Source organism: Mustela putorius, unplaced genomic scaffold (assembly GCF_011764305.1).
Source record: "Mustela putorius furo isolate JIRA1106 unplaced genomic scaffold, ASM1176430v1.1 tig00000831_pilon_pilon_pilon, whole genome shotgun sequence".
Classification (NCBI taxonomy): Eukaryota; Metazoa; Chordata; class Mammalia; order Carnivora; family Mustelidae; genus Mustela; species Mustela putorius.
Genome location: NW_025421490.1, coordinates 1596352 through 1668230, shown reverse-complemented (window position 1 = coordinate 1668230; position 71879 = coordinate 1596352). Strand labels below are relative to the sequence as shown.

Sequence of the window (71879 nt, the reverse complement as noted above, 5' to 3'; positions counted from 1 at the left end):
GACGCTGTGCTGCCTGGGAGGCTGGGGCCAGCTCTGGTAGGCGGCCGCTGTAGGCACTGTGGTCCCATCCTGTCTCCTGCAAGCAGGGGCATTCGAGAAGGAGGTGGGGGGTGCTCGAGGTAGGAAGGGGGATCAAGAGGTCCTGGGAAAGAGGGGACTGCAGAGCCAGAGAAATTTGTTAAATATTTATTTATTCATTATTAGAGAGAGGGTGGGGGGGAAGTAGAGGGAGAGGGAGAGAAGCAAACTCCCTGCTGAGTGCAGATCCCAATGCTGGCTCGATCCCACGACCCTGAGATCATGACCTGCGCTGAAATCAAGAGTCAGATGCTCAACAGAGTGAGCCACCCAGGTGCCCCAGAGAAATATATTAATTATTGCTTTCAGGGTTGCATTCGCTCAGGCCAGTGTGTCCTGGACAACATAGGCTACACAGATAGCTGAACCTCCAAGTCATACATGATGGAGACTGAGCCATGCTGATGGGGCTGTGGGCATCAACAGAGGGACACATAAGCCATGTTGACTCTTCAGCTCCTCAGAGCTCACCCCACTTCTAAAATTAACCCCTGTCCTCTGCTGGGTCCTGATATGGGCATGACTGAGGCTGAGGTGGCTCCCAGGGTCCATAGGAGACACCCAAACTCCCTGGGAAGTCATGCTTCAACTCTCCAGAGAACAAACGTGGTGGGCAGATAACAACGGGTCTGGGTTTGAAGGTGGCCTCATGGCCTCCCGTGTCTCCATGAAGCTCCTCAACTTCAGGTTCCTCTCTTGTGAGACAAGCTGTAAGGCTAGTAACTGCCGGAGGTGGAGATTTCTTCTTGTTCTTCCTTCCCTTTCCTCCCTCTCTTTGACCATTTCCAGTCTAGGTGCCCAATGGGTCTGGAGTAAGACAGCAAGAAAGGCCAAGGCTTTGGTGGACAACAGCACAATCCTGAAGCTTTGCCCTGAGGTGGGTGGGTCAGGGGCCGGGAACAATGAGGTGGAGGGCAGGGGAGTGGGGGGGGGGTCATGTTGGCAAGAGGAGGATCTCCTGCAGATGTTCCACAAGAGGATGCTACTCTTTGGGCTCCTGGAAGGGCTTCCAAGCCTTCCCAGAAAACTGAGAACTCTAGGGATCCCACCCTGCTGCGTGCCCTCACCAGAGCGGCCAACCTGTAGGGAAGAGCAAGGGTAGAAAAGGCCAGAAATTTTCTGAGTGAAGGAGACCGAGGAAGAGAGACCAGAGAGAGAAGGGTCACTGAGATGCCTTCCCAAAGTACCCAGCATAGTGCTTGGCACATGGTAATCACTCCGCAAATGGCAGTGACCGTCTTTAGCATAGAAGGGACCTTGGTTCTTGTCTTGATCCCACCACTCGTAAGCGTGTTTCCTGATTGACAAAATGGGGGCTTTGAATGAGACAGTCTCTAGGTTCTGTTTGAGCTCTCCTGTCTCTGTGGGGTTGGGGTTGGGGCTGGGAAGATGGCGGTGGGATACATACAGCCAAGATTAGAGACGCGTGCTTGACATGATCCCGGTTCCCACTCTCAGGTCCCCCTAAAGCCCCCTGAACGCTCAACCAAGAGAACCCCAGGGGTGGACCTTTCTTCTTCAGAATGGAAGTGCGTCTGTCTACTCTTCAAACGCTCTTCTCATACAGGAAATTCTACTCGTTAAAGACTTGTCCATGAGGATTCTTGAAGTGGAAATGTTTTTGGACAAATGGTGGTATCATCTATTCAGATAAGAATGAATGCAATTTAATTGATTGTCTTTGAACTTTTAACCGACATGAGCCACGTTTAGGAAATGGGGACTTTGATGTTAGGACGAGCCAGTGGAGGGCAGAGATGAGGCATGGTGGGGAGAGAAGAAGGTGTGTAGGAGAAGGGAGGTCTGTGTGGGTGTTTTGGCGTACTTGGCATGGGGAGGGATGCCTAACAAGCTTCCAGACTGCACTAGGGTTCGGTGGTTGCTGTAGCACGTGACCGCAAACTTGGTGACTTCAAACAGTAGACATGAATTTGTTCACAGCTCTGGAAGCCAGAAGTCCAAGATCAGGGTGTCATCGGGGCCATGTTCCTCCTTAAGGCTCTAGGGAAGAATCCTTCCTGGCTCCTTCTAGCTTCTGAGGGCCCCTGGCTTGTGGCTACGCCGTTCCCATGTCCACCTCCCTGTTCACATGGCCTCCTTCCCCGTGGGTGTCTCTGTGTCCTCTCTTCTGGTAAGAAACCAGTCATGGCATTTAGGTTCCACTCTAAGCCCAGGATGGTTTTATCTCAAGATTCTTAACGAATCCCATCTGCAAAGACCCTATTTCCAAACGAGGGCACATTCTGAGGTTCTGGTTGGCCGTGGATGGGCTGTGGGACACTATTCAGCCGCCGCACAGGTGTTGCAAGAGTGGGGGTGGGGGCACCTCGGCGGTGCTGGAAAGGAGATGGAATGAGCAGCAAAGTTAAGTCTTTTTTCTAGAACTGACCCTTCCTCTCTTCTCTTGTCAGGTGAGACTCGGCCTCTCCTTGCAGAAAATCTGGCCCGAGGGGGCAGAAGGTGCCTTTGCAGATGCCACCCTACGGTGTGGAGCTCTCTCCCGCCCCTCCGACCTGCTGTCCAGCTGGAGACAGCCTGCCCCTTCTCCCCTGCCTGTTGGCTCTTCCCTACAGAGGGACCCGATTCTACCGGAGACAGCATCACAGGGATGGGGTTTACAGGGTCTCAAATGCAATAGACTGGTGTTTGAGAGTTTTGTCCAGAAAAGAAACGACTAGTGGCCTTCACTCCTGCCAATGTCAGTCTCCACTTGCCTAAGTGCTTTTGTTAGTTATTAACACGACTCGAACCTGATTAGATCCCCGCAACCTCTCCACTGAGCACTATTTAAAAACGCCATCTCTACAGACAAGGGCTCCGTCTCCCAGCTTCCTCGACCCAGCGTCTTTTTAGGCAGTGTGCAAGCCCAAGGGTGAAGTGTTGGATTCTTATTAGCATTTTCCAACAGCCAAGCGGGTGTTCCTATGCAGATGGGCCGAATGCTTTCCTTTTATGTAAATGTCTGATGCACTACAGAGCTGTCCTCTGATTCCTTGCATCCTGCTCAGATCTCACCGGGCCCTTTTAAGGTAGCAACCATTTGGCAGCTCTAATCAAAGAAGCTGGCCTCTTTCTATCAAGAAGTTAAAATTCTGACATAGCCCTAAAATTTCTCGAGACAAAAAGTTCATCTATTTTCAGTTTGATGGTACGTTAGTCGTGTGTTGTTTTTCTTTCTTTCTTTCTTTTTTTTCCTTGCCTATGATAAAAGATCCATTCAAACTAGCTGAAAGCACAAAAAGGGATTTAATAGGATCCTGGGGTTTCTTACATAATCAGAGGAAACCAATAGCCAGACGGGGAAAGGGGGTTCGACTCCAGGAAGGAGCAGGAGAGCCTTGAGCCACTACAAGGATTCGTGCTGGGTCTCTGCTTCTGTCTCCTGGTCGACCTCATAATCCCCACACGAGGGCCCACATCTGACATCCTGCTGAGGTCCCAGCCGGAGCAGGACTGACTCACCCTCGTGGTCTCACAGTTAAATAAAATGCCAAGGCAGGGCTGGGACTGGACCAGCCTGGGCAAGACCATCACTCCCGGATCCAAGGGCCACAGGTGTCTGGAAAGCCCCTTCCTCTGGACAGTTCATGAACCCATACTGAGGTCATCGAAGCTAAGTCACCTCTTCTTTTAGGTAATGCAATTCACGATGGCCTTGCTGTGCACGTGTCTCTTGTTGAAGAAATGATGCTTGGAATCCTATGTTGTTGATTTCCTTTGACGGAACCTTTCTGGAACAGGTGAAAACATCTATTCTGGCAAAAAATTCGGCTATGCCAAGTTTATTAAAATGGGTCAGATATTGTTTAAAACTCTGTGTTAAGTGCTATGGTGTGAAGAGTATTTAGTGCTGTGGATATTAGGTTTAACAAACACCGTGATCTTGTGTCTAGTGAGAAAAACTCTTCTCCATTTCATTTGTTGAGGAACTAAAGCTGAGACCTAAAAGGGGCAGTTGAGGGATGCCTGGGTGACTCAGTCGGTTAAGCGTCTGCCTTCGGCTCAGGTCATGATCCCAGGGTCCTGGGATCAAGTCCTGCATCAGGTTCACTGCTTAATGATAAGCCTGCTTCTCCCTCTCTCCCTCCCCCCACTCATGCTCTCTCTCTCTCTGTCTCTCTCTCTCAAATAAATACATAAAATCTTAAAAAAAAAAATTAAAAGGGCAGTTGATAAAAGCAGCTCTGGGCTATGTCCCCATATTTAAAAAAATAAGAGCATCAGCAGTAGGTGTCACCTTCCTTTAAAAAGACAGGTCTTGGCTGCAACAGAAAAACAGCCCAGATTCTTCCCCTAGGCTCAGCTTCGTTGCACTGAACCATCATGGAATGAAGCAAAATTCTTCCCTTATCCTGTGCATTGCACATTCCTGGTTTCTCGGAGTACCTAGCAAATTCCTCCGGGAATATTCCTTCACCCCCTTTGAAGGAAAAGGACGAAGGCCAGAAGACTAAGCAGAAAGCCCGTCTCTTGCTGGGATACAGCGCAGAGCGCGAGACTTGGGGCAACAGTCTTGGCCCCAGATCTAGACGAAGTGGAATAGAATACTAGACACTTCAAAATTTTGATTTTCTCAGCTCATCGCAGAGTTGAGGTAATTCTACGCAGTGCTGGTTTGAGTATTCAAGGCACGGGATTACTTGGCAAGACTTCTGTTTGGTCCCAAGGGTACCCTGATCTCACCCCCTTTTCTGGGCAGTCCCTGTCTCTCCCCCGGTCCCCTGCGTGCCCCCAGCACAAGGCGGGGAGACGGCCCTTGAGGAAGAGCCGCACTCGTGTCAGCCTTACTGCTAGTGGCATCACTTAAACTAAGTTTCTCTCTCCTGTTTTCCCATGAGCACAAGGTCATTTCCTGTTGGCTGGCCTGACACGGGGAGACACGGCCTCGCACACCACCTGATACGGAGTGTCCTCGGTCCTATGTGTCCCTAAGTGTCCAGACGCCCCATCGGTGGTTCCTCCACCCATACTTCCCTGTGCGCTCATTCCAAGGAGCCCTTGTTCTTTGGAGGATGTGTCTTAGAAAGAGGCAGCAGTGTTTGTGTCAAAGCACCAGCGGCAGACTGAGGGACACTTTTTGAAACAAGGGTGTTGGCTAATCCTCTCCCACGGCTGGCCCGGTCCCTGGAGGGTGGCGGAACAGAGAGTCAAGAGTCGATCAGAAATAGCGCCCTGTAAGCCCTCAGGCACCAAGATCCTCATCCAAGAAACTGCTCTGAGTGTCAAGTGCGTCACGTCTGCCAAGGCAGGACCGAGGACAGCCAGGCCTGCGGCCACAGCCAGCGGAAGGCTGATATATTACCGTTGTCTTCTGGGCTCGGTAATATCCGGTTTTCCAGGGGTAACACTTCGCCCGGTGCTAGAAGGGAGCGACACATGCTTTTTGGCCTTCTCTGGCTCGGGATAGGGAGCTTAGTTTTGCAGCAGAAGAGCCCAGACTCATTCCGATGGTCCATCTCTGTCAACACAAATGTCAGAAAGAGAAGCCCGTGAGGCAGCACCTGTGGAAAAATGAGGACGAACGTGGGATACAGTTTGGCATTTGGGCCTCCTGGGCACTCCGGAATCCCGCCCTTTCCAGAAGAGCTGACAGGAATGGCCGTGGCCGGCTGCCCCCGGAAACTCTGATAACTTCCCGAGTTGTTGCACAACCGCTGAGTGGAGCTCCCGCCGGGACTGTCTTCTGCTGGATACCGTGTCTTATTCTAGCTGCGGACTCAACCGCCGGCCCACGGCCAAGGACAGTCCTATTTCTATTTCGGGAACGCTTGCCATTTAATTCTGTCTCAGATAACATTCCGATGCTTTACCCCGTAAAAATAAATCCAATTCTTTGAAGTCTGGTGTGTGTTTGGGTCTTCATATAGAGACAATGGGGACCATACGTCATTATTGGCTTTAATAGAAAAACCGGGGACTAAATGTCTGTAAGTTGAAGCCTGTAACACCGTTTTAAAGCCTATAACTGTCTTGATCGTGGGGGGAGGCCGGTAGGGGGGCGGAATGCTCCAGAACTCAATAAAATAACAAGGTAGATTAAAAAAAACTCTAAACAACACTTGGACTGGTAATTATTTTTTTTTTTAAAGACTTTATTTACTTATTTGACAGAGAGAGAGAGATCACAAGTAGGCAGAGAGACGGGCAGAGAGAGAGGGGGAAGCAGACTCCCCGCCGAGCAGAGAGCCCAATGTGGGACTCCATCCCAGGACCGTGGGATCATGATCCCAGCCGAAGGCAGAGGCTTTAACCCACTGAGCCACCCAGGTGCCCCTGGACTGGTAATTATTAATACTGTTCAAGGGAGCCTAACTTTATTTCTCAATTAGCAAAATTAGGTTTTCTTATGAAAACTACTGCGGATTGCTTTATTTTTTTAAAATTAAATTAAATTTAATTTTTTTTTCAGTGTTCCGAAATTCATTATTTAAGCACCACACCCAGGGCTCCATGCACTCCGTGCCCTCCTCAATACCCACCACCAGGCTCCCCCAATCCCCCACCCCGCTCCCCTCCAAAACCCGCAGTTTGTTTCTCGGAGTCCACAGTCTCTCATGCTTTGTCTCCCCTCTGATTTCCCCCAGCTCCCTTCTCCTCTCCGTCTCCCCATGTCCTCCGTGTTACTCCGGATTGCTTTAGACCCAGACCCCAGGAGCTTCTGGGGAGCGCGCAGCTCATGCATTTGTCCAGAGCGCCACCTAGTGGAGATATGGGCGACGCTGCGGAACCCGCAGGGAGGGAGAGCGCAATGGGTTTAAATTTAAGAGCAAGGGAGCAGCCTTTGTTGCCTCATTTTAAAACGATTTTTCTAGTGTGTCCATATATATTTTTTGCCTCGATAAATACAGCCTCGTGAACACAACCAACCATTTATTGGGCAAATCGGAATGATAGCGCTTCGCGATCTTCCTTGGGAAAAATCAGTTCCCTATGTGGAGAATCAATATTTTAAGTTAGCGGCGCAGACAATGAGAGATCGCCACAAAGTGCAGGTCGTTGGACAGCTTTAGCCAGAGGGAAGATTCCATGTGCAGAAAAGGCAAAACACAAAGAAAGATATAAGAACAGCAGCAGAAGAAAAACCCAAAGCAGGCTACTGCTCATGTTTGCTAAGTCAAAAGTAGGGCCTGGAAGAGATAATTTTTTAAAAAGCCACTCAGATAATTTTGGTCAGTGGTGAGATTTGAGAACTGGATACCTGGAGATAGCCTTATATCCTATAACCATGAGGTTTCAGAAGAGTCTTTCTAGGGCATTTGGTCCCACTTAAACTCACGCCCCTGGCTTTTGCTCTTTTCCAGGCTGAGCTATTTGGAACAATCTATGCAGCTTCTCCGCCCGCCCTCCACTGCCCCCCACCCCTGGTTCAGCTTCCAAACTGTTCCTAGGACTCTGCATCTCAAATCTGAATGTGGATCAGAATCAGCTGGATGTCCTGATACAACACAAAGTCCCAAGCCCCCTGGCCAGAAATTCTGAATTCTGACTCAGAATCTGGATTTTTATCCCGTTCCCAGGTGAGGCCGTTGCTGCCTGTGCGGCCCACGCCTTGGGAAGCATTGTACCCCAGCCATAACCCTACAACAGATGGGTGTGCTCAGCCATCGCCGGAAACCTTTCGGCATTTACAGGATAAAACCCAACCGTCAAGCAGGGAACGCAGACACTTTAGATTTTCCGGGACGTCTCTCTCTCTCTACTCGGCTCTCGTTCAGGCACAGCCAACGTTTCCCTCTTCTACCACCACTGTGCCTGGGACTTTCACACTTCCAGATTTTGCATATCCCATCCTCTGCCTGGAGTCCTTCCCTCCTGCTTCTATATTGGGTCAGACTCCCACTCATCCGTCAAGATGCTGCTTAAATGTCACTTTCTCCATGAAGCCATAGCAGAGCCCTTCAGTAACACAATTTCTCTCTTCTCTCCTCTGTGCCCGGATTTGCAATGCATCACATTGCGTTCTGATGATCTGTTGGCACATTTCTCTACTGCCTTGTAAGCCCCTAGAAAAAACAAGCTCAATTTATTCTCTTTATCCTCGTGGTCTACATATCCCTGAGACCTAGCTCAGTGGTCAGCACAAAATACACACTAAATGAACACTTGCTGCATGAAAGACTAGACAGTCAAGAACAAACGATGGAAGCAAAGAGTTGGTTGACTTTCCCCTTAAGTCCTAAAAATAGTTACAATGAAAAGACAGGTTCGCTCATTAGATGGGGGTTGGGCAAATCAGCTAGAGGGGCCTAGAAAACATTTTCAAGCCTGGACACTATGGAAAGTATGCAGATTTCCAGAAAGAATTCCCTTAGACCATTGTCTGCTCTCCATAGGAATTAATGCCACTTTCCCCAATCCTTCCCGTGCCCCTCCAGAAAGGCCTTAGCATTTTAAATCTGATTGGCGCTAAAGAGAGTTTGGGTGTAGTCTTACGCGGCTGAGCAATTTAACTGCTGTTTAAAATGCCAGAGAAATGACTTGGTAACACTCTTCCCATTTGAAATATAAGAAATGCTGTAATTTGGAAGATAGAGACCCAAGGTTCTCCCTTTTATTAATATTAATGCACATATCTTAGGGATTAAAGATACTGAAGTGGCCACAGAAGAAATTAGTGTCATTAAAAAAAAAATTATACTCATCTATTCTCAGATTTCTAAAACATAGGCTAGGCTGGGGAAACCCTACTTTTATAAATGGTTTTAAGGGTGAGAATTTTTTCTGTCACCGCCTGGTGTTTTATAAAACACGCCATCGTATTCGGCCTTGCAGAATTTATGCCATTAGGAGTTAGACCTTCAAATAGCAGCTAGCTGGAGGAAAGGGAATTGTTGGCAGAGCATAGGCTGGTAAATGATTTGCAAAGACATGTGAGCTGGTTTGCTCTGAGTTTTAATCTCTCCTTTCAGTAAAACCTTGACCAAGGACTTGGAGATCTGCCTGAGCTCGTACTTGGGAAGGGCAAAGTACTATCCATCACGAGTGGTGGCTGTTATTTGTGTGCCCAGAAATATTCTGGGATTCAATCCCTCATGCGAGGCAGAGTCATCTTTCGTTTATCGGTCATTGGACAAGTTGGTATTGTGGGCTGATTCTGGGCCAGGCGCTCGGGTTGGCCCTGGGGATACTCCCAACTCGAAAGTGTATCTGTATGTGTATGGGGTGTGTGTGTAAATCACCATGGAGAAGAAGAAAGGCGGGAACAGGTTAGAGGATCAGTAGAGCTGACAGCCTGTGGTTTTCCGTGAGGGGGTCAGGGAAGAGCTCTTTGGCCCGGAGGCGGTAGAGGCTTGGTCCTGCTGCACTCCTGGGAAGGAGCCTCCCAGGCCAGGATGCGGACACGCCTGGAGTGCTGGGGAATGGGGAGGTACTAGTGAGGCCGCAGCAGAGTGAGTGGGAAGAGTCCAGAAGATGAGGTCCAGAGAGCGTAGGATGGGGTGGAAGCCTTCTCCTATATGGCCTCGCAGGCCATTGTAATAATTTAGCCTTTTATTGGGTGTGCGATGGGAAGCCTAGAAAAAAGATGGGCTCTCTTTTGTGCTTTAACGGGGTCACTCTGGCTCCTGTCTTCTGTGTAGGCAGGAGGGAGACAGGGCAGAAGCACGAGGATGAATGAGAAGCCCGAGACCAGGATGCCAGGGAGAGGTAGGTGTAGCTTGGACAGGATCGTGGTGCACAGGTGCTGAGACAGGGTCATACTCACCGACAGGGTGTGCGGAAGGACAGGACAGAAGATGGAAGGGAAGGAGAGAAGTCAACCATGACGCCAGGGTTTGGGGTCCAAGCCTTGGAGGTGGAGCGGCCCTTCACTGAGATGGGAAGGGCGGTGAGAGGAGCCTAGAGAGAGCTCGGTTTGGAACATGTGAGTTTGAGATACTGATGGGATGACCTGGTCTTAGGGAAGCTGCTGAGTTGGATATAAAGTCATCAGTCACCCGCATGTAAATGGTGATTTGAAGCCACCAGACCGGAGATCACCACAGGTGATGTAGGTAGGGGAGCAAAGAATCCCAAAGGAAAACCTACATCCTGGGCTGTGTAGCGGGAAGAGATCAGGAATATGAGTAAGTCAAGGAACTGAGAAGTAGAGCTGTGAGGACAGCCACGCAGATATTTGAAATCGCCAACCGTGGAGACAAGAAGAGTGCTGGGAAGTGTAAGAGTGACCCACGAGCTAAGAGAATCGAGGGATAGACTACGCAAAATTTTGGTTATTATGTAACCAAGCAGAATGACTCAAAACGCTGTAAAACCCAGCAGGTGCTTAGTCTGAGATGCGAATTGACTTCGATTAATTATCCTTTAGCGCCACCTGCTGGACACAGGCCAAAACAAGTAACTCTAAGGATGACGCCTCCGGGGACAGTCCTCCGCGGGAGTTTTAATACATTTCATGGCAGGTGGAGAAAAATAGAAAAGTTCTCAGTGCACTGTGAATAAATAGATAATAACTTTGGCATTTCACCGGAGGTAATTAGTTCGCAAATATAGCTTTCTGAAGTAACTAGAGAAGAAGTAGAAGACATAAGAAGGAAGCCCAGTTTGGGGAAGACAAACCAACAGGCACCCAAAGGGTTAAAAGAAAAGGAAGCAGGAATAAGACAGAAGAATTGTCTCTTCTATAATTTGGCTTTTGGAGGAATATACTGTCCATTGCGTTTTTTCATGTCTACATGTATTTCCTTCCACTCCCCCACCCCAGCTCATTAAAATTTTCTGTAATTGGATAGTCCATTTAAGTATTACCAGTGACATGGCCACCCTACCACTGAGCCTAGTACAGGTCCAGGTGAAGAGCAAACATTTAATATTTGCCAAAGATCGGAGTAAGAAGTAGCACTCAACTGTAAAGCTTGTTGTATAACAATGGGCATATATTTAAAATACAAAGGTGTTCGCTCAAAAAATGTTAAGATGGTAAGGTTTAAGTTATGTGTGGGTTTTTTTTTTTTTGCCATAATTAAAAATTTTTAAAAAGTTTAAGGACAATATGAAGGATCCTTGGGCCAAATGTAATATCTTGGTTATGATAGTGTATGACAATTTTGCAAGATACCTTGATACATTTCTTTATTGCTTAATTGGTGCTAGTTTGGCTATTTATAACTCTTAGGGGAAAGCATGTTACCTGATAAAATGACTTGTCTAGCGGTTTGCTCCGAGAGTGGCAATGTTGTTTGGTATTGGCAAGGATGCTAGTAGAATTCATTCCATCAATAGGGCCAAGGAGAGAAACAACATATCCATGCTGACATACATTAAAGAAGCATTTGGGAAATTTCAAAATACATTTGTGGGTGAGAGATTCTCTTATCAAAGAATAAGAAAATGAATACAAAAATACGTATCAGCCCTCTCAGAGAATACAGAAGCATTTGGGGAACAGAGCCACCTAAATGTGGCCATTTCTTTCCCTTTATTCCAGCTCCCATCTCTATGGGTCTCCTAAATTAGATCCTGGAGTCTATAGAAAGCTGGAGGAAAGAAAGGTCTTAGGTTTAGTTGGACTCCAGCAGAGAGAATCAGCATACAGCTTTGTCTTACAGCGGGATGATTGCCTGGAGACCAGTTTTAGGGAGCTCAGGTTTGACAATGGTGGATATTAGGAAGAATGTAGCTTTTGGAGTCAAAGGGAGCCGCTGGTGAAAGTCACCATGTGACCTGAGGACGTGTGTCTGGCTACTGGGCTTCCATAAGGCTAAGTAGTTAACAAGGCTAGCTAAGCCCTTTATGCCAGTGAGATTGGTAAAGTCCATGGAGACCAACATCAGGGAACTATCCCCCATGTACATCATTGAGAGCTGGTGGCCTGACTTCTCCTCGTGAACTCCCTGGAATGGAGACTGGTTTGCTTCCCTCTTCCCATCACTACTGCCTCCCCAGGTATTTAAATAATCTTACCTGGATGCTCCAATCAGACATCCAACAACAGCAAATCCCACCTAAGGAAGGTCTGCAGTCGAAGACAGAATGACAAGTTGTAACAAATAGAATACATGCCCAAGGAAATGAAGCTGCTGGAGGAGATAGACAAGAATTTTGTAGAGAAGAAAATAACATTAAATTAAAGGAGTCATCGGCAACAGGGACAAGAATTGCTGACAGTAAGAAATATAATTTACCAATTAAGCAATTACAAAGATAAATGGGAGAAGTTTGCTGTTGAGACCCAAACTAGTAGACTTACAAGTCCAAGAAAATATCTCAGTGACCAAGGTGGAGGTAGGGGAGGAATTATATAAGACTTGGAAAACAGCCTTAAACACCTAATTCTGTAATGGAGCTCTAAATAGAGAGGTAATCCTTTAAAACATAATAAAAGAATATTTTTGAAAGTGAAATAGATATCAGTGCCTATAGATTGAAAGGGCATACTGATTTCCAGACTGCATATATGAGAAAAGACACAGATTTAGGAAAAATACCAATACAAGTCTTGAATTCAAAAATAATAGGGAAAAATCATAAAACCTTCGAGCAAAAAGACCAAATCACTTTCCAAAGAAAAATAATCAGACTGGCCTTGGACCAGTAAAGGGAGAAGATGAAGGACAATAGAGTCAGATCTACAGGCTTCTGAGAGAAAGGGACTATAAGCCATAATCCTATACCCAGCTAAAATATCCCATGTCCCATGTCAAAGAAACTTGAAGGTGGGCGTGAGTTCAAAGACAGTATCTCTTAAGTGTCCCTAAAGGAGGCATTTTCTCAAGGAAATGCCCTGAGAAGACCACAAACCCAAGCAGGCATGAAGATAAAGCAAGAAGATGACGGGAAGCCATCATGGACAATGAAACTTGAGATATTTACAATCTGCATAGAACCACAGCTGCGAACTCCTGAAACCAAAGAGCATTCTGTATGATAATTTAACAATATTAAATAAGTACTAAGTTATCTCAGAAAAAGTGGGAATCGGAGGGAGTAGTAACTAAAATCATTCTGAAACTTTCAGTTTAAGACCAGGGGAAGAAGGGGACCCCTGCATGGCTCAGTGGGTCGAGTGTCTGACTCTTGATTTTGGCTCAGGCTGTGATCTCAAGGTTGTGAGACTGAGCCCCATGTTGGCCTCCATGATGAGCAGGGAGTCTGCCTGCCTCCCTCTCCCTCTGCCCCTCCCCCAACGTGCATGCACACACACACTCGCTCTGTTTCTAAAAAAAAAAAAAAAAAAAAAAAAAAGACCAGGTGAGGAAAGAGAAAGAAAAAATATATTGAAAAGTATTCATTGATCTTATTGGAGTCACTGGGATGTACTGGAGAGATGGTTAAATGGCGGTCACCTGAGGGAGGGCTCCCCCTGGCTGCCTGTTCAGAGCTTCCGAGGGGCACAGTGAGGGTCCTGGTGTCCCCCACTGAGTTGGGAGCATTGCCTGTGTGGTCCCGCGATGCCCCTTGATCCTATGAAATTATAGGCCTTTATCAGACAGAGTGACACGAGATTGCCGATGACTGGACAGACCATATTGAACCTCCAAGTTGTATATTAGAAAGAGTGACATGTAATGTTTTTTTTTGTTTTTTAAAATTTTTTATAAACGTATAATATATTTTTATCCGCAGGGGTACAGGTCTGTGAATCGCCAGGTTTACACACTTCACCAAAGCACATACCCTCCCCAATGTCCATGACCCCACCAGCCTCTCCCTCCCCCCAGCAACCCTCAGTTTGTTTTGTGAGATTAAGAGTCACTTATGGTTTGTCTCCCTCCCAATCCCATCTTGTTTCATTGATTCTTCTCCTACCAACTTAAGCCCCCATGTTGCATCACCACTTCCTCATATCAGGGAGATCATATGATAGTTGTCTTTCTCTGCTTGACTTATTTCGCTAAGCATGGTACCCTCTAGTTCCATCCACGTCGTTGCAAATGGCAAGATTTCATGAAATGTAATGTTTTTGCCAAGGCAAAACTCCAGGGTGTCACTTCCTTCCTTCTTGCGATCCAGGATGTCTTCCGGGAGAGGTCAGTCTTTCTAGCAACTGATGTGCCGCCAGCGATTGCTCACCTTGGGTTGAGGACTGAAGCCCAGATGAGCTTCTCTACTTCCGCTGCTGGGGCTGATGAGGACTTGTATGTGTTTCCCAGTGTGGACGTGCAGCATTCGAGCAGCACGGATTTCAGCAAGTTTGGAAAGATGAAGGGAGAAGCAGTCCCTCCCTGGAAAATCGCACAAAAGGTCTTAAGCCGTCTGAGCTAATCAAGCAGTCAGTCATTGCCGGGGTATCTGTGGAAACAGCAATTTCCTGCATTGTCAGGTTCTCTGCAATGGTAGACAGAAGAGGCAAAACGAAAATTTCCATTGCATAGAACGAAGGGGATGAAATTGAAGACATCGAAGACTTAGTCTGATAAGCTAGCCCCGGAATGATTTACAATAATGTATGAAACTGACAGATTGAAACTAACCCAAACCTCCCAAAACAGGGATTAATTAAATAAATAACAGCAGTAACTTCCAACTTTTTTTTAGACATGCAAATCCCCTTACATGGTATAAAAAGTATTTTTAGCAATTTTGAGTGGCATGTGAGAGAGAACGGATTTTATGTATTTATTTGGTTTTAGAGATTTTATGTATTTATTTAAGAGAGGGAGCATGCATGTGATTGGGGGAGGGGCAGAAGGAGAGGGAGAGTCTCAAGCAGACTCTGCACTGAGATCAGAGCCGGACACGGGGCTCCCTCTCACAACCCTGAGGTCATGACCTGAGCTGAAACCAAGAGTCGGACACTTAACTGACTGCTGAGCCACTCAGGTGCCCCGAGAGAATTGATTTTAAAAAGAAAATATTTTTATAATTTTGATCTGTATATTAAGGGCTGTGTTATAAAATTCCTTTGAAATATAATGGACAGAATCAAGTCCGGGAGATTATGAGTTAATAAAAAATAGTTAACTGGACAGGAGTCTTAAGAAACAATGTCTATATACCCCAAGTAGTTTACTTAAACTTAAAACCTTTGCCTAAACTTTCATTTGAAGATACTTTGATGTAACACCAAGGCATGGACAGAATTCTTACACAAACCCCATCCATAATGCATTATCCACAACTGAAGTTTTAGTTGTTTCAACTGGAAGGTGAAATCTGTAAATTTTATCAAATGATGTGAGTGTAGAGCCTTCGAAGATTTTTTTTTTTAACTGTCTTATCTATTCCCTTACAGCCCACATTCAAAATACAAAAACTATTAAAAATTAAATATAATAGCCAGGACAAATGGCATTCATAGGCTTTAGGAGAAACATAGCTGATTTGGTAGATACTGAATGCAAGCCCCGGGACGGGGGTTCTTGGGTCTCCTGGAAAGTGGCTTCCTTGACGCGAGGGGGCAGCTTCCGTGGAAAGGCTCCCTGTGCCTACAAGGGGAGGGAAACACCTCAGAACTACCTGGCAGATTTGAGCAGACCCAGAACACTGGGCGCCACCATCTGATCCAGAAGATCTGGGGGCGGGGGGCAAGGACTTGCATTTATTACAAATTTCCAGGTGCGGCTGGTGCTACTGGTTGGGGGGGGGTCACCCTTTGAGAATCACAGACACAGGCCAACTCGGGGAGTGGGTAAAAATCTTCCGTGCTGTCTTTCTCCCACTTAACAAGAGAGCATTGCTGTTCATTTTAAGCAAGGAAAAAGCATGAATTGTTGTCATGTGCATTTTAGATGAGAGATTGCATTTACTTGAGGGACTGCGTTGTATTGCACAGAGAGGAAATTTATGTATTAATTACCAGAAATTACTAGGAATTGAATTACTACTTTCCCATCCCTGATGTTCAGAATGATTGCGATCTGTGCTCAAAATAGCCAATCGCTTTATTTTTAGGACGGTAATTTCTTGTTTCTGAATGAGGAGAGAAAAGGTTTCAGACCCTTCCCTGCAAACGTTTTTCTGTCAATAATGCTTTGCAAATGCAGCTCCCGTTTATTCCAGATCCGTGAAAAGCCAGCTCGGAGATAAGATGTGATAGTCACTCTTGTTTTCTCTCTATCGCCTGGGCTTTTGAAGCATGCTTGAGGTCTCCGTGTGCTGAACGGGAACTGTGATAACATGAAGTCAGGAGCAGAGTCTAGAAGTGGGTCCACAAAACTGGCTGCTTCAGACCTCAGGTTCATTTGCACTGGCCATCCTGCACGGAAGGGCAGCGGAACAGAAAGGGCGTGCGGAGAAAGCCGGCACGGTGCTTCTGCCTTCCCAGGTGTGCAGATGGTGCTGGTTTCACCGGGAAGATGTTCAAGTCATTTGACTTACCAGCCTTTTAAAAACAGCAATGGAACCTGCATTCTCACCATCTTTGGCTAGGGGACCCTTTAGAAATGTAATAAGAAAATGAAACAGTGTTATATCATTAAGAAGGATACTGCTCAGGTAGATTTATATGCAGAGAATAGCATGTGGTCCAGTGAAAAAAAGCAAGCTGCAAAAGGTTTAAATAGCATGAGTCCATTTTTGCAGGGAAACAGTGTTGAAATACAGCCAGCAAAATGTTCCCAGCAGTGAGCTAGAGGGAAACACATTGGATTCCTGGTGTCTTTTGCTTCTTATGTTTTTCAATGTTTGCTATTCCATCTTACCTACATAACTTAAAAAAAAAAAAGAGGCAGCTATTATTTTTAAAAAGCAAATACAAGTGATCTGCAGAGAACGTAACTGTCCTCTCCCACAGTTTATGTTAAAATAATTAATGTCGGTTTCCTGACAGGAGATGTTGTATGGGAAAGTGTGGCGTCTACAGGTTATGTGAGTGCAAAGTGATCTATCCACAGATCTTTTTAGTACGACACATCTTTAAAATGCAGTATTTAGCACATAATTACTACTTCAAATACTAGCTGTTTACTGGTAGGAATAACAAGGAAATAGGCACAGTCATAAATTACTGGTAATCACTATAGAAACACTCTAGGATAAATTCTATTTTTGTTCCTGTAATTGCAAAGTTACTTTCCATCTAACATAAGAATCTTACAATTCTGACTCTTTCATATATAGAATATTGCGCATATATTTCACATACATGTGAACTACTTTAAATATACCTTTAAAATATTATTTTAGATATGTTATCCATAAGTATTCCCCCCCCCAAAATGGAGGATTTACTAAATATCAAAGTAACCTTCTTTTAGACCAGACTGGATCATCTTTCACAAGGAAATCTATATGACCATTTTTCCATTGCCTGTTAAAATGATTTGAGGGACATTTACCTAATCTTGTCTTCCTGACTCATGACTTCCTGAAGGTTGTGACTGGATTTGGGTTGAAATAACTTAGTGGTTGTTTAAAATGTAATTTTTAAAAAAATTTAATTTAATTTTTTCCATATTCCAAGATGCATTGTTTGTGCACTGCACCCAGCTAAAACTTTATGTTTTAAGAATGAGAAAGCGAATTATGTTATTTCAACAGGTAAAGTTAACGTGTCTCGTTCCTGCATTTTAGAAATCTCTTTCTTTCCTATTACTCTTCAGTCTAAAATCATCTTTAAAAAAAAAAACATGGAAAAAGTCCCATTTACATCTGAAGTTAAAAAACTGCATTGCAGGGAGGGGTTGAGGCTCTGGGGCAGCAGGCGTGGGTTCGAATGCCAGGGGGCACCTCAGTGGATGCTGGCACTCTGGGAAGGGGGAGGAGCTTAGAGACGCTGAGCCATCCCTAAAGCCTTGTTTAGGGGAATAGTAACATCCTTAGAGCTTCAGAGCCGTTTCCTGGGTCCCGATGTCCATTTCCACTTTGCCTCTCTTTCCACCCTTTCATGTGTTTCTCACTAAGGAAATACCCAGGGGAGTGTGACTTGGGCATATCTGACCCTCTGTAAGTAGAGGGGTTTCCAAGCCAGGGTCTCAATGATGATGTCTGCATGTACTCTGCCTAGTTTTAACCCAGCAGACACGTCCCCTGAGTCACTATAAATAGCACAGGAAAGAGCATAAAAGTTCAAGAGAAAGTATCACTGGAGTATTTATCAAATTGGGGGGTTTAATTCCTAATAGTTACTAGCCATTTGTATTTGAGGCATGCTTTGGTCATTTAAATTTGATTATTTACAGACATCTGAATGATACCCAAATCCTTTCCTAAGTGGCCTAGTGCGGTCATTTTAGCTACTCTGATATTTTCTAAGATCAGCACAATGTCACCACAAGATAATCTCCAGAGGAAAATCTCAAGACACTAGATTTGGAAAACATCGTGTTGCTGGCAAGGGATTTTATATAAATAATATTCTATAAAGTTATAGCATATTCCAGATGCCATTTTTTTTTTTAAAGATTTTATTTATTTGTCAGAGAGAGAGCAAGTGAGAGCGAGCACAGGCAGACAGAGTGGAAGGCAAAGTTAGAGGGAGAAGCAGGCTCCCTGCGGAGCAAGGAGCCCGATGTGGGACTCGATCCCAGGACGCTGGGATCATGACCTGAGCCGAAGGCAGCTGCTTAACCAACTGAGCCACCCAGGCGTCCCTCCAGATGCCATTTTAATGATCTATACTCTTCTTATCTGTATGTTTGGTGTGTCTTTAAAAATTTTTGGGGGGGTCACAGAGGATTAAATGGAGTACTTTTAAACTCATTATTTCATTTGGTACAATTTCATAAAGGTGGTTATCCTGAATTAACATATAAGGTCGTGGAAACACAGAGAGTCCTGGACCAGGGCTCCTCATGACACTGCGTATGAAGGATGCTCTTAAAGGTTCTGATGGGATTTGTTCTGGAATGAGTTTTGAAAGAAACCCCACCCCCCATCATGCCTCACGGACTGCAAGAGTTCTCAGTCCTGTAGACTATAGGAACACAATATCCCAAAGGGAGAGCATAAGCAGGAGGTGACATGTGGTCCTCTGGTCATTGGCACTGCCCCCAGCAGGCGGTTCCCCTCTTCTGGAGCTATCCTGTTTCTGGAAGATGTCTGGATACATTGACTCGAACAGTTGCAAACCAGGGTGGCAAGTGCAGAGACAAGTCGCCCAGTGTGCCAAGAGGCAACTATGGGGGAAGGGCACCAACCCAGACCAGGAGCTTTGGAGGAAGCAGTCTGAGTGGAGACATGAACAACAAGAGGGCATCAATCAGCTCAAGTAGCAGGAGGGAGAGAGGGAAAGGGGGAATCTACACGTGCAGAGACCCCGAGGCTTAGGCAGGGTGCGCCGAGTTTAGGAACTAGAAGTTCAGTGCAGGAGCGTGGGAGAGCGGAGATCCTTACCAGCCACGGGAAAGAGTCTGGTCTCTATCATGACAGTGAACGGAGGCCAAGAGAGGGTTTCAACCAGAGGACTGTGGTTGGAAGAGCAACAAAAGTTGTGATTCAGTTGAATGATAGTTGAGTGATAGGGAGGGGAGATCTTCAGAATGGAGACGCATCTGACCTGGTCAGCGATTGGATGTGGATGGTAAAGCAGAGGGAAGAACCAAGCCTAATTCCAGTAAGATAAGGGCCAGCCAACTCAGCTCAGAGAGCCCACAGGGCAGTAAGGCACTGACATGAGGGCGGCCTCCCAGCGCCCCTCCCCCCACACACCCCCTGCCACCTGGACATCCTCTTAGCCCCTAGACCCAAGAGAAGTTTTTTCTTTTTTCACACTTAATTCTCAAGAATTGGATATTGCTAGCTTAAGCTAATACGCATGAAACTATTAATCAACCAGCTTCAAGATACGGCTTTAATCCCTCACCACACAAAAAGAGTTAAAAAAAAAAATAACTAAACTCTACCGATAAGAAGCCTACAGATCATGAAAATACAGAATACACATCCGCACATTTGGTCTGAAGGGACCCTCAGAGGACAGGCATAGCCAAGGACCCGGAGCCAAAGAGAAGGGTTTCATCTGGCACAGGCAGGGGGATGTAGGCTGGAAAGTATTCATCAAGACGTCTTCACGATGCTCGAAGCCACACTGGAGGAGGATGCCAACTGCGTCATATGGAAGCTAGTCAGATCGTCTCGGTTTTTTCCCTTTTGCTAGCGTCGGCATTTCATTTCCTCGGCTCGGCTCAGCCCCTGCAGGTTACACAACCATTCCTCCACCCACGGCGTGTCCCAGCGGGGTGAGGTCAGGCCGCCAGAAAGCACACAGCCACCGAGGAGGATGGTCCCAGCTGGGGGGAGTTCTGCCTTTTCACGCACTTCACGGAAGATGGCTTCATTCAAAGGCATCATCTGCTTGGTTGTAGGACCGGTCTGACTCCACCACCCCGAGGCTTTCACAACTGAAGTTCCTTCCACCGGAGGCTGCATCGCTGTTCTTCCTCTTCAAGGGCTTGGCTCCCTGCAGGTGCGCTGGCTCCAAGAGGCCAGAAGTCGCCTCGTGGGGTCCTTTGGCAAAAGGAACCTCAGCCCCACCGGGTTCCGTGGCCCCCGGGTGACTGGCCGGGGACAGAAGTCGGTCACTCCTTAGCCTTTTTCTTATGTCTTCTTCTTTAGTCTGAAAAGCAGTATTAAAGAAGCAAAATGAGCCCAGATAACTTTCTCATGCCTATGCCTGACATGAACCCGCATGGCTGGGCTGTGCCATCATTCAGTCACTCCACAAACACCGGCCGAGGCACTGCTGAGGACAGACACACTCCCTCCCCTCCTGGAGCTTCTGGATGGCCCTTGCTTTCCCAGGTAGGGGATGGAGAGGTCGGCCAGGTAGGGAGATGGAGGCAGAGGTCGGCAGCCCACAGCTGTGAAAGCTGCTTCCAGCAGGATGGGGGACACAGGGTGATAGAGACCGCGTGTCCTCTGCATGGCCTCTCCTCATCTCCTGCCCTCTTCCCCTGCCCCCGACTCCTCCTCCCACCCCCACCCCAGCTGAGGTTTTCTTTTTCCCAATAAAGCAGACCCCATACTCAGAAGTGAACAGTGTTTCCTGAGGCTACCTGGATGGGGCCAGCATTCAGCCAGCTTCAGGATGCTTTACTCCTGCAGCCCCCAAAGAGAATTAAAGGAAAATGACACAGACGGCCCAGAAAGCCTACAGATCACTCCAGTACTTGATCTGAACCCTAAAGCAGCACTTAGGAAACGCCTATGTGGGTGCATTGTCGGCAGGCAGCCCTGCTCAGGGGTGAGCTCGGGACCTTCCTGCGCCTCTCCACTGCCCGAATCTTCTCGTCCAGGTCATTCATTGTGAAAGCCTTTGCTTCCTGTTTGATCTTAAGCTTCTTCAGCCTGGCCGGTGGCTTTCTCAGCGGTGTCGTGTTCACCTGGAGGAAGACAGTTTTCAAAAGGGAGAAACAGACATTATTCAGGGCGTGGAGGGCAGATCCAGGAGAGGTGGCATGCACACGGTGTAAAAGGTTAGTTCTAAAAATCTAAACAGGTATTTTGGCAGAGTTAAAGACCACCATGTGAATGCTGGGAACAAGAGAACTAAGTCCTAAAAAAAAAGGTCTATTAGCTGTCTAGGAAAAAAAACCCAAACCAATGACAAAAACGGGCTCTTCCTGAAACCCATCAAAGAATGCGAGGACGTTCAGGAGCTGGAAGAGGTTTCAGGAGAAGAAAAGATTCTGGAGAAGAAACCTAAGGCAGAGAAAGGAGGCAGACGAGTGATGAATGTGTAGTTCAAGGTAAAAATAAAAAGTTAAATCTGATAATTTTGTAAATGCTGTGGGCTACAAACGCCTTTCATTTCGGATCGAGATAGGGTTTTAATACTCTGGGTCTCACCAAGGAGAGAATTAACCCTGGGCTGGCCTTTGCCGTCAGAAGACTTCGAGAATGTTTTCTTGACGTTAGGAAAAATCCCTAATTCTTTCATGTGACTGACTACCCTTTCTGGAGTTTAAAGTGATGGGATAATGACTTTCTGATTAATTTCTACTTATAAAAAAGATTGTAAAGGGTTGTTTGTTTGTTTTTTTAAAGATTTTATTTGTTTATTTGACCCACAGAGATCACAAGTAGGCAGAGAGATTGGGAAGCAGGCTCCCCACTGAGCAAAGAGCCCAACTCAGGGCTTGATCCCAGGACCCTGGGACCACGACCTGAGCCGAAGGCAGAGGCCCAACCCACTGAGCCACCCAGGTGCCCCTGTAAAGGGTTTTTAAAGAAAGTTTTAACATACATGTTTTCTCTTTTTAAAAATTAATTTTAAAATTTATTTATTTATTTATTTGAGGGAGTGAGAGAGAGCCCAGCAGGGGTAGGGGCAGAGGGAGAGGGAGAGACAGACTCCCCGCTCTGTAGACACCCATGCGGGGCTGAGTCCCAGGACCCTGAGATCATGACCTGAGTGAAAGCAGAAGCTTAACTGACTGAGCCATCCAGGTGCCCCTAAAAATTAATTTTTTATAACATACATTGGTCATGAAAAAGTAAAGCAATACAGAAATAGTTTCCCAGGCTTCTGTTTAAACCACCTGGTCCCCAGTTGTATTCGTCAGCATGAACTATTTTAAAAAGTTTGGTATGTGTCCTGCCAGAATTCTCTATGTGCATATATTTATATATACATATGTATGTGTAGTACATCTGTAACGTTAAACCAAACGTAAATAAGATTATGCCCTCACCAGGCTCTGCAATTTGCCTTCTTCTCTTAATTTACGATGGACATCTAGGTCAGAATATATAGATTTATGACAACTGGGTCAGAATATATAGATTTATGACAACTGGGGAAGGTCCCAGTGAACTCTGGGGTTTCATTATAAATAAACTGGTTTGTCCTAGGTAATTTCTCTAAAGACTTCTATTTTTTAATTTTTTAATTTTTAAAGATTTTTAAAATTTATTTGACCAAGAAAGAGAGATCACAAGTAAGCAGAGAGAGAGAGAGAGAGAGAGAGGAAAGCAGGCTCTTTGCTGAGCAGAGAGCCTGATGTGGGGTTCGATCCCAGGACCCTGAGATCATGACCTGAGCCGAAGGCAGACGCTTAACCCACTGAGCCACCCAGGTGCCCCATCTCTAAAGACTTAAAGAAAAGGAACTAGTGATATCCATTGTAATATCTAAAAGACTGTCTCTTTATACTATAAGACTGTTCATGCTGAAAATACTTCCAACAGAGAAGAGGTCCAGCACAATAGAACAAGATACCAAACCAAGACTCAGACCTAGGTTTGAGCCCTGGCTTGGCCATGGTGTGTTTTTGCCTGAGTTCTTCAGCTCTGTAAACCTTGCTTTCATCTCTTTAAAAATGGGCTTAATAATACTTCTTTCACAGGATTTTCTTTTCCAAGGAGGTATCAGTAATTACACAGGAAAGGGTAATTACATTTCATTCAGTGAAAGGAGTGACTTTTTAAATGAAGTTTTTAAAAATGTTAATTCCAGTACAGTTAAAATACAGTGTAATATTAGTTTCGGGTGTACTATAGAGGGATTCAACACTTCCATACAACACCCAGTGCTCGTCACAATTAATCCCTCCTTAATCTTCTTGCCCTATTTCCCCACCCCCCACCCCCACGTACTTCCCCTCTAATAACTATCAGTCTATTCTCTATAGTTCAGAGTGTCTCTTGGATTATTTCTCTCTCCTTTTTTTTTCCCTTTGCCCATTTGTTCTGTTTCTTACGTTCCACATATGAGTGAAATCATATGGTATCTGTCTTTCTCAGACTTATTTCGCTTAGTCCTATACTCTCTAGTTCCATCCATGCCGTCGCCAATGGCAACATTTCATTCTTTTTGATGGCTGAGGAATATTTCATTGTGTATTTACACCACGTCTTCTTTATCCATTCATCAGTCAATGGGCACTTGGGCCATTTCCATAGTTTGGCTACTGTAAATAATGCTGCTGTAAACATTGGGAAGCATGTATCCCTCTGAATTAGTATTTTTGTATTTTTTTGAGTAAATACCCAGTAGTACGATTACTGGATCCTAGGGAGGTTCTATTTTTAACTTTTTGAAGAACCTCCATACTATTTTCCACATTGGCTGTACTGGTTTGCATTCTCGCCAACAGCACCCGAAGGTTCCTTTTCATCCACATCTTCGCCAACACCTGTGGTTTCTTGTATTTTTGATTTTAGTCATTCTGACGGGTCTGAGGTGATACCTCATTGTGGTTTTGATTTGTATTTTCCTGATGATGAGTGATGTAGAGCATCTCTTCATGTGTCTGTTGGCCATCCGGATGTCTTTGGAGAGATGCTTCAAGCGGTGACTTTTTTCAGTGACAGCCCACAGAATCATCACCAAGTTACAGTATTTGTCTTGAAGGGTAGGAATGGGAACCTGAATCCCGGGGGCCAAGCTGGAGGCCTGGGCTTTAACCTGCCGACCACTAATACCCATGGTATCGCCAGAGACAAGTCACCTCCTTGGACTCTCTTTTCTCTCACGTAGAAAGAGTGAGGACGCTGAGGACCACTAGGGTTCCTTCCAGCTTTAAGAACCATGATTCTCGGAAAGCCTTTTAGGAGGAAACATTTGTTGAAGTTTTGGCTCAGTTACAGCCATCAGACAGTTTTATGTGGTGAGAAGTTTTTCACTACATGAAAACCGTGGGATGTTTGTCAAAGCAAGCTTCCCCTCCCCCATCACTGTATTATTTTTATGACAATTGGCTCTCGGGCTTCCTGCTGGCAAAAGCCATTTGCTGTGAAGAGGACGTTCTTGCTGTAGTGGTTCAGCTAAAGATACTGTGAAATTAGTATGAAAACAGTTTTTTTGGGAAGTTCACTCACAGAGGGCTAAAAGAACATGCAATGGTAATCCCAGATTCAGTGAAGAAAGACTCTCTGAGGCTTCCCACGGGAGTCAGCATCTTGACTAAAGTCGTAGACAGTAGTTCTGAGACACTTGGGATTTCTGGTCTGGGTGGACTCTTCCTGTGGCTTTATCCTGGACCATACGTACGAAATCAAATACTTCCTCCTGCTTCCGGAAATGAACCTCCCTGCGCAGCCCTCATCTTTTCCTGAGTCTGACGATTGAAATAAAAGCCTTGAAAGACCTAAGGGAAAGTATCTGTATTCTTTCCCACTGGATTTCCTGAAGCCAGGGTTTATCAACTCTCGGCGCTTGAAAATAACAGTGATACACTCAGAGAGGAGTGAGTCATAGAAACTCAAAAAAAAAAAAAAAAAAGAAAGAAAGAAAAAATCGACTTTAAAACCTATAGAAGTTGGGGCGCCTGGGTGGCTCAGTAGGTTAAGCCTCTGCCTTCAGCTCGGGTCATGATCTCAGGGTCCGGGATCGAGCCCTGCATCGGGCTCTCTGCTCAGCAGGGAGCCGGCTTCACCCCCACCCCCCGCCCCTGCATACTTGTAATCTCTCTGTCAAATAATTAAATAAAATCTTAAAAAAAAAAAAAAACAAACTATAGAAGTTGCTAGGTCAATGATTTTCTTTAAGAATACCAGCAGAGGGGCACCTGGGTGGCTCAGTGGTTTAAGCCTCTGCCTTCGGCTCAGGTCATGATCTCAGGGTCCTGGGATCAAGCCCCACATCGGGCTCTCTGCTCATCGGGGAGCCTGCTTCCCCCTCTCTCTCTGCCTGCCTTCAGCCTACTTGTGATCTCTGTCTGTCAAATAAGTAAGTAAATAAATAAATAAATAATCTTTAAAAAAAAAATAAAGAATACCAGCAGAGGGGGCGCCTGGGTGGCTCAGTGGGTTAAGCCTCTGTCTTTGGCTCAGGTCATGAACCCAGAGTGCTGGGATCAAGCCCCGCATGGGCCGGGGTGGGGTGGGGTGGTGGGCTCTGCTCAGCAGGGAGCCTGCTTCCTCCTCTCTCTCTCTGCCTGCCTCTCTGCCTACTTGTGATCTCTGTCAAATAAATAAATAAAATCTTAAAAAAAAAAAAAGAAAGAAAGAAAGAACACCAGCAGAGGACTGCCCCACCCAAAGACCGTGTGAGAATGTTTGGATCTTTTCAGCCCTCCTTGCTTGTATATATATAATTCTTCCTGCAGCCACTGTGCGTTCCTCAGAGCCTCCCAAAGTAACTGCTGACCCCCAGATGAACTACCCTGGCTAAGTTCCGTCACCAGAGTCGTGTGCACAGAACGGGTCGGAGCTTCCCGGCAGTCCCACTCCCTCCCTGTGAGACCCCCCCCTCCCCAGCCAGGCCACAGCGTTGGCTGACATTTACTTATCAGTCCACATCCTCCTCCTTAAAAAAAAAAAACTCCCCATGAGGTTCAACAAATAACATGAGAGACTCTGAGGCAAGATAACCAACTCCCTCACTCTACGGAAGGGTACCAAGGGCAGACGTGGCCCGGAGGAGGGAGTCAACTTTGGCCACAGAAGAAGGGGTCAATGGAGAAATCAGAGTCTTGTGTTTGGAGATCGTGGGTGGGCTAAGGGATGGGGGGAATGGAGTTTGGGAGAAAAAACATCTCAAGTGGATAATGCCTAGGTGGGATAATGCCTAGAGAGCCCATTACAACTCTTGTAGAGATCCATACCAACCAGACACAGGGTTTCGTGTGTATATAAAGTCCGTACATATTTATAATATAGCCACTTAAGTCTCTTTAGAATGTTTTAAAGTATGCTGAAAGATTCACTTAGTCTGGTATTTACCTTACATATATATCATTGCAATTCCTTCGGAGTGAGGGTAGATTCCATTTGTATGAGTTGGCTGGAAAGCATGTTATCTGGGAGAGGGGGTCACTACGAAACTGCTGTAGTATTTGCCAACAAGCAAATGAGAAAAATTAAGGAAAAAAAAATGAATGGGGCCCTCTGGGGGACAGATACTGCTGTGGACCTCCAGAGAGAGACTGGCCCAAGGAGGAGGGGGTCCCCAATTCAGCAGATGAGTGGAGGACCCTCACTTTACAAAACCTTTTCTTATATATCCCTCTACATGAGAACCGAATTGCAGAAGGGGACAGATCTAACATTCCCTTATATTTACACACTTGGTCTACATAAGAAGTCTTGTTTTTAAAGTATTCTCACATTTATTTATTTATTTTTAAGATTTTATTTTTATTTATTTGATAGAGATCACAAGTAGGCAGAGAGGCAGGCAGAGAGAGAGAGAGAGGAAGCAGGCTCCCTGCTGAGCAGAGGACCCCCGCCCATGCGGGGCTCGATCCCTGCACCCTGGGATCATGACCTGAGCTGAAGGCAGACGCTTAACCCACTGAACCACCCAGGCGCCCCAGTATTCTCACATTTATTATTCCAATCTCCCCCTAATATTTGATTTAAATGAATTTTGCGATCGATGAAGAAATTGTGTTACAATTTCTCATTGGCTTCATCACATCCTAGTAACTATTGATATCAACATCCCTTTTGGTTTGTTTTTTTTAGCCAATTTTATCATCTGCTCTTTTCTTTCCCCCTCAACAAATATTAAATATTGGAGAGTTAAAAGTATGATTCAATTAACTATCTAATTAAGTATGATAGTCTAAATAAAAGTATGATCCAATTAACTATTATTAGATATTGGATAGTTAAAAATATGAACTGTCTAACAATATTTCCGTTCTTAGTATGTTCCCCCTTTCAGTATTCACTCATCTTTTTACACTGGCTCCTAACTTTTCCTAAAATATTAAGACCCCTGGTGTCTGATATGTTCTCAGATACGCCGGAATTGAGAGACTTTACCTGAGACACTGACCAATTGTATCTCTCCTTCATTTCCATATGTTCCTGAGTATACCCTTAGTTCTCTACCTGAAAATGTGTTATGGCATTATAATAATAATCATATAATTACATATAGCATATAATAATAATCATAGTCATAATATAATATAAAAATACCTTTATATATTATAGTTATAATAATATAATATTTATATAACATTGTAATTTATTATTATAATACAATATTGAATAATTATAATATTAATATATTATATATTTATTGTATTTTTATACTATTAATATATACATAACATTATAACATATTTTCAGGAATACTTTAGAATTCTTTTTCATAATGAATGGGGGAATTCAATTTCAAAAGCTTTAAACTTTTCCAGCTTTATGATGAATTTGAAGGCTTTGTGTCCACATTGGTAGAAAGCTCAGGGCAGTGGTTCTTTGCCTGGGCTGCCCACCAGAATCACCTAGGGACACTACAGCCAGGGCTCCCCCCATGCCACTAGTCTCAGGAGGGACCTAGGCACTGGGATTTTTTGAAAGCTTGCTAGGTGACTAGAATGTGCAGCCAGGTTTAGGACCACAGCCCCAGGCGATAAAACACAGAGCTGTGTTGTTGCAAGTGTGGATTATACTGGGACATCGTACAAAGCAAAAAACAAAAGAAACAAAATGTGTGATTCTTGCCTACCTCTGTGGTTTCGTCAACTTTAGATCTTTTTTGAGAAAAGTCCAGCTAGGTTCCTGATAATCATTCAATTTCTTTATAATATAAACGCATTCTTCATCTGGGGCTCACCTAATGATGCTATTGAAGGTCAAGCCCATAGTTTTCATTCTTCAATAGATACATTTCTTTCACGATTTAGTTGATATTACTTAACCCTGCTGGTGCCCTTGTAAGGTCTCAGTCTGAATTAATTCATCTGTGACCAACCTTTTAATGCTGTTCCCACTGCCGTTAGCATCGGGGTTCTACAGCATTTCTCCAAAGAAGGCATCGCTTCGCTACTCCAAGTTTCCACAATCCATCCTTCTCCAGATCGCTCTCCTGTCTTTTTCCTTTTGACACATTCCTTTTTTCTGTCCTCCAGAGACTCACTTACAGCTGGAAAAGAATCTCTCCGCCCTCCTTTTCCATGTTAAAGACCCATCTTCTCGTACTTTCATATCAGATACAGTATCCTAAAGTGCCGCGTATCACAATAGCGTGGCCCAGATGTAAACTGTCATTGCACTGACATTATCTTTTCCATTATATAATCTATTTTTACCTTCCCCTGCCCCCTGCACCCTCTTACTCCTGGCAACCTGATCATATCATTCATGAGGTTTAGCAATCTCCTCTCTTTTCCCCAGATACCTTCGTATTTTCCTTCTTCAAAAGAGAATGCCACTTTGGCTTTTATTCATGAGTTCTCAGCATTTCCTACACGCAGAGAAGGAAATTACCTTTATTCAAACCCTTAAGTGACTTGGTCGAGGTGGCAAACTTAATTTAAATAATGCATCTTTTTTATTCCCAGTTGGTTATTTTCCCTACAGGACCAAGATGGGCAGCCATCCAGAGCCTTTAATGTTCCTTCTGGTGGGGCGCCTGGGTGACTCGGTCCTTAAGCGTCTGCCTTCCACTTGGGTCATGATCTGGGGGTCCTGGGATGAAGCTTCCTGCTCAGCAGGAAGCCTGCTCCTCTCTCTCCCACTCCCCTGCTTGTGTTCCCTCTCTGTCAAATAAATAAATAAAATCTTAAAAAAAAATGTTCCTTCTGGTCCCTATTTCCATCATTTTTGTGTCTTTCTTTTCTTTCTTACTCATTTCTCCTTAGGCTTCTTTTCTCTCTCAATTCTTCTTTTTATCTTTTCTAGGACGATGGGGGGCTGCCTGGGAGCTTTGGTTAAACAAACAAGAAAACAGACGAAAACCACCACAACAACATCTGCCATCCTCTTCAGGGGCTTAGCTAGAACTTATTAAAAAATGAAGGACTCAAGACTTGGCCCACAACCAGTTAAAATCTAAGTAAAAATACTGCCCACACTAAGGAAAAACAATGATCAGTTCGTCAAGATGAATGAACAAAGAAAAAAAAAAGAGTATGAAGATTTTCATCATTGTATTTGTTTCCTCATGTTGGACCTTAGTGTGTATGGAAGACTATCTATTCTAGCTTTGGCATTTAGGTGTATTTTCCTATTATAGAAATTGGGTTCCAGTTTATAGTCATAATACCTAGTACATAGGTAATGCTTAATAAAAATTATTCAAAGAATGAAGGCAGGATATTCAGCGGGGCTTACTGTCTCTCAGATTCAGTAAAATCCAAGATGTTTTATTGACTTCATTAACCATGGATGATTAGGGCATTCTTGGGGTACCACGATGGCTCAGTCAGTGGACCATGAAGGTCTTGGTCCTGGGGTCCTGTTTCAAGCCTCACAGTGGATGTAGAGATTGCTTAAATATATAAGCTTGAAAAAATGATTAAGGCACTTCCTGAGAGAAGGGTGATGGGTAGACAGGAGAGAGAAGTTACGGGAGAAAAAACTGGCTTAGCTAAATGCTACAATCTGCGTGGTGACTTGAAGAGTTTGGAGACTGTAATTCGCGATCGATCCTATTCTATAGCTATTTTTAACTATAAGCTAATGTTAATTATGGAATTACTTGCCATGACATCATAGGATTCTCCATTTTTAAATACTTTGCTGTGGCTCTGTATTATTCCTTGGACAATTAATTCCTCCAGAATATCCGATGACTTCTGTCGCTCTTGGGTCTTTAGGGGTTGGGGTTTATGGATTAATCCATTCATCACTAGGTCTACAGGGAAAGAAAGAAGGAATAGAAATGTAAACATGAACATTTTATCAATCAGATGCTAAGTGGATGCCTTACAAATGACATTACTTAACTAAATCTTAGTCTCAACACTCTAACCTACGTATCTGTGTCAATTATATAAATCTTTGAATCGTTTGAAGTTCAAATTCTGAATGTCCTTACAGAGGATACACATCAGCAGAATATACAGTTTACTTAGCAAGCCCTGTATTAACATAACAAAAAGTCTTTCATGTGCTGCTATGTACTACTTTTTTGTTGTAACAACACTTATACACTTGAGTATGACTACGTGGGTTCTCTATGCTAATTACGAAGCACAGTTAGGAAGGAGATACCCTTTCAGTGACTCCTCTGAGTTGCAGTTTGGTTTCTATGCTTTGTATACAAAGGATAAACAGTGGGATGTTGCCAAGAGACTTCTAGTTCTGCAACCTTGAGTTTCCAGTGACGCCATCTGCTAAAGCTATGTAAGTAAGAGTATGCCTTTTTGAAAAGAGTCTTTGAACTAAATTACAATTGAAGTCAAGCGGTATCAGCTACATTTTTACCATTGATTCCGAAAATGGCACCAAAACAGTTTCTCGGGGAGCCTTTATAAATTGCACTGATGAGAGAGACCCCCCCATTCGAAATCACTCATTTCTACAAAGAGGCAAGCAAACATCTGTCCTCACGGATTCCCATTACTAAACAAAGGTTCAGGGAGGAGTCCTCAGGAATGGGCTCTCTTCTGTTTTGCAATCATCGGGAAGTCCTGAGGGTACCATGAATCATTCCATCTAGTGGTCAGAGTCTTTTTATGAAAATTTCTACCCTCACTGGTTAACAAAGACAGTTTTCATGGATTTGCAGCGGGAAGAGGTGAAAAAAACGCACAGGCACACACACCAGCCAGTGAGATGTTTCTCCCGTCAGAATATTCACCTTGTTGCTATAAGACCACTGCAAGTAACTTCAGCGAATTGTCAATAATCTCATTTCTCGTCCAGTGCTGTGCCTTCTAACCTTGCATGTGTTTGAAATAGACTCAGTTTTCACTTTAAAAAGCTGTATACCGGGCGCCTGGGTGGCTCAGTGGGTTAAGCCGCTGCCTTCGGCTCAGGTCATGATCTCAGGATCCTGGGATCGAGTCCCGCATCGGGATCTCTGCTCAGCAGGGAGCCTGCTTCCCTCCCTCTCTCTCTGCCTGCCTCTCTGTCTACTGTGAACTCTCTCTGTCAAATAAATAAATAAAATCTTAAAAAAAAAAAAAAAAAAAGAAAGGCCTCTTTCTTTAAAAAAAAAAAAAAAAGCTGTATCCCTTTCGGTACAGAGCAGTAAAGCATGTCTTTCAAGTAGGTAAACTAGTAAAGGAAAGCTTGAAATGATAGAGAAAAATTTAATACAAAGTTAGAGGTAAAACCTCTTCAAAGAATTAAGGGGATTTTTTTTTTTTTCTTTTAGAAGGTGATCTTATTTAAAAGGGTCAATAGAGTAGTCACTATTTACTGAGCACTTAGGTACCTGGTACCATCTTATGTCCTTTTATATACTTTGTAGCATTGGGAATTTTAAAAAAAGATTTTATTTATTTATTTGTCAGAGAGAGAGGGAGAGAGTGAGCTGATGAGTGGTGGGGAGGGGCAGAGGGAGAGGGGGAAGCGGGCTCCCCACTGAGCAGGGACTCCGCAGGGAGTCTGACTCAACACTTGATCCCAGGACCCTGGGATCATGACCTGAGCCAAAGGCAGATGCTTAACGGACCGAGCCACCCAGATGTCCCTTGTAATGTTGTGAATTCTGTGAGAGAGGTATTATCATCCCTATTGTATAAACTCTATGGGAGCGGCGAATTTACTTGCTGACGGTGACATGGCCAGGAAGAGAACCAACTAGGGTTTGAATCCAAGAATGTCTGACTTCAATCCCCAAGTTCTCCACCACCTCGGTGCCCTCCTTCCCCAAGGACCACTGTGTGGTCCATTTCCCTCTCAGGATGTGTCTAACGAGAACGTCATAGTTGACGACTGTCACTAACATGATACAATTATTCAATTATTAAAATGATTATGAAATAAAAATAATGAACTGTCTCAATCAATTATTTTTCTGGGTCCAAAATACTGGCTTGACATTGACAGTGACCAGCCTACAAAGAAACCCGTGCACTATGGAGGTCTTCCAACTAATCCTCGTTATTTCTTGGGATGCTGAAGACAATTGGGGGGATGTTGGAAAGTGACATGACCCCTCTTTCTGGTTAATACATGGTAATGTATTACCATATTAATTATTGTATAATAATAATATAAATAAATAATAATGTATTAAAGTTTATTAAAGAAATAAAAAATATTAAAATATTATTAAATAAATAAAAAATAAATAAAGTCATACATGGTTATCAGAGTAAACTTGGAAAGTATAGAAAAGAAGAAAAAAGAAAAGAAAAACGCCCATCCTCTTACCATTCAGAGATTACCGCTATTGATACATCAGATTTTACTTTTACAAATTTGACATCCTACTGAACATACGGGTCTGTTTCCTATGCAGTTAAGGTACAGATTAGCGTTTTCTCGCAAGGCTAGAAATTCTTCATAAGTGTCAAAAGTAAAGTTGTGCAAGAAAACATAGGTGAATTCGTGTTTAACTCTGGCATAGGGAAAGGTTTTCTAACTATGACTCAAATTTCAGATTCAGAGAAAAAATTTGATAAATTTTACATTAAAAAACGTTTGCAAGGCAAAGAAAAAGCAATAAAGGTCAAATACAGATATCGCATGACCCTTGATTTGATGTACTAAGCAAGGTATAATATCATTTTTGGTATTTTTGCTAAAAATGGATAACCCAAAGCTAATCATTAGGAAATATCAGCCAGACACAAACTGAGGAAGTTTCTATAAAGCAATGGCTTATGTCTCCAAACACATCAATCTGATAAAAGACAAAGAAAAGCTGAGGGACTGGTTCCAAATTAGAGAAAAACACCGCATGATGTCGACATTAACCATGTGATCCTGGATTAGATCTCGAACCTGAAATTTATTTATAAAGGACATTTGTGAGACAATGGATAACATTTGAATATGCAAATGAGATATGTACTGCATAAGGGGTAATTTGCTGATTGTGATCCTTGTCCTGTGATTATGCAGAGAATACCCTTGTTTTAGGAAACATACACTGGTGTACTTCAGAATAAAGTGTCATTATGTCTGCGATTTGCTCTCAGAAAAAACCTGTGCATGTGTGTGTGTGTGTGTGTGTGTGTGAGAGAGAGAGAGAAAGAGCGTGAGCGTGAGGGAAGGGGGAGAGAGAGGGACTGTGATTCCTGTAATTATATCACATTCAAATGTGGTATAATGTTAGCATTTGGGAAATCTGGGGGAAAGAATACAGGCATTCTTTGTTTTATGCAACTTTACTCAAATCTGAAATTATTCAAAATAGTAAGTTTTTTTTTCATTTTATTTTATTTCTTTTCAGTGTTCCAGAATTCGTTGTTTATGCACCACACCCAGGGCTCCATGCAATACGTGCCCTCCTGAATACCCACCACCAGGCTCCCCCAACCCCCCACCCCTCTCCCCTCCCAAACCCTCAGTTTGTTTCTCAGAGTCCGCAGTCTCTTATGGTTTGTCTCCCCCTCTGATTTCCCCCAACTCAAGGAAGTTTTCTTTTTTTTTTAAAGGAAAGACAAGAAATGTTAGTGTGAAGCTTGAAATTTTTAACAACTATACTCTAAAGATGGGCAGATCAGGGATCCAGAAAAGAGACCGAGGAGAAACTGGGCAGAGAACAGATATAAAGCGTAGGGCACTGGTTCTTACTCATTCAGTGGGAATGGCTTTCCTGGAAACTAATTTACACCACATCTTGGAACACCTGCTTTAATAATTCACTCCCTCCCCAGGCTGGTGTGCCTGTCAGCATTACCCCGCTGGACAGACGGGCCGAGGGAATGCCTGTGTCCCCGTGCCCCTGACAGTCTGCCGTCTATAGCGCCATAGACATTGAACATCCGTGTCGCGGTCTAGGAGGGATTCCCATCAACGAATTATCATCGAGAAAAAAAATGTACGTGCTGGCCAGACCCAGAGAGAGAGGGGAGGCTTCTCAGCTGTATCCCCTGTCTCCTTCCTCACATCAGACCCACTAGGTGAAGGTTAATATGAAATCTATCATAAAGAGAGTGTGCCCCCAAAGTCCAAGGAGAAGAATCCCATTTACTAACCCATCTATCTGCCAGCTCTAACATGTGCCTGGGGAAGAAAAGACAAGAAAGAACAGCAGTCAGGGGGCGCCTGGGTGGCTCAGTGGGTTAAAGCCTCTGCCTTCGGCTCGGGTCATGACCCCAGGGTCCAGGGAGCCTGCTTCCTCCTGCTCTCTCTCTGCCTGCCTCTCAGCCTACTTGTAATCTCTGCCTATCAAATAAATAAATAAAATCTTTAAAAAAAAAAAAAAAGATCAGCAGTCAGGAATAGCCCGAAAGCCTTCCCCTCCAGTAAAAAAAGGTACTTTTCCTTGAGTTCTATTGAGTTCAGTTTGTTTCAGAGGCTGATAAAGTGTAACTAGGCATTCTTTTTTTTTTTTTTTAAAGATTTTATTTATTTATTTGACAGAGAGAGATCACAAGTAGGCAGAGAGGCAGGCAGAGAGAGAGAGGAGGAAGCAGGCTCCCTGCTGAGCAGAGAGCCCCATGCGGGACTCGATCCCAGGACCCTGAGATCATGACCTGAGCCGAAGGCAGTGGCTTAACCCACTGAGCCACCCAGGCGCCCAGGCATTCTTAAATCAACCCTGGGAGTTGGTGGGGGTGGGGGGTGGGGGGGGGTGTAGGTAACTCAAGGAAAGCAAGACCAACCACGGGAAAAGTCAAAATAGTTTCTAAGGAGCACACCAGGTCATAATGACTTCTTCTGTATGTTGAAAGATGATTGTTTTGTATATTTGCTGATCCTTTGGATGGGAGACACCAGGGGAGCAGTGAGAGGGAGGCTGCATAGATTTTTGTAAATGGAGAACTTTCTCTTGGAAAGGTGGGAACATGGCAGAAGTCTACAGGAATGTAACCGAAGCCTAAGGTCTGTTTCCCACCACCAGCAAGGGCTCCTTGCTTGAAAAAAAAAAAAAAAAAAAAGAAAGAAAGAAAGAAAGGAAAGTAGGAAAAAATCAAGATGGTTTTAATCACTTCATCTACAAGAAAATTAATGGTTAGCATTATTTATGTACAGAATGAAGGTCCGAGGCTCCATCCTCCTGTGTCAGAGATGAGGTCTTTGCCATCTGGAACACTGCCTAGTCCACAAAACTGATAAACGGGTTGCTAACATATGTTATACAACATATTTAGAGAGACAGTATTTTGTGGAGATTCATATAAACGAGGGCCGTTACCTGAATTTATTCTTCTGTTTCTTTCACTAAGAGCTGGGGAGGTTTCTGGTATGGTGCCAGGTAAGCTTCCCAACGGAGCCTGTTTTTCCAGGTTGTCGGGGCTGCTCCCAGTGTCCTCGGGTACCACAGCTTCCTTCTGGGGCCTGCCGTCCTCCCTGGAATGAGTCCCTCCGACATCAGCCTGTGAAAAGGGAATGGCTCCACGTGAGAGTCAAGATTTCTTGGAAGATGGTTTCTTGGAAGATGGACACAACATCACAAGATCTGCTTTGCGAATATTCAGCCGACTGGTACCTGTAGTGGAGGCTGACCGGCCCCAGCTCCCTGGAGATATTAGCTTGCTTGCCGGTGTGATGCGTTTAAGGACCCTGAGTGGGCTCAGTGATCCTGGAGTACTCAGGGGTAACCACGAGGGTCCCTATGAGATGGAGGCAGAGGGAGACGCAGCTACAGAAGTAGAGAAGGGGATGCATGCACCCGGGAAGCTGAGAAGCATTGAAGATGCTATCAGCTGCAGACAGAGGAAAGGCCACCAGCCAAGGTATGGGAGGAATTCAGCTCTAGAAGCCGGGACACACAGGAAGAGGATTCTTTCCTGAAGCCCCCGAAAGGAACCCGCCCCGCCAACATGTTGACTTGAGCCCAGTGGAACTGATTTTGGACTTCAGACCTCCAGAATGGGAAGAGAGTGAAATTGTGCTGTAGCGAGCCACCAAGTGTATGATAATTTGTCACAGCAGCAGTAGAAACGGATACAGTATCTGCTAGCAATCTGTCAGGGACGTGCTACCACGCTGGGCACCCGCACGACGCCAAGATGAACACATCCATCAAGTGTGAAAAGTAAAGATACTGCAGTGTAAAAAAGTCTTTTTTTTTTAAAATGAAAGTATCATTATTGTTTTTGCTGATTAAAAATGTAATACAGACTTATTGTAAAAATAAATAATACAGAAGGAAATTGGTGATGATTGGTTTTATGAGTTAACTAAGCTAGTCTATAGCATGGTTATTCCATCAAACAGAGTCTAGGCGTTGTTGTGAAGGTGTGTGGTAAATGTAGTTAATGCCTCCAATCAGTTTAAGTGAAAGAGGGTATCCTTGATAATCTGGGTGGGCCTCATCCAGTCAGTTGAAGGCCTTCAGAGCAGAACTGAGGTTTTCCTGAGGAAGGAGGAGTTCATTCTGTGGACTGCACTTTCAACCCAAACCTGTCCTTTCTGACCACTTATGCCATTGTGTGGATTTTGGACTTACCTAGCCAGCCCCCAATTGCATAAGCTAATTCCTTGTTATCTATCTATCTATCTATCTATCTATCTCACCAGCCAGCCAGCCAGCCATAATCCTGGTTCTGTTCTTTTGGTAGAACCCGAATGATACAGAAACACAGTAGAAAGTAAGTACCATTCCGTAGACAAAAGCACTATTAACATCTCAGTATATAACTTCCCAGATGTGTTTGTTCAAAGAAACAGAATCTTTAAAAACAAATTGGAATTGGCTAATTAGCACATGAAAAGATGCTCAGTATCATTAGTCATTAAGGAGATGGAAATCCAGACCAGAAGGAGATACCATCGCCCATCCACCAGGATGACTATAAGGAAAAAAAAAACCACATGATAAGGGATGTGGCGAAATTTGGAGATTTTGTACAGAGCCCTGGAAATGTAAATGGTGCAGCCACTTTGGAAAACGGTTTGAGGGTTTCTCAAAAACTCAAACAGAGGGGCTTCTGGGGGGCTCAGGTGTTTCAGCGTCTCCCTTCAGCTGAGTTCATGATCCCACATGGTGCTCCCTGCTCAGCCCTGCTTCTCCCTCTCCCTCTGCCCCTTCCCCTGCTTATGCACGAGGTATCTCTCTCTCTCAAAAAAATAAAATCTTAAAAATAAAAAAAGCCAAACAGAGAGTTAGCATTTGATTCAAAAATACCTCCTCTAGGTATATATTCCCAAGCAAAATGAAAACATATGTCCGCACAAAACCTTGCACACCAATGTTCAAAATTCATATTCGTAATATCTAAAAAAGTAAAAACAACCCAAATATCCATCAACAGATGAATGGATAAATAAAATGCGGTCCATCCAGACCAAAGAATATTATACAGCAATAAAAAGAAATAAAGCCCTCAAGTACGCTGCTATGTAGGTGACAATTGAAACGTTATGCTGACTGAAGGAAGCCAGATGCAAAGAGTGGTCCACTTACCGAACATTCAGAATAGGCAAATTAATAGAAATGGAGTAGAGATTTTGTGGTTGCTTAGGATGTGGAGACTGGCCACTAATGGATAGTGGTTTCTTTTGTGGAGAGTATAAAAATGCGCTAAAATTAGATTGTGGTGATGACTATGGATTGTGCCTTTTAAATGGGCGAGTTGTATGACATGTGGGTTGTATTTTAATAAAGCTACTTGTGAATAAAATAAATTAGGTTATACATTAAATGGTATTGTATTATATTTCTGTAACCTGTTTTTTTCATTAACAATGTATCAGAGACATTAGTGTACATCAGTGTATATACTATATATCAGTGTATGTAGGTCAATGTATACAGATTACAGATTTACCTCATTCTTTTTTTTTTTTCTTTTTTGATTTACCTTATTCTACTTAATGTTGCAGAGCAGTCGTTTAGTTGACGAACCGGAGTGTGGTCTATTATGTAATGTGTCACAACTTGTTTAATCAAATTTCTACCAATGCCATCTAGGTGTTTCTACATATGTTTATATATGTGATTCTATACATGTTTTCAATATAAGGAACAGTGCTGTCATATATCTGTGCATAGACAGTTCACATTAGTGTGAACTCACCCAATCACTCCAAGAGAACATGTCCCTAGATGTGGACGTGCTGGATCCAAAGATGTACACATTTTTTATGAATATTGGTTTCCAGAGGGCCCTCCATAAATCCTGCACTGGCTTACAACCTCACCTTTTCCTTTTAAGAATATCGATTTCTCCATACTACAATTCCATCACTTGCAAATAGGTCAAAACACTGTAAAAAAGGGCCCATATTTGATTTAATAAACCAGTGACTCCAAAATGCTGGTCCACATCCAATCTTTCCTAGTCCCCCAGCAAAAGAAGAAAAGTAAGAAAAAAAAATGTAGTGAGTTTTTCAAAAAGGTAAATTAATCCAATTTAAAGAACTGTCATTTATTTGGAGAGGCAACATGTTCTAATATCGGTCTGTTCAGGAAGACTTTTTCTCCAATCCCTTCTAAACTTCCCTGTCCCCTCCCTCTCACTCAGCACTGGCTCTTCTTTCCTTGCTTGGGTTGATTGGCCAACCTCTTCTGTATCTAAGACACACATACCAGAGGAAGCCTCCTCAGTGTCCCCAGGAGACCTAAGAACATAAGCATCATCTATGAGTATTGTCCTCTGGGTCTTCTTCTCATGTCTATTGATTTCACATTGTTGGCCCATGGGTGCTCTTCTTCTCCCCTGAGTATTCAGAGGTCCTCAGGATCCTATCTCCAAACCCCACTATTTCTAGCAATGCCCTGCTACACTAGTACCATGTTGTATCTTGCTGGGGCAGCAGCAGATGTTGAAGAAGAGAAGATTCTTGAATTGGGTCTTGATGAATGAGCTTTCAGTGGGCAAGAAGAAAAGGTCACTCTAGATAGAGACAAAGCACACACGAAGAAGGGGTATGAAACAGCACTGTGAGCATTTGAACTTGAATTTTTTCAGTGGCGCAGAAACAGCTGGAGGTAGAGAGGGGTAGGGGTTGAGGTGGGAAAGGGAAATCAAGGAATTTGATTTTATTTTAAATGTCACCAGAAATCCTTCATAGGATTACTGTACATGGAAGTAAAATAAAATGATCATGCGTGTGTTTTTAGAAAAGTCACTGGGGTTAGTGCAAACTGGGGGAGTGGAAGGAAGCAAGGAAGGGACAGAGCAGGGCGGTCAGTGAACATGACTGTGGTTGCCCAAGTGAGATCTGATTGAACATGAACTAGGACAATGGCGATGAACCTGGGGGAAAGAGATGGGCCCAGAAACATTAGAGAGGAAGACAGCACACTTCTCAGAACTTCCATTTAAAAGAAGGAGGTCTCTCTGGTTCAAAGTTACAACTTCAGGGACTCGAGAGAAAGCATTTCCTTTGGGAAAATTTAATTTAGAAAAGCAGGACATCAGCATGAAACTCTTGGTACTCTCACAATAAAAATCATACAAATTTAAAAAAAAAAAAACTTAAGCACATTTGTTCACTTTCTGGAAGCTCTCCAAAGTCCTCTGAAATCCCTCAGATGCTAAGTAGAAATCGCAGTCAGTAGGTCAGGGCAGCTCCAACCTGTCTCAGGTTCTTGTCATTCAATTAGGGATTCTCCTATGTTCATAGGGAGACTCACATAGCTTCTCATCCCCATCCTAACATGGTATGATCACTCCAGCTAAATCAACATCACTTCATCGTGCTGAGAGTTAATTGGTTCTGTTCTTCAAGACAACACCAGGGAAGCATGAAAAAGCAACAAACGGAACAAACAAACGAGTAAGCGAACAAAAAGCCGATAGATCTAAAATACAAACGGCAGACGGAGAAAGCACGAGAGCAGCTATGTGCTTATTCTTTCTCTCTCCATTTGTCTTTCTGCACAGACACAGTTACTGCTGTGCAGCCCCTGTCCAGTAAGCTGACCCAGGAAAAGTCTTTATAGATATGACATACTGTTATTTTATTATATAATAATAATTCTATGATATCAGACAGGGTGTCTCTCTCTCACATGCACACACACACACATTTATGCACCCATATTTCCCACATATATATAAACACATATTGTTACATATAACAAAAGAAAAGGGGAGTCTGATGCTTTTTCAGGGGCTCACGATTCATGCTGGAGGTAAAGCAAAGATCGTGTTAGGTATTCTTGTTCCTCTTTCCAAATAAACTATGAAAAACCAATTATCTGCAGTGATGGTAAGACAGGTGATTTTATAACTTTGTGTTGCTTTTTAGACCTTTAGTTTTCTGAAGCTAGGAAGGCACCAGGTGAAACACTGGGATGAATTCTGCCATTGAACATTTCCCATTAGAGACTCTGACAAATTTAACCACAACAAACAAAATGCCCATATTGGAGCTGAGAGCAAATTTGAATTTCTCAGTCTCGAAGGTGGCTTTTCACAACGATATTTTGCCATCGACAAATCAGAGTATATTTAAGTATATTTAACGCCTCACGATCTCCCAAAGGCTTCATCAAAGCCACGAACCCAGACCTTAGCAAGGATCTTCATCCGTTTATGCTTACTTCCAGTCTGCCTTTAAGCTCTGTTAGTGACCAAAACTTAAATGGTAACAGAAAAAACACAATCTTTTGACATAAAATAACATCCACCAGCCTTGAGTTTCCAGGGCAGAAATGTAAGGTTTTTCTCTTCGGAAAGCTGAGGCTGTCTTTCAAATATCTTATCTATATGCAACACATTCTGGAAATTCTAACCCAATTTCATAATCTAGACTTGAGAATAGACAGAGTTCAAAGACCAATGATATTTACAAATTAATTCTATCTATGCCCCTTGGGGATATGGCGAAACAGATTTCTTGTTCTTTTTAATGCATGCAAGGTTTATATTTTCACACCAATGAGAAGTCTATCTGCCGTGGTGCTGGGGAGGGGGTGGGGAAGTGGGCGGGAGGTTTTATCTTTTCTTTGAGATGAAGTTGTGGTAGAAGCTCGGAATCAATACGTTTCTATATTTTGTATCAGTTCTATTTTATACTGCATTGTCCTAGGGATAAAATCTTATCATTATAGACAGAATTGAAAAGCCGAGAATTCTAAGCTAACGGGATGCATGAGAATCATCAGCATTCCAAAAAGGATATCACTTTTAACTACAGACAGAGTTGGTTTTTGTGTTTTGTTTGTTTTGGGTTTGGAGGTACCCTAGGTTGTGTTTTAAGCTTTTGAGAAACGCATTTGCCAAGCAGTTTGGAGGGAGTCACTTGTCAAGTCTCCCTTGAGCTGAAATCTTAAATCACGTGATTGGCAGATGCATTTTATAAATATATTTGTCTTCTAGACATATAGGGAAAATGCATCCTTCAAAATTTGATTTTTCTAGTTTACATCTAATGAATATAAAAACAAATAGCAACCCACCAAAAACCACTCAGAAATATCATCTTTTAAGAATCTGCAGTGGTGGGGCACCTGGGTGGCTCAGAGCCGAAGGCAGCCTTCAGCTCAGGTCATGATCCCAGGGTCCTGGGATCGAGCCCCACTTCGGGCTCTCTGCTCAGCCAGGAGCCTGCCTCCCCCTCTCTCTCTGCCTGCCTCTCTACCTACTTGTGATCTCTGTCAAATAAATAAATAAATAATCTTTTTAAAAAAAGAATCTGAAGTGGAAGAAGCCACTTTGTCCCTTTTATTTTGATGATAAACAAGACTTTCCTGGTCAAAGACTAGGGAAAAACTGTGAAGGGTCCGTAGAGATTGTCTATTCCAATCTAATCTGTTCCTTTTCATAATAAGCCAGAAACTCGGAGTTCATTATACAGAAGAACGTTTCTCCACCTGAGAAAAGTTTCGCATGCTTTTCTTATCAGGCATTATTTTATTATCGTGCCTTTTTACCCCTTTAAACTAAGGCAAAAGTGAGGAGAAAGCCAGTAGGCAGGTCTCGGGAGGTTCGATTCAGAATATTTTCAAGTTGTGCCATTAAGAAGCATAAAAATTTCATGCAAGCAAACACGTTCATCTCATTTTAATGACACCGCTGAACTACGGAACCCTCAGCCCGTGCATTTAGGAAGTTAGCAAAAGCAGCACTGCTCCGATAGCTAGAGAGTGTTTAATTAATAATCACACCTTTGCTGGATCAGATTTCCAAAGTGAAGTACTTGGGGGAGGGGTGGGGAAGGAGATACAGGCGTGAGTCGACTCTGAGTCAATTTTCAGGCTCTTTTAATACTGAACTTCCTCCTTGCTGACTGTCGTTAGTCTAGTTACGCGACTAGGACACAAGAAGAAACCAAGGAGTTGGAGGAGCCCGGAGGGACATGGAAGTCACTCAAGAAAAGTTCGTTAGTGTTTGTCTGCATCGGACGTTGTACTGAGCACAGGAGATGCAAAGACGAAGAAGGTAGTGACTCAGGATGGAGGCAAAGGTGAACACGAATAAATGCAATACGATGTTTTGAAACATGGTAGAAGAAGGTCTAAGGTCAACTCTGCCAGCATGGTGGCAGTAGCGGGGAGGGGCAGGGGCAGGAAGAGGGGTCTTACGTTGTCCCGAAAGATGGGTACATATTTGCTATGTGACCCGACAAGGAGGAGAGGGAAAGTGTGAAAAGAGGATAAACAGCAGGTGCAAAAGCATGGAGATAGAGACAGAAGGAGTTTGGAGAGCAACAAGGAGCGAGGTTTGACCATGACTGAGTGTAGGAGGAGATGAAGCTGGAGAATGTGAGCCGAGGACGGCTGGTAAGACGTGCTAAGGATTTGGGAAATTATCTCATGATAACGACAATTGTACTACTTCCTATTAAGCACTTAGTCCGTGCCAGGCGTTGGTAGGATCATTTCCCATGAATTTCACCTTCGTCGATAGCTCTATGAAATAACTAGTACCAGTAGTACCCTCATGTTACAGAGAAGGACACTCAAGCACAGAGATGCTCAATAACTTGACCAAGTTCACTTCACACCACTTCACACTTCATACACGGTGAACCCAGAAATCAACCCGAGGTGGTGACTTTCTTGACCACTGGCTTGTGTGCCTATCTGATGGGTTGGTCACTGCTTTGCCCACAGACGACGACATAATCAGGTTTTGCTTTAGAAGGATTGCCCTGGAGGTCATGAAGAGGAAGAACTGGAAGGCAGGTGGGGGTGGGGTGGACCCAGGGAAGCCAGTTGGGAAAACTGGACAAAAATCCAGTGGAGACACCATGACTTCCATACCCAGGGAATTCAGGGAGAAATACAGAAACCCTCCCAAGCCTGAGGAAGCTTGGCTTAGAAGAACCCTGTGTATCTCACATGCAGAAAGGATTGTTTTTTTATCACTTCCACAGGCTCTATCCTCCCCCTGCTCAACAAAATAATTTTCAGTAATAACCACAAAATGAAACAAAGGGTAGTGGCCAGATAAGAAACACAGAGAGTGGAAATTTCCTTCTATGGAAGTCTTATTCGTAATCATGCCAGTAGAGTTAAAAAAATATATATTGTTCATACAAGAAAGATAAAAGCACAATGGGTTAATATTTTAAATCATGTTAATATCATCTTTTAAAAAAAGATTGTATTTTTTTTTTTTTTCAGAGAGGGTGTGAGCACGTCAGCGGTGGGGAGGGGTAGAGGGAGAGGGAGAAGCAGGATCCCCGCTGAGCAGGGAGTCTGATGTGGGATTCGATCCCAGGACTCCAGGATTATGTTCTGATCCGAAGGCAGACACTTAACCGACTGAGCCATGTACCCCACATTAATACAGTTTTTGGAGAGGGGGGGGAAATGTATTCCTGTATATTAACCCAAAGCAGTAATGAGTAATAAAGATGACCAAATTGTTTCCAAGAAGTTAATTAATCTATGAGGCAGAAGGAGCTTTAAATAAACCTTTACCATGTGAGAAGTGCCCCAGCAGTTGTGTTTGGGCCCGGTGCTGAAGGTAAGTAAGAATTCCTCAGGTGAGGGCGCCTGGGTGGCTCAGTGGGTTGGGCCGCTGCCTTCGGCTCGGGTCATGATCTCAGGGTCCTGGGATCGAGTCCCGAATCGGGCTCTCTGCTCAGCAGGGAGCCTGCTTCTCTCTCTCTCTCTCTCTCTCTCTCTCTGCCTACTTGTGGTCTCTGTCAAATAAACAAATAAAATCTTAAAAAAAAAAAAAAAAGAATTCCTCAGGTGAACTGGAAATGGGAGCCTGGGAAGGGCATTCCAGGAAGGGGGAATGGCATGGGGAACAGCACAGACGGTGTTGATGAGTGGTGGAAGGGAGCACTGCAGGCTCCTGCGGCAGACCCGGGAGTCCACAAGTGTGTGGGACTGGACAAGATGAGGCTCGGAAGACCGGTGGGACCATGTGTAGGGCATTTTTGCACATTCCAGGGAATTCTTCCTTAGAAACAGAGGTGGCAGCGTGGGTGGGAGGCAAATAGGCTAGGGAGGACGCCAGTGGGAGAGGCAGGAAGAGCCTGTAAGAGGTAAGAGGGCCCTAAACTCAGACAGAGGCAGCTGAGATAGAAAGGAGCAGTGTCAAGGAATAGAAACCGTGTCAGGATGGGTGCGCACCAGGTCCTAGCTTGGTTTGTCTCTGGTTTGTCTACTGATGTGCCCCAAGAGCCCAGCCTGTGTACCACACACAGTACTGCTGCGAGTGGCACCAAATAGTATCTCGCACATTGTCTGTGAAAAAACAGGTGTGCACTTTAGACCGCTGCTCCAAAAATGCCCTTTTGCAGGGGTCACCCTAAGTCCTGGTTTCCGGCAGACTGTATGAGCTCCACTCAGACATGGCAAATTTGTTAATAGTGTTCCTTTTCACTGTCCTGCTTCTGATGATAGAGTATATGGTAATATTATCTTTGGGTGACCCCCCCCCCAAGGTATAGCTCTGCGGGTTTCCAGTTTCATTGGTGCAATATGGACGGCGGTGAGAATGGGAGGAAACCCTACATCCCTCCGTGCCGCACCCGGGAAAAAATCCCCTTCATGTCTCCAGAAGAATTACGGGGTTTGCAACCTTGAGAAGGAGAGAGCGCGCGCAGAGTACTGGAATGAGACTCTTGAAAATCAGAGTCTATCTCCAGCTCTGCCCCCAACCAAGCTGTGCAGCCTCAGGCAAGACGCCCACCTCTCTGGGCCTTAGGGTCCTCAGGGTTAGGTAAGCGGCAGGGCTCAGCCAGAGAGAAGGCCTCCAGGATCTCTTTGAGCTCTAAGTAATTCTCAAAGGCCCACTTTCCGGAAGCCAATAAAGTAGGACAGCTCCCCCCCCCCCGCCAACCCTCCCCAGAGAGTCCCCAGCAACCCCAGCTCTGGGCAGAACGCACAGCTCTACCTTCTACTCCAGCCTCTGCCCTGGGGGGTGATCACCATCTCAAGTTCTTGAACCACAAAAGGCTCTCAAAGCTAGTCCTGAGGCAGGAGGAGTCCTGGATAAGACAGCGGGTGAACACGGCGAACACAGCGGCTCCCACCCGGGAGGGCTGCGAGTCCCGGGCGGAGCCAGCCCCAGCCTACTCCAGTCGCCCCGCCCCCCGCGCCCCCAGTCGTGGCAAAGGGCTTTGTGCCCGCTAGTTGTTGGGTTTGCTTGTTTTACCTTAAATCCCTCTTCCCAGCCCTTCCTGGGCGCGGGCACGCGTCTCTGGTCCTCAGCAGTCTGGGAAGGTCCGCAGCCCATGCCGCGCGCCGCGCGCTTTCCCTCCGCCCGGACCGGCAGTGCGCCCCGAGGGGTGCTCCCTGCTGCCCTGCGTGCCACCCCAGCGCCCCACACCCAACCCCTGTGCCCTTCGCCCTGCACCCCCGCCCCTGCACACCGAGAGCTAGGGCTGGAGGCGCTCGGCAGTTGCCGGGAACTGTTGCCACAATAAACCGCATCACGCGGACCTGGGACCTGGGCGGCCGTGGGATGTTTGTAACTGGAAACAAGATCCGAGGCGTCTCAACCACAGAGACGGGGCAAATCGCAGCCCTCTGCAGAGGGACGGGAGGGGTGGGAGGAGCCTGCTGCCTGGATGAGTTCGTTTTTCAAATACCCTAGATGAAGGCATCCTGCGGGGACCTCCGATTTGTTCCTTTCTGAGGCCCCGTGGGAGCCTCTCCCAGCCGGGACGCTGGGGACCGCGCGCAAGGCCGCGGCGGAGTCCGGCCGCGGGAGCAGCTCCCGAGCCGCTGGGGCGGGCGGTGCAGACAGCCCGACAGCCCCCGACGGCGGGGTCCCAGGCAGAGCTGGGGAGGACGGTCACGCAGGCAGAAACCCACACCATGAAGAAAACCAGGCATTAGGATCAGAACAGCTCAGCAGCCGAGAAATGGGTCATGCAAATCATTTTTATGGAGACTGCGTTTTATGAGCTGTTACGTGGTAAGGAGAGTGCCCGGCGAGGCCTGGTGTTTTCAGAGAATTAAGTAAAAATGGTGTTGTCCACTAAAAAAGGGAGACCGGGAAGATCGCCCAGCTAAGCAACAAGTTTTTTGCTAGATTTTTTTTCTTTACTTTTTTTGGGTGTGTGTGTGTGCTAGTTTGAATTAATTTTTACTTTCAAGAATTAAAAACAAAAAGCTGAAAGGGATCATAGTACATTGTCTACCAACCCCTTATTTTACAGGCTGTAAATCTGGGATGGGAGAGGTTGACTGATGGTCACTGTGGCGGGGAGGCTAGTTATTGGGGGGTCTGGGATGAAGAACGGGGTGTCCCGACTCAGTGGGTCCCTGAATCCACGCCACCAGGAAGATTCTCCTAAGGATTTTTGGAAATGTGAAAATTCTGAATCCTTGCGGGGAAATTACCGGTCAGCTCTGTTAGAAGAAGCTGATTATTGGGACGCCTGGGGGGCTCAGTTGGTTAAGCCGCTGCCTTCGGCTCAGGTCATGATCCCAGCGTCCTGGGACCGAGTCCCACATCGGGCTCCTTGCTCGGCGGGGAGCCTGCTTCTCCCTCTGACTCTGCCTGCCTCTCTGCCTGCCTGTGCTCGCTCTCGCTCCCTCTCTCTCTCTGGCAAATAAATAAAATCTTAAAAAAAAAAAAAAAAAGAAGAAGAAGAAGCTGATTATTTACATTGTAGCGTTTAAGTCCATTCCACTGCCTCTCCTTACTGCTTGGTTGGTGTTGCCTGTCAGTTTTCATTTCACTAAAATTGAGGAGAGAGGAAAAAGGGGATAAAACTCAAGTCCAGGCATTATCGTTATTGAGCAAGGAGCTTGGAGGATTTGTGAATGAAGTTGGAACAACGCTCCGACGGTGTTTGGGGAACATATCTGAAAGTATTAACTCGTGGTTGGGATAAGTCCCATGAAATAGTCCAACTGGGAACTGAAAAACTCTTGACTAAAATAATCTGACACAACAGACACCAATGAAATGTTCTTGAGAAAGGTTCATGGAAGTGTGCAGGATGAACTGTGAGAGGGGTTTCCTGCCAGTCCGTTCCCTTCCCTCCCCGCCCCTTCTCTTTTTCCCCTCCCCTCCCCCACTCCCCTCCCCGCCCCTCCCCTTCTCCTCCCTTCCTTTTCCTTGCAATCTGTGAACAGAGATCTGCTAGGACACGAGTATGAATCAAGGGGGTGGAAGGCAGATGTGTTGTTCGGGCATGTCGGGAAGCATCCTGTAACTTCCAAAGTTGTGAAAATGTCCTTTTTCTAATTTTCCAAAATGCTCTTTTTCTAGAGCTTGCTTGTATTGCCTCAGGAGGGCTGATCGTCAGGAGTATTTGGACCTAACTGCGAAACACAGTCATCATTAAAAATTAAGTCATATAAATTACGATTACATTAGTTATATTAAAATCAAGGTCATAAATACAACTCATCAGTTCCTAATTATTTTACTACGATTTACTGTTGTTAGCTTTCCAGCTTGCACGTGTTTCCTGTGTCTGCACGGTGTGCTGCTGTGGATCTCTAACTCCGCCTCCAGTGACATCACAGCCAAAGGGGGAGTATGGACGCCATGAAAATAAATCGATAACAGGTAACAATCAGGGCTTTCTCTCCCGACCCCCAGCCCTGGAGCTGGTTATTTAACATTTACCAGCATATCACTGCCATTTCTCGTATTCTGGAACACACAGGAATTGCTCTACCCTGCTTACCTTTCTCTGATTTCTGCAGGCACCCCTACGCCCAGACATGGAATGTGTGTGTGTGTATCATTTCTCCTTCTCCCTTCATCCTGGGATGTTGTATTAAGTCTCTGTACTATCAACCCCCAATGATCATGCTGTGGTCTTAGATAATTCGTTTCCACTTTGAAGACTGCCACTGTGAAAACGCCTTTGATTTTCACCAAAACAGGGCCATCACTCATGCCCCTTCCCTTTTCTTTTCTTTTCTTTTTTTAGGTAAACTCTGTGTACAAGATGGGACTCGAACTCACCACTTTGAGATCAAGAGCCACAGGGTCCATGAACTGAAACAGCCAGGCGCCCCATCACTTGCCCATTTTAAGGTTTGACTACTATCCTTGGTTTTTCTTGTCAGTTTTGGATAATCTCGATAAAGTCAACTCTCTACTCCCCTACTGGATTTAAGCCTGGGCTTTGATCTGAGCTCTTTTTTCTCCGGGATGATGAGGATATTATAAGGACTCCCAGAGACCTCATTATTTATTTGACAGAGAGAGAGAGAGAGAGATCACAAGCAGGCAGACAGGCAGGCAGAGAGAGAGAGAGGGAAGCAGGCTCCCCGCCGAGCAGAGAGCCTGATGTGGGACTCGATCCCAGGACCCTGAGATCGTGACCTGAGGCTTTAACCCACTGAGCCACCCAGGCACCCTGAGACCTCATTAAATTGCAGATTCCCACTGGTAGGTTTGCAGCACGGCCAAAGACCACATTCCTAACCAGCTTCCAGTGGTACTGTCGGTAGAGCACCACACTTGGGGTAGGAAGAGTCTAGAACCCATCTGAATAGTAAATCATAACTTCAAAAGACAGAAAGGAAAGATGTGAGGAAGGAGGAAAAAAAAGATTGAGGAGGTAAACGAGAGGCAAGAATGTACATGAAGTCCATACTTCAATTTACTTCTGTCTAAGAAGTACCTTTAGGCATAAAATTACAAGGAGCCCCAGAGCCACACCAGTTACTTATCCCTCCTCTCTGGTAGAGGACGGGTCTTTGTGAGTACCTGGGTCACGGCGAGGGAGAAAAAAGATAAGGGGGTTGCACTGACTGGAACAATTCTTTTTTTTTTTTTTTTTAAATTTTTTGACTAGAACAATTCTATGCTGATCTTCATTCCCAAAAGTGTCCCAAATGACTAATTGCCACAGGGATGGCTGACATCTTGCGTGCTTGCGAAAGATTAACCGGGAGAGGGGAGCTGATGTCTATGTTGGTATTTCTATTTTATTAGTCAATTATTGGCTTGAAGTGCGGATTGGAAATCTCGGCCTCCCTGGGGCCAAATCGGGGCCCACTGCCTGTCTTCATCTGACACATGAGCTAAGAAAGGCTTTTACATTTTTAAACGGTTGGAAAAAAATAAAAAAATACTGAAAATATTGAAAAAAACCTGAAAAACAAAGACCATTAATTAGTCATTTGGGACAATTAGACAAAGCTCCAATTTCAGTGTCCATAAATAAAGTTTTATTGGAACACAATCCGTCTCATTTTGTTTACATATTATCTAGGGTGGCTTTTGAGCTGTGGGGGCAGAGTTCAGTAGCTCTGACAGAGACCATATGGCCTGCAGAGCTGAGAACGCTTATTATCTTGCCTTTTACGGAAAGTGTTTGCTGATCTATGATTTAAAATGATAAAGCAGTTCCCACAAGCGTATTAAATAACTGTGTGGAACCTTAATGGCTGGGAAGACTTTGTCCCCCTTCCAGAAGGACGAAAACCTCCTGGGTACTAGATGCCACACAGCCTGTTAAGTGGCTTCACTCAGCGGCTAACCAACCTCCCCCACCCCCCACGCCCCACCCCTGGGCTTTGCTGAGAAACCCAGTTCAACAGGAAGGTGCCGGAGTGGGGACCACTCCTATGGGGACCACCACTTCGCTATGTGGAAAGGCTGTTCTGCAGCCTGGGAGGTAGTGCAGGCAACACCGTAGCTTCTGGAAAAGGAAAAGAGAGCACCAGATTGTAAGAAACGAGTGGCATTTTGAGTGTCTTCTCGGATTTAAAGACCTAATTAAAAAAAAAACCCATCTCGTTCCGGTTCTTCATGTTCCTTTGTCAGACACGTCAGCCCAAACCCTGTGTATCTGGAGAACAGTCCTCTCCTTTGTTCGCATGCTTCGCGGCGCTCGGATGCGAGGGTCCCTCACATTTGCCTCTGCGCCAGGCCTAGCATGTTTAGAAACCTCCTGAATCTGTCTATGAACTACCACTAATAAAGGAGGAACAACGGTACCGGAAGAGTGTCGCAAAAAAGACACAACGACTCCGTTGCCTCATGAAGGTCTTTGCCATCCGTGTCCGAATGTTTGCACGAACACGAGCCTTGAATTATTGAACTCAAAATGCAAAGGAGAGGCAATCCCAGGCCCCGCTCTCAAGGACCAGATAGGACAGATTCTTGCAGAGAACATCCAGAAATAAAGAAGTCAGCCTGCAAACGGCAAGAGTCGTTTGCTGAACTTTGGCATCAAGCCAACCATCTTGAGCTCTGCTCATTCAACACAGACTGGGTCCAGACCGAGAGAAAACCCGCATGTCAGGGTCAGGGCTCAGGGAACAGGCGGCTTGACTGTAAATTTAGCAATAATCATCTCAGAGAATGAAAAAGAGTTCCTTTTACACGCACCTTCTGAACCAGTTCTGGAGCACGTTTAGGGATTGTGTGGGTCTAACTCCGGGCTGCCAGCGGATGGTGGATGTGTAAAGGGAGAGACAATGCTCGCTGAGCGAGCGGCAGTTGGAAAGGCGAGCTTACTTTTGAGAAAGCACATGGCAATTTTCACACACCGATATTCTCACAATTAGAGAAAAGTAATATTTAAATGATTTTCACTGCTTCCAATTTTGGCAGTACGTGGGCCCACAGCACTGAGACTTCTCGAATTGCTGGTGTGATTTTTATCGAGCCGGCCTTGAACTGAATGATACGGGGAGAATAAAGCTCCTTCAGAGACTTGGATGATTTTTTTTTTTCCCCCTCTTTACTGGAATGTGGTGGAAAGAATGCTGGGCCAGCTGGCTCCATTCTGACCCAGGTCTCACTCGGGGCCAGTGGACCACCCTCCAGGAAGTCATTTGATTTCTGGGGGTCGGTCCCTCCCTCTTCTGGTGGAAGGGCTGGGCTAGAAGATGCTGAATGGTGCCCTGGACGGCCTGCCTGGTTCGCAAAGCCAACTGGTAGCCTGGGTTTCGGACCGCCCGCCGGGCTCGCCATCACCACAGACTCCCACCTCCTGGGTCCGACTCTCCGAGGAGGGTGTACTTTCAGCTCTCTTCTGGGGTGGTTCGTGAGCACAGACAGGCTTCTCCCCCTGCAAGGAGAGCAGGAAGAACTGGGGCTTTGGAGAGAGACCAACTTGAGTCTCAGTTTACGCCTCTTATTTTTTAAATATTTTATTTATTTATTTGAGAAAAAGAAAGAGAGAGAGAGACAGAGAGCACAAGTGGGAGGAGGGAGAGAGGGGGAAGCAGGCTTCCCGCAGAGCAGGGAGCTCCATGTGGGACTCAGTCCCAGGACCCTGGGATCATGACCTGAGCTGACGGCCAATGCTTAACCGACTGAGCCGTCAGGCGTCCTCAGTTTACTAATCTTTAAAATAGGAAAAATAGGAAATAGCAGACGTCCCTGGGTGGCTCAGTGGGTTAAATCCTCTGCCTTTGGCTCAGGTCATGATCTCAGGGTCCTGGGATCAAGCCCCGCATCGGGCTCTCTCCTTAGCATGGAGCCCGCTTCTCCCTCTCTCTCTGCCTGCCTCTCTGCCTACTTGTGTTCTCTGTTCACCAAATAAATAAATAAAATATATATTTTTAAAAAGCCTCAAAATAAGAGATAGCAATAGTACCTACCTCCCAAGGTTATGGGGAAAAATAATTTTGGAAAAAAATAAGGCATAGAAAGGACATCGTTGACTCTGAGGGACTATGCAGTATAGGTCAGCTAAGATGACCGAGGCTACAGTTTGACAGTTAAGGTCGGCCTATTTTTTATGGTAAAGGAGATAAAATTCTAAATCCCCTCCTTTTTTTTTTTTTTTTTAAACAGGAGAAAATAAATTTAATAGGTGTATGGATGGGGAATCCTCATAGGGGATAGGCATGAAGTTCTTGATAAAATTCTAAATTCTGACCAGAAGTCCACAACTTTGCCAAATTAACCTCACTGCAAAGGAAGAAAACGATTTTTTGTTGTTGTTGAATAATCAGGTTTTTAAACAGGGTTGAATGTTTTTATTTATTTATTTTTCTAACCACGAGTTTGATCGCATCTCATTTCCACAGCAGTGAAGACAGTTCAACTGTCACGTCAGGCATTTATGCTCTAGAAAAATTAAGAAAAGACTGCAAGTATCATGTGTCACCTACCACCAGCCTGACTCGAGCATGGATGGGACCCACGCCCTTTCTCGTGGAGAAGCCCCTTCCAAGCACAGACAGACAGGGCTCACGTGAACCCCATGATTCTGGGCTTTGCCTTCCTGTCCTCTGTCTTCCTTTGATCGGGTTCTGTAATTACAGCTGCCTGCTCTGTTCTCTTTAGAACGACCCCCATGTGAGGGCCTCAGCGTCAGAATTAGTTGGAGTGAAATTATAGCTCTGCTCCCCAAGAAGTCTGTTGAGTCTCGCTGGGAAAACCATCACAGGGAGGCTGCTCTGGATTTCTCTGTCTCTGTGTGAAGACTTGAAACTCAGACACAAGCCCACGCTGTTGGGGGGTTGGGGATGGGGGAGGGAGGGAGGGAGACAGAGACAGAGAGAGAAACGGAGAGAGAGACACCGGGATGGTTGATAAAGGGACAACTTTCTCAGACAGGTGAGGGGCTGAGTATGGGCCACCCTCCACTGGGAAAGAGAAACTCGGTTCCTCAACTTCCCTGTGCCTGACTGGGTTTCGTCCACACTCCAGACGGTCAGGGGTGGGGCACCTGTGTCATCGCTTGCAGAAATGGCTTGATTCCATTGAATTCCGCAAACATGGATTGGGGACCCTCCTACTAAGGGTCAGGTGCTCCCTGGGGCCTGTCGTTGGCCCACGGTAATGTCTGCATGAGGCCCCCCTATTGGCTGCGTGTTGCGGGTGGAATTCTCACGGTGACACCCGTGAGGACAAGAGTTGGGCAGATGCTGTGGACTTAAAATGAGAAAATGTGCATTCTTTAAAAAGTCTGTGTTAGAAAGGCCAGGGCAGAAGGGGAAATGCACTAATCCCAAACTCTAGCTCAGTTCTGTAAACTGTCCTGAGTGGCTGCCCGCAGCTTTCAGTTACACTTAGGTCACCGGGCCCCGTGCTTTCCAGTACTACTACTGACTAACTGCATGGGGCGCAGAAAGCCTGTGCTGCTCCCCTCACCATACAGCCTCCATTAGCCCATGGCTGGATGCTGCACTGGCTCTGGGGTTGGGGCTCTGTCCTTCCAGTGCCTCTTGTTTCTAGGTTTTCAGGCCATTGACCCCACTCTTACGCATCCTTCCTCCCCGCCACAGTAGACTGCTCCCCAGCTGGACCCGCTTATACCGACAGACTCCTATAATATCTCCAGTGACCTGATGGATTCCATTTAAGAAAACATACGTTATTTGCTTATTTGAGAGAGAGCTTGAGTGGGAGGGGTGGGGGTGAAGGAGAATCTAAGCAGACTCCTCACTGAGCGTGGAGCCCAATGCAGGGCTCGATCCCACGACCCCGAGATCATGACCTGAGCTGAAACCAAGAGCCAGACGTTTAACTGACTGCGTCATCCAGGTGCCCCAGACGTGTTTCATTCTCACTGGTGAGAAAACATCATCTGTGACTTTGGTCTAGTCGAGCCAATTTTCTTATGATCCAATCACACCAGTCAGCCTGCTGTTTGTTCCACGTGCTTGCTGACTTATTCACTCAACAAATATTTAGTGGGCATCTGGCACTGTCCCACGTGGTAGGGATATGGGAGAGAGCGAGACACAGCCCCTGCCTTTACGGAACATACGGAGGGGCAACAGAGCAAAGAGATAAGTAGACATGGGCCATAGGCGGTGTTGGAGAGTGCTAGGCCGGGAGAAAACAAACAGACTTGGGAAGAGATAGAAAGTGATGGGAAGGGTAGAGCAGACGAGACGCTTAGGGCTGGAGGTGGGTGGAGAGGAAAGAGTAAACAAAAATGCTCTGGGTAGGGGCGCCTGGATGGCTCCGTGGGTTAAAGCCTCTGCCTGCGGCTCGGGTCATGATCTCAGGGTCCTGGGATCGAGTCCCGCATCGGGCTCTCTGCTCAGCGAGGAGCCTGCTTTCTCCTCTCTCTCTCTGTCTGCCTCTCTGTCTACTTGTGATCTTTGTCAAATGAATAAATAAAATCTTTAAAAAAAAGTGCTTTGGGTAGGAACATGCCTGGGACATGTGAAGGAGAACATGGGGGCTGGTGTGGCCTCAGAGGGGACAGGAGGAGGGAGGGACGAGCTCGGAGAGGTACCTGATGCCAGCACCACTGCTCTTAGGACTGGATGGGACCCTCCCCCAGAGTCCCCTCCCCCGAGGCCCCCAGGTCTTGTTCTCAAGGTGGTCATGTCGTATTTATTCCACGCATCATATGAGGCTTGATGACAATGGGGAGTAATTTATCAAGTGACAGACCCAGGATGGGCGTCCCCCAGTTCTTCTAAGTCTACTTCACCTGCCTGATCTTGCTGTCTCCCTCTTCCCTCAGTAGAGTTTCTCTGGCACTCAGCGGAGAATAATAGTGTACTTCAGGGCAACGTGCCTCCATATCTGCTCCCCCCCCCATTCCCCCGCCAAATGTGTTTGACCTTGCAAACAGGTGGTGTTAGCCGGCCAGGGGGCACCCAGGATGTCCCTCAGACCGTGATGTGCTCCAGCAGCCACTGGAGCAGGGAATGTTCTTCTCCCCCTGACAGGCCCTATGGCTAAGTCAGTCCCTTTCAGGACAGAGTCTGAAGACTCAAAAGGAGATTGAACAACTCTCCAGAGTGGGCAGGCCTAAAAACTTCCTGATGAGCTTAGTCTTGTTCCCCTCAAGAGTTAATCCCAAATGACTCTGAATTAGACCGAGTATTTACCAGCTAAGGGCTGAACAGGCAGCCGTGAGATGGGTATTTGCCTTGATAGTGGCAGTGAGACTCCCTGAGCGGGGGGGGTGGGGGGGGAATCTTACTTTTAAGGGACACTAAGCAATGTAGCTAAATTGTACTCTCGATGGTTCAGAGGAGATGTGTTACGGCTGAAGACTGCTAGAAGGAGATACTCAGCTTCCTCTTCTCTTATCCTTTTGGCTTCGGTTGAATTAAATTCAGCAACAACTTGAGAATTCCTTGATTTTTTGTTCTGTGAGGGGGAAAAAAAGCAAAGGATGTTTCAAAGTTCCCACAAAAGAAAAAAAAAAAAAAAGAGGCATCTCACCTGTCCTCTTTCCTCAGTCTGTTCTATAAAAAGAAACAAAGTGAGAAGCAAGAAAGCTATGATTATTTTATACCTAGACAGCTTCACGAAATTCTGGAGAATGATACCTCCCACCGTCTTCCCTTTTCCCTCGTGTAGCATGGACCTGGTAGACTTCTGCTTCTGGTCAAAATGAATATTTATGGGAGCACAAAACCACCGGGGGCCCAACAAGGCAACATGGATAATGTCAGACATCTAATCACAATAATAAAAAACTTAGCAGGCATGCAAAGAAAAAAATGAAAGTATGATCCATAATTAGGAAAAAAGTTAGTCAGCCCACACTGACCTGAAATGAACACAGATGTTAGAGTTAACAAAGACATCAAAACTTATTTTGATAGAGCAACTTATTATTGCTCTATTCTGTGTGTTCAGAGACCCAGAGGGAAGACTAAGCATGGGAAAAGGGAGACACAAAAGTTATTAAAAAGACCCAAATTGAACGTATGGAAATGAGAGTATGATGTCTGTGCTCTTAAAAAAAAAAAAAATGCCCTGAATGGGATCACTGCCAAGCCTAGTCTGTTCAGGCTGCTATAACAAAGCACCACGGGCTGGATGAGTTAAGAATAGAAGCTTGTTTCTCATGGCTCTGGAGGCTGGAAGTTCAAGTTCAGGGTCCACCATAGTTGGGTTCTGGTGAGAGCTCTTTTGCAGGTTGTAGCCTTCTCCCTGTATCTCCTTATGGTGGAAAGAGGGACAGAGGGCTCTCTGGGTCCTTTTTATAAGGGCCTTAATCCCATTCACGAGGGCTCCACCCTCACGACCTACACCTCCCAAGCCCCACCTCCTCAGACTATGTTATTAGGGTTTTAAGACTTCAATGTATGAAACTGAGGGTGGGGGATGGGACACAACCACCCAGTCTTGCAATGAGTAAGTAGACATTCTGGAAGAAAAGACTAGTGAACTTGGAAACATAGCAGTAGAAACTGTCCCAAATGAAGCATACAGAGAGAAGAAAGACCGGAAAGTGAACAGAGCATCAGGGACAACTCCCCATAATCTAAAATACCTGTAATTGCAGTTTCCAAAGGAGACAGGAAGGGAGTAGGGAGGCTAGAAAAGGTATTTGAAAAAATAATGACAGAAAAAACTCCAAATTAGATTGAAACTGTAAACTCACAGATCCAGATACTCCTGGAATATCTTGGATCTGGATCTGGCATGAGAAGCATGAAACTATGCTAAAGTACGTCATCATCCATTGATCCAAACCAGTGATCAAGAGGGGGCGCCTAGCTGGCTCAGTGGGTGGAGAATTTGCCTCTTGATCTCAGTGTTGTGGGTTTGAACCCCATGTTGGGTGTGGAGATCACTTAAAAAATAAAATCTTTAAAAAACAAACTAGTGATCAAGAGAAAATCTTAATAGCAAATGGAGAAAGAAAACCTCCTAGGTGCAGAGGAATTTTTAAAGCACATTTAAGGTACTGTTAAAGCATCTGAAAATACTGCAGGCAAAAGTGGTGACCTATCATTTTATACCCTGCAAAAATATCTATAAAAACAAAGAAAAAAAGCAAAGACTTTTCAGATATACAAAAGATGACAGAATTCATCACCAGCAGACCCTTATATAGAAATGTTACAGAAAGTCCTACAGGAAGAAGGAAAATGATAATCAGTGGAAATACGGGTCTACACAAAACAATGAAGAGAACTGAAAGTGGTAACTATATGCATGAGTAGATGAGATTTTATTACTATTTAAATTCTCTTTAAGAGAGCATTGATTTTTAAACAAAAATAATAACAATGCAATGTGGGGTTTATAATGTATATGAAAGTTAAATGTATGACAGCCATTAGCACAAAGGCCAGGAGGGAGAAATGGAAATATACTGGGAACATATAGGAAAAACCAATAACATGCTCTCTGGATAAACCCCCAGATATTTGGAAGCCAAATGACCTTCTAAATAATCTCTGAGTCAAAGAAGCAACCAACAGAGAGAAAGAAAGAGTCTTGACATGATTCCTTTTCCTGGTTCTTTGGGAAATTAAAATATCAGAGAGTATCATGATAATATTTTGGGTTAGTAATTAGTAATAGTAATTACTAGGGATAGTAATTCAGAAGTGTATTAGTTTTCCATAGCTCTGTAACAAATCTCTACAAATTTAGCAGTTTTAAATAACACACATTTATTATCTCACAGGCTCCATGGATCAGGAGTCCATGGATGGCTTATCTAGGTCTTCTGTTAAGGATCCCACAAGTGCAAGCAAGGCATTAGCTGGGTCTCACCCGGGACTCAGGATCCTCTTCCAACCTCATGTAGTTATTGCAGGATTCATTTCTTGGCAGCTATGGAACCCATTTCAGGAGAGACTGCTGCTGCTTCTGTCTCTGACCTGCAGACCTTCCTTTAAAGCACTCACCTGATTTGGTCAGGCCCACCCAGGATAATCTCCCTTCACAAAGTCAGCTGCTGTGGAACCTTCATTATACTTGTAAATGCCCTCACCTTTGCCATATTATGTAACCTGGTCATGATTGTGATACCCTATGATAATCATAGGGCCCACTACAATCAAGGAGAAGGGATTTATGAGGATTATCTGTCAGGGTCCTGGGATTTTAGGGGCCATCTTAGACTTCTGCTGCACCACCAAAAGAGAAAGGAATAAATATAAGAAAGGATATAATCTGTTTCTCATAATCTCGTGTAAGTGACTGAATATTGCTCCTGGAGGCAAACAATTAGCTTTGTTTGGTTTTATATTATTTTTCTTCCTCGAGACCATTCAGAAGGTTTTGAATAACCTTAAGAATAATTGTAGTAACAATAAAAGCTACCATTTCATGGATACTTAAGCCTGATATTTGGCACAGTATCTTACATATAATAACACATCAGATCTTCACAACAAGCATATGAGGTAGGTATTATTTTACCCATCCCATAGCTAAAGAGGAGATCCTAAAGTTTAGAAATCAAGTAACTTGCCAAAAGTAACACGACGAGTAAGGGAGGAGTCGAGATTTGGAGTCGAGATTCAGACCCAGAACTGTCTGATTCTAAATCCAGTGCTGTGGAGAAAAAAATGGGAAGGCAGATATCAGGAAAATCTGTGTTTCCACTGCTAGTTCTGCTTTTTGAACAGCTTGTCATTTCTTATTGAATTGTTTCCATTAAAGATAAATGCAGCCATCTTCAGCTTTTGGGAAACGCTCTCTCTGTTGGAAAGAACATATAACAAAGACCAGTTTGTAAACACACACACACACACACACACACACACACACACACACACACACACTTCAACATTTCAACTCTGCCAAAGCATTTTCTAGGTAGAAACATTGTTCCCCATAGGTACCTCTCCCCTACTTTAGAACAAGGCTGTATGGTTGTGAGCCGTTGAATTGTGTTTCATGAATAAGTTTCTAATTTGAAGAGTGAAAATGAACTCTACAGGTGACACTGCCTTAGCATGTAATTATTAAATGCAATTAATACATGTAACTTCATATCTGATGATTGGCAGAGCTAATATTTTATACATTTGAAAAATTTTTGTTCCTGAGACTCTAAGTCCCATAGAAATGCTAGCTCCTATCAGACTGAATATTGCACAGATGTTCTCTAAAATGGGGGTCCCCAGCCAGTTGTTCTTGGAGACCAAATGGCTTCATGGCTCTGGCGGTTATCTCCCTAAGTAGGGGACAAAATGTCTTCTAGGCAAAGGGGAGCCAAACGAGTAGATTGGTAACCCGTTAGGAAGAAATGCAGATGGAGTTGTCACAGAATTTTTTATCAAGAACATACTCTCATGCTTTTGGAGAGAAGTCAATGCCGCAATCTTGAGGAGAATCTGGGGACCCCTCTTAGACAATAGCGTCTTCAAACATACAGGGCGGTGTAATTAACTTCACCACCAGGGGGCAATAACAGCACAGCCTTGCTCGGATAGTAATAAGCTTGCCTTTACTGTCTTCAGATCAACTATAAGAATCATCTTAGGTGAATGGATTATGTGTTACTCATGGTCTTTGATACAATTAAGTACCGATATACTAATCACATTTTTGTTTTATTTATTTATTTATTTATTTATTTATTTATTTTTAAGATTTTATTTATTTATTTGACAGACAGAGATCCCAGGTAGGCAGAGAGGCAGGCAGAGAGAGAGGAGGAAGCACGGTCCCCGCTGAGCAGAGAGCCCAATATGGGGCTTGATCTCAGGACCCCGGAATCATGACCCGAGCCAAAGACAGAGGCTTTAACCCACTGAGCTACCCAGGTGCCTCTACATTTTTGCTTTAAAGTAAGAATAACAATAATCAACCTTTACAGTCTGTATAGTTGGGCAGGCTTTGTGGGGAAAACTTTTATTCCCCTCTGTTACCTTTCCCCTTAGAAGGAAATTATAGCCTTAAAAGGGATTCTGATGGGAGTCATGGGGTGCGGAGGGATGTTGTAATGGACAAGAGCAGGGAAGCTTCCAGAAAATTAAAATGAGTCCCAGAGTCATGAGGCATGAATCCCCCAACATCATCCTCCTAGAAACAGGATCAGAGCCCAGAGGTCCTGAGCCACATCTACAGGGAACCCCACAAGACTATGCAGCCTTCTCAGTGAGGTTCCCTGTAGATGTGACTCAGGATCTCTGGGTTCTGATCCTATTTCTAGGAGGATGATGATCTCCTCCATGTTCCTCAGCATTTAACATGGACTTATTTGGTTCCTAATATGCGCAAAGCATTGGCTTGGCCTGGGCTGTCCTGGGGAGAAAAACTAAGACCAACAACAATAATACAGACATGGTCCCTGCTCCATGTCGGGATCTGATGGGGACATAGATAATGGGTTGATACTCAAATAAATCTCTAATCACAAACTGTATTAGGATGATATAAAGGAAAGTGTAAGTTAGTGGGAGAGCATACAATGGGAAGAGATGTCCAAAATTGACATTTAACTTGAGGCTCAAGGGAAGAAGCAAACAAAAAGCTTGGAAAAGAATATTCCAGGCTGACTCTAAGGTATACTGGATTGTAGAAAGAGGCTGGGACCATTTCATGCCAAGTACCCTGTAGGTCATGTCCAGGGTTGGGGATTTCATCCTAAAGGCAGTAAGTGTTGAAGAGTTTTGTACAGAGGATTGACATGGATCCAATTACATTTTGTAAGACCAGTGTGCCTTCCATTTGGAAAAAAAACTAAACGAATGAGACAGTAGATAGAATTATTAGGGAGCCATTATAGTCATGAGGTGACAAACAATGGATGCTTAATAGTGATGATGGAGAGAATGAAATAGATTCCAGATGTATTCTGAGTGAGATTTGGTGGCAAAAGCTATTGTTGTCTTGGCTGTCAGGGTTAAAGGAGAAGGAGGGATTGAGAATGACCCCCCAGAGCGTGGGCATATCACAGAGTATATGACAGGTGACATTTATTGAATTGGGGAAGGCAGGAGAAGACCAAATGTTCAGTTTTAGACATGATAATTTTGAAACATCAGGGAGGTATTCAAATGGGGATATAAGGCTGGAGTTCAGGAGGAAGATGTAGACTAGAGATTCAATTTTAGGGATCATTAGCATAAAGCCCTGGGAGTAGATGAGACCGCATAGAAAAACAGGATAGAAAGAGACAAAGGCAAGGGAAACAAAGACAAAGATGAACTACTGGGATTTCATCAAGATAAAAAATTTTGCACAGCAAAGGAAACAGTCAACAAGACCAAAAGAAAACAGACAGAATGGAAGAAGATATTTGCAAATGTCTTATCAGATAAAGGGCTAGTAGCCAAAATCTATAAAGAATTATCAAGCTCAACACACAAAGAACAAATAATCCAGTCAAGAAATGGGCAGAAGACATGAACAAATATTTCTCCAAAGAAGACAACAAAATGGCCAACAGATGCATGAAAAAGTGCTCAACATCACTCGGCATCAGGGAAATACTAATCAAAACCACAATGAGATATCATCTCACACCAGTCAGAATGGTTGAAATTAACAAGTCAGGAAATGACAGATGTTAGGAAGGATGCAGAGAAAGGGGAGCCCTCCTACACTGTTGGTGGGAATGCAAGCTGGTACAACCACTCTGGGAAACTATGAAGGTTCCTCAAAAAGTTAAAAATAGAGCTACCCTACAACCTAGCAACTGCACTACTGGGTATTTACCCCAAGGATACAAATGTAGTGATCCAAGGGGGCACACGCACCCTGATGTTTATAGCAGCAATGTCCATAATAGCCAAAACATGGAAAGAACCTAGATGTCCATCAGCAGATGAATGGATAAAAAAGATGGGGTATATGTATACAATGGGTTATTATGCAGACATCAAAAATGAAATCTTACCATTTGCAATGACACAGATATAACTAGAGGGTATTATGCTAAGTGAAATAAATCAATCAGAGAAAGACAATTATCCTATGATCTCACTGATATGTGGAATTTAAGAAACAAGACAGAGGATCATAGGGGAAGAGAGGAAAAAATAAAACAAGACGAAATCGGAGAGGGAGGCAAACCCTAGGCGATTCTTAATCCTAAGAAACAAACTGAGAGTTGCTAGAGGGGAAGGGATGGGGGATGGGGTAACTGGGTGATGGACATTAAGGAGGGCATGTGATGTAATGAGCGCTGGGTGTTATATAAGACTGATGAATCACTGGCCTATGAAACTAATAATACATTAAATGTTAATTAATTGAATTTAAATTTAAAAAACTCTCCCCTTTATGAAACTGTTCAAATCAAAGAGAACTCTGAATCATAAATGCCTAGATTTATAGTTTGACATTTGCAAGAAGGAAGAAAAAAGTCATAGAGCGAAATCTAGAGTGAAGAAAACGAAACTCCACCATATTCTCTATAATTTGTCATATGTTTACTTTTAACCTAGTCAAAAGCCCTATCACTTAAGGACAAACAGAGAAAAACTGTCTTCTTTCCAGAAACTAAATTGGTGAACTGTCCTGATCAATCCCAGGAGCCATGTCCTTCGACCCTGTCAGCCTGATGGGAATGGGAAACAGATCTTTCAAAATATTCCTTGAATCTAAGAAGCTTGTAGTTCATTGATGCCTCTTAGTAAATATTAATGACTAACCATGGAGATTTTTTGCCTCCTGGTCAGTTTGAACAATTGTCTTCCTTTTTCAGCATTAAGCAGGAAGGTCTCTCCAGAACTATCATGAGTCCCACATCTCAGGTCCACAGTTGTGTGTGGCATGTGTTTTTTGCCCAACTTTTATCAAAGAACAAAGTTCAAAGGAGATCAGAATCTACCATTCATACAGTCTTGGAGGGAGACAAAACAGGACTGTTTCAATGAGAGAGAACAATGGAGAAAATTCCAATGAATAACACTCCATCTTTTTCCTAGGACTCCTTGAGAAATACTGTGAGCATTCTTAGAAGTCGTTTTTCTTTCTCTTCTCTTGGGCTATCAAATGACAAGACCTTGTCATCTGTGTTGCTGCAGGATCTAAAGACCCCTTCTGCTTTCCCATCTTACTGTTACTTCTTCCGTTAAGAATAGTTCACATTTTTGTCCTAGAGTCTTACAGAAATATAAATGGATTTTGTTTCCAAAAAAAAAAAAATAAAATAAAATAAAATAAAAGGAAAGAAAGAAAGAGAGAGGAAGAGAGAAGAGCCAGAGACTGGTCCCGGGAGGATGCCAACATTTAGAGGTCAGGAAGGAAATAAATGCATGCCAAAGTGACTATGAGGGAGCTGATATGTTCCAGAAAAATGAGAAGAATGTGGTATCATGGGAGCCAAGACAGGATCTTTCAAGGAGGGAGAAATCCACTGGGTCAAATGTTATTGAGTGATTACTAAGTAAGGTAAGACCCATGGAGGAGAATTGGATTAAGTAATATGGAAGACATTGGTTGCCTTCCCTAGAGCCGTTGCCAGTTAAGTGAGGGAAATGGAAGCCAGATCGGAGTATTGGACAAGAAAATGGGCACACAGTACTCCAAGATAAATCACAGATGGTTTAGGGACTTCAGTGTGAAAAAGGTAACTAAAAACTTTGAGAAGAGAATGTGGGAGAACATTTTCATGATTTTAGAATAAGAAACAATTTCTCAAATGATACACACACAAAAAGCACAAATCGTAAAAGGTACAACTTACACATTTGACTACTTTAATGTTCATTGAATATTAAGAACTCTGCTTCATAAAGAATGTAAAAAAACAACTTGCAAATCCCATGATCTTCCTGTTCTATATTTAGGAATGTGAAGAAAATCTTGCCCACACACCCAGAGATGTGTGTAAAATGTGCATGGTAACATTGTCCGTAAGAGTACAAACCCAGAAACAGTTCAGATGACTGTTTATACCATAAACAGATGACTGTTTATATACCATTTCTCAAAAGAAATGATGTATAAACTTGTAGTATATTTATTGAACAGGATGTCACACATCACAGCTAGAATGAAAGTGGTTGAACTACATGGGTCTCTCTCACACATGTAACATTGAGCCAAACATTCAGTGTGCAGAAGACTCTGTGTTGGGTCCAGTTAGGCAAAGTTTAAGAATATTGTTTAAAAAAAAAAAAAGAATATTGTTTAGAAATACGAATCTCAGTATCCAAAGAAAAAAGCAAAAAGAATGGAAAGTATTTGTCTTTTCTCAGCATACTTGAGTATAGAGAATAGCGCAGAAGATTATGCTTTCAATATACTTGCTTATATTTGCATTTTTAGAACTAGGTACATGTATTATTTTAATTAAGAATGTAAAAGTATTCTTTTTTTAAAGTATTTATTTAGCTGAGAGAGAGAGAGAGGGAGAAAGCACGGGTTAGGGGTGGGGTAGAGGAAGAGGGACAAGCAGACTCCCCGCAGGGCAGCGACACCCCCCTCCCCCTCCCAAGTAGGGGGAATTGATCCCAGGACCTTGAGATCATGACCTGAGCCAAAGTCAGATGTTTAACCTACTGAGCCACTCAGGTGCACCAAACGTAATCTTAAAAGTAAAGGAGAGGTGAGGACATGGGGTCTCTATGAGGGGCAGCTCTGAACAACTTTGGATCTGAAGGGAGATATAGAAAGAATAGTTGGCTGACACAGGAGATGGGATCAGGGAGGGGTTGTTTATTCTGACTGCTTTTTAAAGGTGAAATATATTTGATATTGTGGGGACCAAGGGCAGGCCACCCCCAAATGTGTCACTTTGACATATTTATTATTTCAAATATAAGTTACTTAAGACGTAGCAAAGAAAAATGGACACTCAGACCCTTCTCTGTCCCCTTGAAAACAGGCAATGAATCTCCCATATGATACCCTCCCTGTACCAAGAAGTAAAAAGATATCCTTACCACCAGAGTTGGGAACTTTAAAGCAGAGAAAGCTGTAGAAAGAAGCCTTGTTCCTTTTTTCCTAATCTACTACCTCAACTCAAATTCTGCTTAGAATCCCGTACTAAATAAAGCTCCTAAACGTTTGTTTTCTTTATCCTGTCAATTCCTCACAAATGTATCTTCTTTGTCTAAAATGTATAACAACAACTGCTTGCCTTTGCCCTTTCTTTAGGTCTCAGTTTCAATACTGGGTCTCCATATATATGTAGTAAAAATTTGATTTTTTAAAAAATATTTTTATTTTATTTATTTGACAGGCAGAGATCACAAGTAGGCAGAGAGAGAGAGGGAAGCAGGCTCCCCACTGAGCAGAGAGCCCGATGTGGGGCTCGATCCCAGGACCCTGAGATCATGACCTGAGCCGAAGGCAGAGGCTTAACCCACTGAACCACCCAGGCGTCCCCCCACTCCGGCCCAAATTTGATTTTTATACTGTTAACTTGTCTCAGGTAAATCGAATTCTTAGTTCAACTGGAAGACTGAAGGGTAGAGGAAGAATTTTTCCTTCCCTGCAGTACTAGTGGGAAGAATGTGTTCAAGATGGGGAGGTCAAAGTTGCAGAAGATTAGGGAGATAATAACCCAGAGTATGGTCCCTGAGAAGGCAAGAGGAAGTAAGGTCCACACCATTTTAATAAGAGGACAGACACTTTGTACGTGATAACAAGGAGGAGGAAGAAGAGACTACGATAGATACAGGGAGCTGGGTGAGCTGTATGGAGGGAACATGAGAAAGTTCCTGTCTGATGGACTCACTTCCCTTTTTTTGAGTGAGAAAGGATCATTTGCTCAGAAGGATGGTTATAGAGGGAGGGTCAGACCTTGACAACGGGGCCAGGATAGATCTGTCATTGTCCAGTGGGGCTGTGTCGGATGTCCTCATGAAGATGAGAATCATGAGTTTATAGTGAAATCAATTCTCTCACTTATATAATCACTTTGGCCAGAACTAAAGTCAGGGAATCTGTTCCTCCTCGCCCCATGCTGAGATAAATGGCCATGTGCCAATGGTCACTCAAGGCCAAAGGATAAGCATGGCACAATTTCTGGAAGGTAAATTTTACATGATAATAATTACTTTAGAACATTTTATTTAAAATCCAAGAACACATTAAAAAATGATTAGAACATGAAGTTCAAATAGATTGTTACAGTGAATCAGAATATTTTAAATGAGATGTTATGATTACAAGAGGTGGCTCTTCCTCAAATTCCTGGGTAAGTGACTTGTTTGCTCCCTTTTGCAGGCAGGGGTACCTGGGCGAGAAGTTTGGCTACTAATGACTTAGGCTTTAGTGGGTTTGGGAGTCACACAGAAGCCAAGTGGAGATTAGGAACCATATTTTTGGACTCAAAAGCATGGGATTTTTCTACCTTCCCACATAGCATCTAAAGATTATTCTTCAAGATTGTTCATTTCTGTGTTAGAATGTTCTGTTGAATTGCATTCTAAATGATGCATACAATAATCTTGTATCTTTTTTACCTAACAGACAATTGTAAATGTGTCTCCAGAATTCCGGCTGTCAATGGAATTTTAGTAAAACCCATGGCAATCTCTGCCTGTCACTTGGCTGGTGGACTCCTTGGCTATTTTGGGCCTTTCTTTTGGTAGAATTCAGAGCTGTACAAATTGGGCTCAACATTGTACTAATTTGGGCCTCTGTTTAGGGAAATACATTTGCATCTCTATCATCCTTGCTGTTTGACAGATGAGGAAAAGGAGTCACAGAGGTGTTGCTTGCTCGAGATCCTGAAACTCACAAGCAGAAGCTGCTCGTTTCCTATTCTGTCAGAGTAAATGGTGCAACTATTTTTGGTTCGGTGTTCTTTTCCATTTCTGGTTATCGTGATCAGAGAGAGAGAGAGACAAATTCTACTTTGTTCCTAAGATACCCTTCGATCTCTTTCAGGCAACTCACAGGCCATGCTTTGTCACTGCAGCTCTCACGCAGTAAGGTCCTTGGGTGGTGGTGGCTGGTGGGGGATTCTATGATAAAGCCCTTGTTGCAAAATAAATATATCACCTCAAATTCTGTGCCGGGAATTACAATGGAATCTGTAGCCTTAACCCTTCTTTAATAACTTGTCAAAACCTGTTATCTCCTTAACGCTATGCCCTTTGAAAAGAGCCAGAGGTGAATAAATCTCACCAATATTGAGTAACAGGCATTGAAAAAGCATTTAAATAGTATTTAAAGGGGTAACATTATTTTAAGTATTTAGGGAAACTAAAAATTCTATCTATATGTTAAAAAGGATAATATGATAATGGAGTCTAATCATATAGGAGTAATCAGATTAGGGAGAGATTCTCCATGGACAGGAAAGAAGAGACAGGGGTCTGGTTCCATTGTTGTCCCAGGAAGGGGCTCAGTTTCATGGATACCAGAACGGTGCACCCATTCCGTGCAGTGACTGAGAAGATGCAGGGAGAAAAGCAAATTAGGAGAATGTTGTAGATATGACCAGAATTTTCCGTGGTGGTTTTTCAAGTGAGAGCGTATTTTACAAGGCAAGGCATTGGCCCCAAATTACCCATCTCCTGCCTTCCCCACCACTTACAACTGACCTACTCCTGACCATCCCCAAGGGGGGAATATAAGGAATATAGGGGTAGGGAATAAGATCAGCCAAATGTCATCTCAGACCCTACACGGAGCTGTCTTTCCGTGGCAGGTAGACTCTAAGAATTCGCACCCCCAAATCCCCACCTTCTAGTGTAAATGCCTTGGTGTAATCTCTCCTTGAGTGTGGGCAGGTTTAGTAATCTATCTCCAACCCGTGCAATCCAGCAAGATGATGCAAGCTCCTTCCACATTTAACCTATGAGCCTAGAAGTGGAGCCTTCTCCATCTCAAGCCTTAAATTAGACCCACCTTGGCTGCAGTCCTGTCAGAGACCCCCCAACTCAGAGAACCCAGTTAAATGATGCCCAGGCTCATGGCAGAGAAAGCCAAAACCACGAGATTACAGATGTGGGTTTAAGCTGGAAACAACAAAGACAACAGCCGGGAGAGGGAGAATATCCTCTTATAAGAGCACGAATTCATTACGCTCTCAGCCTTCCACACTTCGGCCCAGCTCTGCCTTCTGCCCAGGGCTGACCTTCTTTGTCCCCTTCCATCGGGCAGACTCCCAGGCCTTCTTGCAATATTTTTTACAATACTTTTTAAAAAAAGATTTCATTGATTCCAACCCACTTAAGCCCCCATGTTGCAAGATGGGATCGGGAGGGAGACAAACCATAAGTGACTCTTAATCTCACAAAACAAACTGGGGGTTGCTGGGGGGAGGGGGGTTGGGACAAGGGGGGTGGGGTTATGGACATGGGGGAGGGTATGTGCTATGGTGAGTGCTGTGAAGTGTGTAAATCTGGCGATTCACAGACCTGTACCCTTGGGGATAAAAATATATGTTTATAAAAAAAAAAGAAAAAAAAAAGAAATGAGCTTAGAATGCAGCAAGATAATTAAAAAAAAAAAAGATTTCATTGATTTATTTGAATGAGAGAAAGGGTGAGGAAGGGGAGAGACAGAGGGGGAGGTCCCGGCTGGGGGAAGACTGCATTGAGCCTGGTTCAGGGCGGGATGTGGGGCTGGATCCCCGAACCCCGAGGTCACCACCCCAGCCGAAACCAAGAGTCAGCCGCTCAACCAACTGAGCCACTCAGGTGCCCCCAAAGTATTTCCAGTATTAGTATCTATCACGTGGATAAAGAGTGTCTAGAAGAAAGATACCCGGGCCATCCATACCTTTGTAAAGGTGCCAGGGATCACAGACTCACTCTGGGCAAATCTTGTCATCCTTGACATTTAGATAAACCAACGTTTCCCAGTTCGTGCTGCTGTGGCCCCGCCATTTTTAAAAAATCACACTCATTGCACGAACATTTCAGCCCAGACAAAAGAGATACTGAGATAATTTGTTGCCAGGAAATTTTATTGCAGTGAAACACAATGAGCATTCCAACCCTTTCCAGGCTCTTAGCTCACTTTGCATCCATTCCCGAGGTCCCACGGCCACATTCCTCCTCCCACAATTGTCCTCTGTTTCTCTTTTGCCGGGCCCTCTCCAGCCGGGGCCTCCAAGCTGGCTGTGTTTTGAGTCACTGATAGGCGTAGGTGGTTGGTGAAGGTGGCCTCTTTACCCACCCTGCATCACCAGGGACATGGCGATCTGTGAACTCCCTCTGTCCGTTTTCTCTCGCAGCCCTTCTGTCTAGGAGAATTTTCTATTGGCTCTTCAGTTGGCCACACTGACCAATTTCAAAGCCTCATAAGGGTGTGTTGGGGGGGTTGCCTTAAAACTTAGACATTAAGGGCATGGGATCTTGACTCAAATGCACAGCTTTCATTCACTGGCTGTGTTATTTCTCTGTGGGCAAGCTTTTTCTCTGTGCTTCCGGTTCTTTATCAGTAACACAGGGTGGTAACAATAGCACTTACCACATGGAACTGTTTGCAGAGCATTAAGTGTATGGATGTCTCTGAGGTTCTTGAAATAGTCCCTGGCACTTTAAGACTTGCTCTTGTTGGAGACTCCAAAGTTTGCCAAATAATAAAAAATGTGTGAAAAGAGATACACATGCTAAATTCCGGCCAAGACAATGCTAGAGAAACATTACACAGGAAACATTCGATATGGTGCCATTGGTTACAGGTTACGTTCAAGGATGCAGTTGTGTGGGTTTTGTTGCCTATCCCTGACTTTCTTGCCTTTTCTATTTGGTTAAGAGGATGACATCCTGGGGGTCCTGGCGGGGGGGCGGGTGCAGTCGGTTAAGCGTCAGACTCTTGGTTTCCACTCCAGTCCTGATCTCAGGGTCGAGGGATCAAGTCCCATATCAGGCTCTGCTCTCAGCCGAGTCTGCTTGGGGTTCATTCTCCCCATCTTCACTGCTCCTCTCTCCCCATCTCTCTCAAACAAATGCACAAATAAAATCTTTTTTACAAAATGATGATGACAACATTCCTTCAGGTATCTCTGCATCCTGACACCTTCATTTCGAAGATCTTGGCAATTCTCCCTTTCACTGTAAGACAGGACAAGTGTTGCCTGTTGCTATTATTATGATTATTTTTTTTAACAGAAACTAAGGCACCAAGAGAAGCAACAGGAGCCGATGGATACCTTTAGCCCACCTGTATCTGAAATCCTTTTAGATGCAAGCTTTCCTGTCAAACCTACACGGAATCATGGTAGTCCACATTAATTTCTCCTTTTTCGAAAGCTTATAATGTGCCCATTGTTCAATTACGCACCTTGCTGTTGTTTCCTGTTTCTTGTGTATTAGTCATGTTTCAGCTGAAGCCTAACTGAAAACTTATCAAGGCTGGGGACTATATCTTGCACATTTATTTGCACTCTTCATATAAAACACCTGATGTTGGGGCAGTAGGGTGGCTCAGTAGGTTGGGCCTCTGCCTTCTGCTCAGGTCATGATCCCAGGGTCCTGGGATCGAGCCCAGCATCAGGCTTTCTGCTCAGTGGGGAGCCTGCTTCCCCACTCCCCCTGCCTGCCTCTCTGCCTACTTGTGATCTCTGTCTGTCAAATACATAAATAAAATCTTAAAAACAAATACATAAATAAATACATAAATAAAATCTTAAAAACAAAACAAAACCAAAACACCCGATGTCACAGTTGCTCGGGACCTGGAAGGTAGTGGGTGGAAGAAAACCTAGCAGTGCATGCCCATCTCCAGGATAATGGCAGTGCCTGTGTGTCTGGAGGGAGGTGGCTTTTCCTTGGTTGTGTTATCAACTGAACGTACTTGACTTCAACCTATCTGGGTGCTGGTAAGTTTCAGCATGGAAGTTAATAGTGATCCCACCAAGACATACACAACTCCCCGCAGATCAGGCAGGTTTGTCCTTTACTCCTTGTCCTCATAATGCCAGCCTGTGGCCAATGGAAATCTGCTTTTTCCTTCTTTTTCTTTTTTCTTTTTTAGAGAGAGAGAGAGAGAGAGAATGAGAGGGGAGAAGGTCAGAGGGAGAACCAGACTCCCTGCAGAGCTGGAAGCCAGATGCAGGATTCGATCCCATGACTCCGGGATCATGACCTGAGCCAAAGGCAGTGGCTTAACCAACTGAGACACTCAGGCACCCCTGCTTTTCCCGTCTAAGAAATTTTTAGTGATCCATGCTTAAAAAAAAGGATGCCTTATGGCTCTAGATCACCTTGGCTCAAGAGAAGTGAAACTAAATCTTAAAAAAAAAAGTTTGGACTATTATATTCCAAAATTATTAGGTCAACCCAATGAGTATTCAGTGCAGGGGGAATTGGGTATGCCTGCAAGCAATGCTTAGCATCTTTTCTTTCCTAACTTCTGATCTGTCCGGCAACAGGAACCCTTATCTTCTCATGCCCGCCAGTGATTCAGAAATGT

General features: G+C 44.4%; 1 protein-coding gene and 1 long non-coding RNA gene across 2 annotated transcripts; one reads left to right on the top strand and one right to left on the bottom strand.

Moving 5' to 3' along the window:
- Positions 1-19733: 19733 nt before the first annotated feature.
- On the bottom strand, positions 19734-46365 carry STMND1 (stathmin domain containing 1). The gene is made up of 5 exons (XM_004761280.3): positions 46155-46365; positions 35837-36017; positions 30279-30430; positions 21153-21278; positions 19734-20512 (listed from the first exon to the last, which is right to left on the bottom strand). Exons 1-5 carry the CDS (start codon positions 46233-46235, stop codon positions 20231-20233), a joined length of 822 nt encoding a protein of 273 aa, XP_004761337.2. The 5' UTR covers positions 46236-46365; the 3' UTR covers positions 19734-20230.
- A 246-nt stretch (positions 46366-46611) lies between these two features.
- LOC123393372 lies at positions 46612-50128 on the top strand. The gene is made up of 3 exons (XR_006608141.1): positions 46612-46919; positions 48225-48527; positions 48898-50128. It is a non-coding gene; the product is annotated as an uncharacterized LOC123393372 (long non-coding RNA).
- Positions 50129-71879: the final 21751 nt, after the last annotated feature.

Bases quoted from the DNA above. Each gene is read 5' to 3' on its own strand.
- STMND1 (XM_004761280.3), bottom strand. From the start codon at position 46,235: ATGGGCTGCGGACCTTCCCAGACTGCTGAGGACCAGAGACGCGTGCCC. The intron at 36,018-46,154 runs GTAAAACAAGCA...CCCTTTTCACAG, and splicing joins GCTGGGAAGAGGGATTTAAG to GCTGATGTCGGAGGGACTCA. The intron at 20,513-21,152 runs GTCCCGAGCTCA...ACTGCTTTTCAG, and splicing joins CAGTGGAGAGGCGCAGGAAG to ACTAAAGAAGAAGACATAAG.